General features: G+C 50.1%; 6 protein-coding genes and 1 pseudogene across 7 annotated transcripts; 2 read left to right on the forward strand and 5 right to left on the reverse strand.

Annotated features, from left to right (window-relative positions):
- Nucleotides 1–2,566: 2,566 nt before the first annotated feature.
- LOC309888186 (olfactory receptor 14J1-like) lies at nucleotides 2,567–3,487 on the reverse strand (annotated as a pseudogene). The gene has a single exon. The product of its transcript is annotated as an olfactory receptor 14J1-like (transcript).
- Nucleotides 3,488–12,847: 9,360 nt separating this feature from the next.
- Nucleotides 12,848–13,783, forward strand: LOC309888187 (olfactory receptor 14J1-like; the record flags this gene model as incomplete). The annotated part of the gene is made up of 1 exon (XM_082780423.1): nucleotides 12,848–13,783. One exon carries the CDS (start codon nucleotides 12,848–12,850, stop codon nucleotides 13,781–13,783), a length of 936 nt encoding a protein of 311 aa, XP_082636549.1.
- A 6,918-nt stretch (nucleotides 13,784–20,701) lies between these two features.
- LOC309888188 (olfactory receptor 14C36-like) lies at nucleotides 20,702–21,643 on the reverse strand (the record flags this gene model as incomplete). The annotated part of the gene is made up of 1 exon (XM_082780424.1): nucleotides 20,702–21,643. One exon carries the CDS (start codon nucleotides 21,641–21,643, stop codon nucleotides 20,702–20,704), a length of 942 nt encoding a protein of 313 aa, XP_082636550.1.
- Nucleotides 21,644–27,646: 6,003 nt separating this feature from the next.
- On the forward strand, nucleotides 27,647–28,588 carry LOC309888189 (olfactory receptor 14C36-like; the record flags this gene model as incomplete). The annotated part of the gene is made up of 1 exon (XM_082780425.1): nucleotides 27,647–28,588. The coding sequence occupies one exon, from the start codon at nucleotides 27,647–27,649 to the stop codon at nucleotides 28,586–28,588; it is 942 nt and encodes a 313-aa protein (XP_082636551.1).
- Nucleotides 28,589–32,193: 3,605 nt separating this feature from the next.
- LOC309888191 (olfactory receptor 14C36-like) lies at nucleotides 32,194–41,307 on the reverse strand (the record flags this gene model as incomplete). The annotated part of the gene is made up of 3 exons (XM_082780427.1): nucleotides 32,194–32,269; nucleotides 35,330–36,185; nucleotides 41,223–41,307. 3 exons carry the CDS (start codon nucleotides 41,305–41,307, stop codon nucleotides 32,194–32,196), a joined length of 1,017 nt encoding a protein of 338 aa, XP_082636553.1.
- A 2,282-nt stretch (nucleotides 41,308–43,589) lies between these two features.
- On the reverse strand, nucleotides 43,590–46,301 carry LOC309888192 (olfactory receptor 14C36-like; the record flags this gene model as incomplete). The annotated part of the gene is made up of 3 exons (XM_082780428.1): nucleotides 43,590–44,547; nucleotides 44,632–44,772; nucleotides 46,195–46,301. 3 exons carry the CDS (start codon nucleotides 46,299–46,301, stop codon nucleotides 43,590–43,592), a joined length of 1,206 nt encoding a protein of 401 aa, XP_082636554.1.
- A 10,271-nt stretch (nucleotides 46,302–56,572) lies between these two features.
- Nucleotides 56,573–57,508, reverse strand: LOC309888193 (olfactory receptor 14C36-like; the record flags this gene model as incomplete). Its single annotated transcript, XM_082780429.1, has 1 exon — nucleotides 56,573–57,508. One exon carries the CDS (start codon nucleotides 57,506–57,508, stop codon nucleotides 56,573–56,575), a length of 936 nt encoding a protein of 311 aa, XP_082636555.1.
- Between the last annotated feature and the right edge of the window lie 7,547 nt (nucleotides 57,509–65,055).

Below are 65,055 nucleotides of genomic sequence, written 5' to 3' on the forward strand. Positions count from 1 at the left end.
GATTTCAAAGAGCAACCAATAAAAAGATTTTCTTATTTCAAAGGCTGAATTTTTCTGCATTTCAGTTTTGAACATCATTCTCCTATTGCTATTCATCCAGGGTGACTTCTTTAGAGACCTTCATCGGGAGGAAGAGCTGAGTGTGCTGGTCTGACAGCTCCACTGCCAGCAGTGGTCTTTGTCCCTGTCAGTGCAGCCCAGCCCAGCACATGAAACCCTTTCTAAGAGAAGTCAGGGGTGTGTTCAGAAAATAATAAAAGAAAATAAAAATATAAAATAAAATAAAATAAAATAAAATAAAATAAAATAAAATAAAATAAAATAAAATAAAATAAGATTCAAATGACCATTGGATCCTGAGAAATTCAGCCTGAATCTCAGTAGACACCTAGACATCCATGGACTATATTGGGTCATCTGTGGAAAACTCAGGGTGAAAAATAAAGAAAATACATCTTTATTGGCTGTAGCTGTACCCATGAGCCTGGCCTCATTGGGGAAATTGTTCCCTTCCAGACACAAATCCTAAATAGAGTAAAGTGAAAAGAGCTGCCCAGTCAATAGAGTAGGGCAAAGTCCTACTTCCTGTGCTATAGATGCAGAAGGCAAAAAGAATTGCATTGTGCCTGACACTACTCTGGGACGTGTAACCCAGGTCAGGCAACTTTACCTTAGTGCTGACAAGTCCATCACTAAAGCACACTCCCAAGCTCTACATCTACACCTTGGCTCTCCAGTCGATGACCCAGCTCATGGATGGCAATCAGGGAGTCTCGGTTAGCGTGACGCTGCCTCAGGTGTGTCACCATGGTAGCCATTGGCACCTGCTATTCTTCAACCCTCAGCAAACCCCCAACAGAAGGGTTCTGTGGAAGGCCAAGCAAGGTAGACAACTGTTTCATGTGGTTTATCTCCAAGGCAGCTCTGCCAAAGCCCTACCGGTGGTGCCCTCTTGGAATTCTGAATTCCCTCTCCTGAAGCAGTCTATGCCGAGTATGCACATAGCCTCTGGGCCAGTCCCAATGGGGTGCTTTGGCCATTCCTTCCCAGTTAGACTCACTTCAGCCTCCAGTACAGTTAACTGTTGGGCTGCCCCTGTCACTCCAGAAATACAGGTGGGTTCTACCTCTTTCTAGCTTGATGGCATTAGGGTACACTGTGCACCGGTCTCCAGTAGAGCCTGATACATTTGTGGGTCTGATGTGCCAAACCATCAAATATACCGAGTCCAGTAAACCCGATTTTCCCTTTCTTCCCTGCCTCCCCCTGGCTGGAAGCAGGACACCACAAGTCCTGCTCATAGTGTTCATTTATGTTGCCGGTAGAGAGACCAAAGGAAACACGTCCCACCGTGGCGCTGTCATCTCACAGGGCAGGGATAGGGTGCTGACAGTCAAGGGATGCATTCGGGTGTGGAAGGTGGGTCCCAGCAGAGAAAAGGAGTCAAGGCAGTGGGCTGGGGGAGGCCAGGAGAAGCAGCCCAAGGGGTGGTTCTGCTTCTGTGGACACGTTTGTGGCAGCAGCCTGAGTGGGCAGCAGCTGTGCACAAGCACGGGGAGGCCAAAAAGCCCATGGCAAAAGCGCTGCTGCCAGCAGAGCCAAGGCCGGGGCCGAGCCCAAGGGCAGAGGCAGGCCCAGGGCAGGGGGCTGCAAGGGCCATGCTGAGCTCCCTGCCCCTGCAGCAGCTGCCCTGGCCCTTGGCCTTTTCTCCCCTGCCCCTGCAGCTCTGGGCTCCCTTTGCACAGCCCTGGCTCTGCAGCACCAAGCCCTGCTGGGAGCCCTCCCCTGCATGCTGCCACTGCTCCCTGACACTGCTGTTGCCCTCTGCCGGGCACTGCCCAGCCCAGCCCAGCCCCTGCCCATCTCTCCCCATCTCCCTGCCCTTGCCTGGTCACCCAGTCTTTTGGCCCTTTCCACTTGTTCACTGAAGCCCTCTGAGACCCGTTCTGTGCCCTGGCATTGCAGAGCTCCCTTTAGCAAATGCATCCTTTGGCTTAACTTTACTGTGAAGATCCACTCACTGCCCACTCAACATAAGGCACACAGTGTCCCAGGAGAACCCTTAGGATATTCTGGTGGTTCACAATACCTCCTTGATGCCACCAGTCCTGTCACGTTTCAAACCCAGGAAGCTGCTTCTTGACCTGTCAGGGTCTCCAGGGGCACTGGGCATCCACCAGTGACAACTCAGTCCAGCCCTCGCTCCCTCACCCAAAATCTGGTGCCCCCATGGCCCTGTGTCCAGGAGGATCCCCAGTACAAGATCGAGACCTTCAGCCTGGCATTCCCTGATTGTCTTCTGCACTCCAGATTGGGAAGAAGAACCCTAAGCATGAGCAATTTAATTTTACTAACAAGATACCAGAACAGAGGCCAGGTGTCATTTAGGAACAAACGCATTCAGAGAAAGCCTCTGGGTCACACAGAGGAATGGTCATCTGGAAAAGAGGAATGAAAGCAAACATCTAAGTGCAAAGAGAATTTTAAAGAATGCTATACCTAAAGGTCACAAATTGCCTGAGATTAACTTGAGTAAAACTAGAAAAGTGAGATAGCCAATTTATTGCTAAGTAAATAGAATCAGTTTCTTCAGTGTGGCTTTCAGCTCCTGGTTCCTCATACTGTAGATGAGGGGGTTCACTGCTGGAGGCACCACCGAGTACAGAACTGCTATCACCATGTCCAAGGATGGGGAGGAGATGGAAGGGGGCTTCAGGTAGGCAAACATGACAGTGCTGATAAAGAGGGAGAAAACGGCCAGGTGAGGGAGGCACGTGGAAAAGGCTTTGTGCTTGCCCTGCTCAGAGGGAATGCTCAGCACTGCCCTGAAGATCTGCACATAGGACAGCACAATGAAAACAAAACAACCAAATGCTAAAGAAACACTAAAGACAAGTGTCCCAACTTCCCTGAGGTAGGCATCTGAGCAGGAGAGCTTGAGGATGTGGAGGATTTCACAGAAGAACTGGTCCACAACAATGCCTTGGCAGAAGGGCAGGGAAAATGTAGTGGCCGTGTGCAGGACGGCATTGAGAAAGCCACTGCCCCAGGCAGCTGCTGCCATCTGGGCACAAGCTCTGCTGCCCAGGAGGCTCCCGTAGTGCAGGGGCTTGCAGATGGCAACGTAGCGGTCGTACGACATGATGGTGAGGAGATAACACTCTGCTACAATCAAGAAGACCGAAAAGAAAACCTGTGCAGCACATCCTTGATAGGAGATGGCCTAGGTGTCCCAGAGGGCATTGGCCATAGCTTTGGGCAGAGTGGTGGAGATGGATCCAAGGTCAAGGAAGGCGAAGTTGAGGAGGAAGAAGTACATGGGGGTGTGGAGGCGGTGGTCACAGGCTATGGCGCTGAGGATGAGGCCGTTGCCCAGGAGGGCAGCCAGGTAGATGCCCAGGAAGAGCACGAAGTGCAGGAGTTGCAGCTCGCGTGTGTCTGCGAATGCCAGCAGGAGGAACTCGCTCAGTGAGCTGATGTTGGACATTTGCTTACTTTGGTCAAGGAGACTGCGAAATGAGAAACAAAACATATATAGAGAGTGAGACGGTGTGTTATGAGTAATGACTGTGAGCAAAAATCAGTTAATCCCCAATTAAAATCTTACATTCCCTCTTTCTAAGAGGATCTTTGTGTCTCTCCCTGTCTGGAGCCCTGCTTTCTGCTTGCTGAGTGTCCTGTACACTGCAGCCTCCTCTGCCCAGAAGCTCCCAATGAGCCTGCTCTTCTCCATTTGAGGTTCCAAGAGGGAAGGTTCCTGGGCAGTGGCTCCCTCTGCTGAGTGAGGGGTGTTTGGCTGTGTGACTCTGTGTGCATCTTCCCTGTTCAATACCCAGGAGACAAAACCAGCAGGTGGATCATGCGTGTCTGGCTGGAGAAAACAGGAAGCATCTCCTCCTGCTTCACCCTTCGTGCACAGCACTCCCTGTCAGAATCAGGTACCACCAGCTGGCACCCTGGGCAAGGGAGAGAAGCAGGCATGGGCAGGCAGGGCGGACCCAACCCAGTGCAGAGGCTGTGGTGTCGATGAGGTAGAGCCTGTCCTCACAGCCCTGTGCCATCTGCCCTGCACAGACAGCAGAGGGACAAGAGCTCTGGAGTGTAAGAAGAGTTTGGAATATGCTCCTGGTAATATGGTAGGAGTTTGGGGGTAAGACCTCTGTGGAGCCAGGAGTTGGACTCGATGATCCCTGTGGGTCTCTTCCAACTCAGGATATTTTATGATTCTCTTATTCTGTGCCTTCTTCCACAGAGGAAGGTAGAGGGGGTCTGCAGCAAATGTGTCTAGTGACACAGAGATTTAGGGTTCAGACACCCCATATTCTCAGCCCCCCAGGTTATACATGCCGTGGCAGAAGCTGTGAGGGGAAGAGAGGAGACCAGGGGCTGCTGCGAGGAAGGCGCCTGCACTGCAGGGGATGGCAGGGAGGGAGCAGCTCCCTCTCACTGCCTGTCTATGTCCCTGCTGCCTGCAGTTGTCCCTGCCAGCAGCTCTTTCTCTGTCCCCACGGCTCCTCCCGTCAATGCTCACAGACCCCATTCCACCCGCTGTGTGCCAAGCTCAGCCCTGCAGACAGCTGCCGGGGATGAGGACAGCTCTGGGGAGATCTCCCTGTCTGCAGGTCCTTAATGAATATCTCAGCAAAGCCCTGGTGCAGTGTGTAAGCAGAGAGAACTGAAGGGTTGCTCTCGGGTTCATCACTAACCTGTTTATGTCTTATTCAAACGCAACAGGAAGCTCCATCACCTGGGCAAACCCAGCCACTCTGTTAATGCAGAGTCTGCCCCACAATCATAGCAGGATGAGGCAGGCAGAGAGTGCAGAAAGTGCCTTCTCTTTGCAGGCAGACCCTGACCTGCTCATCTTCTGTCCAAGGCTGCCCTGCAGCACCGTCTCCTCCACACCGCACAAGCCACAAGAGGCATCCTGGCAGCTCCTGGCCAGGCAGAGACATCCCGCATACAGAAGCCCCTTCCAGGAGCCTGCCCTGCACTGTTGTACAGCCAGAGACTTACCATGGGCAGAGTTGTGAAGGTTTCTCCTGCACTGAGCTCTCCTTTGCCCACAGCCTCCAGGCTGCCTGGAATCCCTTTCTGCCTGTGTGCCTGCGGTCAGAGTCCCCAGCCCTGCTGCGCTGTGCAGAGGAGCTGCTCCTGGCCACAGCTGTCTCTCTGCACCAGGGCCCTCTTGCCACGAGCTCTCTCTGTCCCACGAGCCCGGCCCAGCTCAGCAGCACAGCACCAGCCCAAGGCACTGCAATCACCCCTCTGGGGGCTTTGCTGATGAGCCCACGAACCTCAGGCACTCAGAGACAATTGAAGACATCTCTCCAGAAGTCCAAGTCCCAGGCAAGTTTCCTGCAGTGTCCTCCTGAGGGCCAGCACTGACACAGCCTCCCTTGGAGCACGTTAGAGCAGAACCCTGGAGGCAGTGAGGACAAGGAGACAAAGGCAATGTGAAGGTGACACTGATGTGTGGACAAACTGGATGTGTGTCAGCAAGCACAAGGGCCAGGCCTTGACCCATGTCCCCTGGGAAGGGAGATCCTTACCCTTCACACCTTGCTCAGGGCTCTTTGTGGGGCAGTAGGAGATGGGGATGTGCATGGCCAAGTGCAGGAGAATGGTACGACCCCTGCCTGGTTCATGGGTGCATGCACAGAGATAATGAGGACCTTGTGCTCATTATCAAGATGTCTCCTCACAGGCCTCGGTGGCAGTGAGTTTCAGTCAGGCCTCAGTGTTGGGACTTTCAGCCTTGGTAGAACCCTTGCTCCTCTCCACACCAGGCTGTCCTAGGGACTCCCAGACCTTCACCTCTTTACCAGCTAGTTGTAGGCACTTGTCCGTTTGGTGTCACACTGGGTCTGAGCTGAGTATGATAACTTACATCTTCTTGGTGGCCATGGTCCTCATAAGGCAGCACTGTAGGAAGCTGGCCTGGTTCCTGCTGAGCAGGCACCACTGCTTGTATGCACCGCACTGATGTTTCATTCTGTCAGGTGTTAATGTCTGTACACAGATGGTTCAACCTTTCTGTGATTGTGCTGTCTCTGACAAGACAACAGCAGCAGGAGTTGCAGGAAAGTTTGGATAACACAGGAATAACCAGTTGAATGGAACTGCAGCACAGAGTCACAGAAGCGCAGGATATGGAAGGCTGCCAGGTTCCACCTCTTCTGTGCTTCGTTATCATGCAAGCTGTCAGTTTGTCTGGAGCTGTGTCCTGAATGTTATGGGGCTGTGCAGGTGAAAATTAGAAGGGCCAAAGCCCAGCTGGAGCTCCATCTGTATATTTATGTCAAAGAAACAAAAACTATTTATATATAAACTCCAAATAAAGGAGGATTAAGGAGAATCATCATCCTTTATTGGATGTGGGGGGAAAGCTGGTGACAAGAAAGGAGGTAAAGGCTGAGGTACTTAATTCCTTCTTTGCCTCAGTCTCCAGTAGCAAGACCAGCTTTTTCCCCGAGATATTTCTTCCTCCTCATGGCCAGTGCCAACATTTCAGGGCACGCTTCATGGCAGTTTTTTTTCTGCTGCTCTTTCCTACTTCCAAAGGAAGCTCCATCAGGGTGGAAACCACTCCTGAAGTAGGCATCCCAACCCAGCAGGCTTCTTGCGGCCTCTCAGCCAACCAGACACAAGTCACCTCAGCAGCAGCTTCCAAGCCAGGGGCCTGCTGCTGGCCTTGCAGCTTCTTGGCTAGACACAGCCAAGCCTTGTGCCTGCTGCTGCGCAGTCATGGACTCAAGCAGAAGGGACAGGACAACCCATATGGGGGCCTTCTTTCTGCCTGGGTCCTCCTGGGTCTGGAGGCAGAGAGGATCCCCCAGTCAGCATGCCAAGCAGGTGCCTTCTGCTGGCCTAGCAGGGCCACTGCCAAATGTCAACCCAAAAGTGCAGCTCCCAGGGAGAAGTCAAGGCTGACCTGCCACCTCCAGACACAAGTGACCTCCCAGTCCCTTTCTGTGACAGGTTCCTGCTGCTGCCCTATCAAGTGCAGAGACAGAAGTGACCTCACATTCACATTCCTCCTGCTGGGTCAGGACATCCTGAGGTAGGGTTGACCTCTCTCTAGTCCTTTAGGGACTAGGGCTCACCATTCTAGGTTAGAGGATAAACACAGGTTTAACGGGAATCTTTGGTGTTCTTCTGTAGCTATCAGGTCTGTCATAAGGGTATGGGCAAGCCCTGTGGTTTAGGGTTTTTTTTAGGCCTGCCAACAACTTCTCTAGGGCTAAACAGTGCATTTTAATGCTAGTGTTGAGGGCAGGGAATAGGGTAAGCAGGAGAGTAAAGGTAAGGGAAACGGGCTGAGTTTTAATTCAATGGATACTTTGATACTTTGCTTCAATGGATACTTTGAGTTCAGGCATTAGAGTAGTGCATTCCTCTCAGAGTGGTGGAGTAACATTTAGGTTTAAAGATTGAAATTACCGGTTCAAATAAGGAAAGGGCAATACATGACTGTTTTAAGTCAGTGTTACTGTAGCATCTACTTTAAATGACCCCTCTTACCTCTACAGAATCATTAATTTCTGCTGGCCATGCTCCTATTTCCACCCCAAAATCTCACATGTCTCTTGTAGGCTGCTCCTGACCTCCCCATATCTTGTTGGGATCAGCTTTCTGATGACATTTACCATCTCAGTGTATCTGTCTCACCTCTGTTGGCTCCTCCATTCCTGAGAAGGTAGTGGCATTGTAGTCAGGAAGGAAAAGGGTATAAAGGTCTTTAGGCGCATCCTGCACGATGTGCCCATCAGCTCTGCACCTCCACAAAATCATGCTTCCTACCTACAATTTTGTTTCCCAAGTGGCTTCTATGCATCCAGCGTTACTTTTCCCAAGCCCTCAAGCATGTTTCAGGTTTGGATGTGGATGGATGGGAAAAGGAAAGCAATGCATGGATGGAACTGATCTTGGCAAGGGATGAAAAGAATAACACGAAGAGATTCTGTAGGCACCTTGCTCAGAAAAGGAAGGCCAAGGACATTGTACCCCCTGTGATGAATGAGAAGGGTGCACTGGAAATGACAGACATGGAAAAGGCTGAGGGACTCAACAACTTCTTTTCTTCAGTCTTCACTGCCAGTACGGCTTCTTAAGTCTTTTGTTTCCCTGAACCCATAGTTGGTGGCTGGGGGTGCAAATTCCCACCTGCTGTAAGTGAAGAGTATGTTTGAGACCACCTGAAGAAACCCAACAAGTACAAGTCTATGGGGCTTGATGACATGCAACCCAGGGTCCTGAGGGAACTGGCTGATGTAGTTGTCAAACCTCTCTCCGTCATATTTGAAGAGTCCTGGCAGTCAGGTGAACTCCCTGGTGACCTGAAAAGGAAAACATCACTCCCATTTTTAAAAAGGGTAGAAATGAGAAGCCATGGAACTATTGAATTGTGAGCCTCACCTCTTTGCCTGACAAGATCATGGAAAAGATCCTCCTGGAATCAATGTCAAGGCATGTGCAAGACAAAGAGGTGATCTCAGACAGCCAGCATGGCTTCACCAAAGGCCAAATTGTTCCTGACCAATGTGCTGGCTTTCTACATTGAGTGACCACATCAGACAACAAGAGAAGACAGACCTACGTCATCTACTTGGTCTTCTGTAAGACCATTGACACTGTCCCATATGACATCCTGATCTCCAAATTAGAGAGATATGCATTTGATGGGTGCACCATTCAGTGGATAAGGAGTTGGCCTGAAGATCACACCCAGAGTGTGGTGCTCAACGCCTCTATGTCCTATGGAGGCTGGTGACAAGTGTTGTACCTCAGGGGTCTGTCCTGGGACTGGTGCTGTTTAATATCTTTATCTGTGACATAGACAGTGAGATTGACAGTGAGAGTGCATTCTGTACCGGTCACTTCTATTTCTACTCCTTCTACTCTGCCCCTGTGAGGCTCCACTTGGAGTCCTGCATCCACGACAGGGGCCCGCAGCACAAGAATAATGTGCATCTGTTAGAACGGGTCAAGAGGAGGGCCACAAAGATGATCAAGGGGCTGGAGCACATCTCCTATGAAGAAAGGCTAAGAGAGCTGGGACTACAGCCTGGAGAAAAGAAGGCTCCAGGGTGACCTCTTTGTGGCCTTTCAGTACTTAAAGGGGGCTTATAAAAAAGATGGAGAGTGACTCTTTTTTCAATTAGATAACGATAGGACAAGGGAATGGTTTTAAATTAAAAGAGGGGAGATTTCGATTAGATGTTAGGAGGAAACTCTTCACTCAGAGGGAGCTGAGGCACTGTAACAGGTTGCCAAGAGACTTTAGAGGTGCCCCATCCCTGGAACTGTTCAAGAGCAGGGTAGATGAGGCCCTGGGCAACCTGATCTCATAGGGGGCATCCCTGCTTATGGCCAGGGGGTTGGAACTAGATGACCTTTAAGTTTCCTTCCAACAGGAGCCATTCTCTGATTCTATGGTCTCAAAATCTGTACCTCAAGCATGACTCCCATGCCATCAGCCTTCCTGTGGTCTATCACATGACCAGAACAGAAGGTGCCTCGCCATCATCTTCAACGCTTTGTGCTTGCTTCTGCCCTATATGGTCCCTAACTGTGCCGTTTCCTGCTGCTGGTTTGTCACCTCCAGAGACAGAAGTGGCCTCCCAGCCTCCTTCACAGCCATGTGCCTCCTGCAGGCCCAGCACATCCTGAGGCACACCTGACATCATCCCAGCATTCCCAGCCAGCTCCTCCTTGTGGCCTCTGATCTGATCACATACCTGTCACGTCACATGCCTCTTCCAATGCCATGGGACTGCTGCAGGGCCTCACAGTCCCTGCCTTGCCCCAAGGGGACAAGCAGCTGAAGTTAGGGGTAGGAGTGGGGTTGAAGCTGAGATGTGCTGTGTGCATGGTGGAGGGCTTTGAGGGTTAGATGATCAGGTTAATGTTTAGGGATTAGAGGGCACCCTCCAGGGTCAAAGGAATGGCAAAGCATCGAGGGAGGGATTGGTGTTTTGCTCAAGGATCCTGCTCAAGGTTTAGGATAAGGGCAAGCTTTGAGGACTTCAGTTTAGGTCTGGTTTGGGGGTTAAGGCTAAGGTTGGCATTTTATTCCTTGATTAGGCTTTATCATCCTTCTGCTTGCCCTCCTATTAGCAGATGAGTTTGACATCTGTCATTTCCAAGTTCTGAGGAATGTCTTTGATCCATCTGTCCTTTCCAAGGTCTTTGAGATAGGTCTTATGATGACATCTGCAGATCCACTTGAACCTCTCTCACCCTTCCCACACCACCTCTAAGCAATCTGAAGAGTGACCAGGAGGACAATGTTTGCTTGGGAAAGGGTTTTGTTAAGATCTCTGAGGAGGGCTGTATTTGGCCTTCTCAGAGACCGTGATGGCAGTATCATAGAAAACAGTGACACTCGTGAGGACAGAAGAGCAGGTGGATAAGGCCTTGGCCTGCCAATAAAGGACACACACACACCTGAAAACTACATGAGAAGGAAGAGGAAGATTGGATCCAAAATGTAGATTATGAAATCAAAGACTGTGAGTATCACCTTGGCACTGCAGGACAGCTCCAGCAATGAGGGAAAACCACAGAAGGTGTCTATGACACTGGGGCCACAGAACTGTGTCTGGGTAGAGAAGAAGAAATAATTACTGCACATGAGAGAAATTCCCCTGGTTCAGGTACAGCTGCCTTCTGGAGCCAGACCTTCCACTTCTCGAGCCTTGCAGAGAACAGGGATGGCATACAGCCCAGGGCTGACCATAGGACATGGTCCCCAGAAGGAAACACGGCATCTGCAGGTGTTTGGTGACAGGCACCAGCACAGTGATGAGGGTGTTTCACATCCCAGTCACCGTGCTGGTCATGTGAGAGAGGAAGAAGAGATTTGTGTATGGGTAGAAGATCTTACATGTGTGTTACTGGGAAAACTCAACAAATGCTGTCTTAGTGTCCAATTCCCTTCTTGGGAAAACTTTTAGAGCATTCAGTTTCCCCCTCTCTTGTTAGGACACATTCAGAGGGGTGAAATGATCCCTGGCAGTTGTGGCTAAGGTATCCTGCCATGCAGTGGGAAAACAATAGAAGTTAAGGGAGGGAATCATTTTACTCATGATGGACAATCAAACATAAATAGCATAAATCACACTTCTAAAATCAGTCTCTCCCAAGTTCAGCAAGGAGCAGTCAGCAAAGACTTCAGTCTACTTCAGGCACCACACCCCAGCAGAGACCCTGCTGCCTTCGGGGAGCTGTCAGCCCTGAGGCCTTGGGGACACCTCGAGGGAGCCCAAGGGCACAGAGCAAGCGATGCCATGGTCGGGTGCTGTGCTGCTGAGCTAGGCTGGGCTCCTGGGCACAAGGGGAGCTCCTGGCAAGCGCTGAAGAGAGACAGCTGTGGCCAGGAGCAGCTCCTCTGCACAGCGCAGCAGGGCTGGGGGCTCTGACCACAGCTGGCATGGGGAGAGGAGAGAAGGAGAGAGGGCTTGGAGGCACTGAGGAGCGCAACAACAGAGGGCAGCGTGTGGCAGGACACATCTGAAGGCTCTTGACACCGTGAGGCTCTGGCAGCAGGGCAGTGCAGGTGGGGTTGCCAGAGGGGTCTTCTACAGCTGGCACATCTGACGGCTGATAGCATCTGGCAGGGTGGGTCTCTCTGTTTCTCCAGTGAGGAGTAGAAAATGCGTTAGAGAATGGCATTTAAAATTGGATTTTTCAAGAGAAAGACCAGGGCAGAGACTACCTGAAAAGCAAGACGTTTTTTCAGTCAGTGTATTCATATTCCTGCAGTGGAGTGGATGAAGGTTTCATGGTAATGAATTTTCAGGGTTGTACAGGAGACTGAGACTCCTGGAGCATAGGAGAAATTGATATGTCAGTGATGAAATTTGTAAAGTACCTTCCCAAACCTCATCTCACGGACTGCACCAACATCATATTGTGGTACTCCCAGGTTTTATCCTCGCTGATTTTTTGGAGCTAGAACCCCCCTGATATCCTCTGTCTTTGAGAGGTGTTTGCAGGCCAAAGCAGAGCAAACAGCATTTGCAATGAGCAGGAGCTGCCTCTTCTGCAGGCAGAGCTGCAGCACAGGAGGGTCTGCTGAGTGTCCGTCTGTCCCTCCCTGGCCTTGCCTCCCCTGGCAGCAGCACGCTGGCATTCCTCCTGGCTTCTCCAGCTGGCCGTGCTGCTGCTGGTCTTGTTTGCAGGCTGGCTGGGGATGGGGGTTTCACATGCCCATGGCGTGAGCCCTCGGTGTGCTTGGGGGAAGGGGAGTACAGGGACAGGGTGAGGGGTCTGCAGATGGGCACTTTAAGCCTGGATGTCTCTGCTCTCAGCAGTATCCTGGTTTGTTTCAGGCAAACACAGGAGTGCAATTGTCCAGTAGGTCAAAGAGACACCAGCACAGGGCAGTTGACACTAGGACTAACACACAGACTTGATGTGCTCTCCAAGGACACTGCACTGAAGCCATCACCACGTTGATGACACACAAGGGTTTACTTTGAGTACAGTGGGGCTGCTAGCACAAAAGAGACAAAATAAAAATCACTATATGATCTTTACCACTAACTTAGGGCAGAACTGACTCCCACATTGCCCACAGCAAGTCCTGTGCTCTCAGTGACACCCTCTAGCAGCACCAGCCAGAACTCATGAAAAGGACCTGCCAAAAGTCTGAATGGAAGTGGAGAATCATTTGGGAGGGATTAAATGAAAAATGGAATGAGTTTTCCTCTGAAATGAGAAATGATGTCATAAAAGATTTTTTTTTTTAATTTTTTTGTAAGACAACTCTGTTAAGATAACTCTGATAAACTCTCAGTGTTTTTCTGTTCCTTGTGCAGGACCTCATGCCCAGAAGCAGGAAATGCCCAACATCAGCTCTGTGAGCGAGTTCCTCCTGCTGGCATTCGCACACACGCACGAGCTGCAGGTCCTGCACTTCGCGCTCTTCCTGGGCATCTACCTGGCTGCCCTCCTGGGCAACGGCCTCATCCTCAGTGCCGTAGCCTGCCACCACCGCCTCCACACCCCCATGTACTTCTTCCTCCTCAACCTCGCCCTCCTTGACCTGGGCTGCATCTCCACCACTCTACCCAAAGCCATGGCCAATGCCCTCTGGGACACCAGGGCCATCTCCTATCAAGGATGTGCTGCACAGGTTTTTCTCTTTGTCTTGTTGATGTCATCGGAGTATTCCCTTCTCACCATCATGGCGTATGACCGCTACGTTGCCATCTGCAAGCCCCTGCACTACGGGAGCCTCGTGGGCAGCAGAGCTTGTGCCCAGATGGCAGCAGCTGCCTGGGGCAGTGGCTTTCTCAATGCTGTCCTGCACACAGCCACTACATTTTCCCTGCCCCTCTGCCAAGGCAATGCTGTGGACCAGTTCTTCTGTGAAATCCCCCACATCCTCAAGCTCTCCTGCTCAGATGCCTACCTCAGGGAAGTCGGGGCACTTGTGTTTAGTGTTTCTTTATCATTTGGTTGTTTTGTTTTCATTGTGGTGTCCTATGTGCAGATCTTCAGGGCAGTGGTGAGGATCCCCTCTTCTCAGGGCCGGCACAAAGCCTTTTCCACTTGCCTCCCTCACCTGGCCGTGGTCTCTCTGTTTGTCAGCGCTGCCATATTTGCCTACCTGAAGCCCCCCTTCATTTCCTCTCCATCCTTGGACCTGGTCGTTGCACTTCTGTACTCAGTGGTGCCTCCAGCACTGAACCCCCTCATCTACAGCATGAGGAATCAAGAGGTGAAGGATGCAATGAGGAAACTTCTTCAATACATGCTTCTTAAGCATCAGTGATGTGTTCAGAAGATGTATTTCTGATAATATGCAATTTTGATTCATATTAGATCATATCATTTTTATCATTACTAGTGCTATCAAAACATTATCAGTAGTAATCATCATAAAAGAAATAAAATGTTATTTGGAAAATGATACGATATTTTAAAAATTATTTTTTTCTGTTAGTATTTTAAAAATATTTTATTTTGTTTTTAATAATGTAATTCTTACCATTCTGAATGTTACATTTTGTGTTTGCTTTGACCGTATCGTCTAACATACATAGAGAACCAGGCTTCCTTGGTAGAGAAAGACAACAAAGATATCATCAGAAATTCATTGCTCTCAGTATCCCCCTCTTTCCATCTCCTCTGGAGTTGGGGCAGCAGCCTCAGCAACCAGGAGGGGCTCGGGGCCAAGAGCCCAGCTGCCACTTATTTTATTTGGATTAGACCTTGAGGATCTAGGTGATAGTCCTGTCATCTCTATAGCAGGGCCGGCACAAAGCCTTTTCCACGTGCCTCCTTCACCTGGCCGTGGTGTCCGTCTTTCTCAGGCTTATCATGGTTGCCTGCCTGAAGCCCTCCTCCATCTCCTCCCCATCCCTGGATGTGGTGGTGGCAGTTCTGTACTCAGTGGTGCCTCCAGCAGACCAGGTCCTCATCTGTAGCATGAGTCAGGAGCTCAAACATGCCTTGTGGAAATTAATGACTAGATGTGTCTTGGAAGCAAGAAATTTTTGATCTGCTTCTGCACATGACTTGCAATGTCAATAATTGGAGGAAGAGCCAGTATACCTGTTTTTTTTTTTTTTTTTTTTTTTTTTTTGTGGTCGTGTTTGTGCATATTCTTATTACATTAATTCAGCTAATGAGCACCCATTAAAATGATATGGATGTACCTGTTGAATATAGGTCATAGACTCTGTGCATGTGAAGCCATGCTCTCTGTGAATTTAACCTTAATGGAGTTAAAATTCAACTGCTATTTTGTCTGACATCTGTCCTCTGAGACCAGACCTGGCTCTGCAGGGGCAGTGCCTGTGCTCAGGGGTGCAGAGGAAAAGAGTCCCATCCCAGCAGCACGGCCAGGGAGCACCAGCGCTTGGGGCATGCAGAGCTGCTCTCTTGCCACTGCCGCCCTGTCCTGCTGAGCCCTGCTGGTGGGGTCAGGCCCGGCTGCTCCTGAAGCTTGGTGCCAGTGCTGCTGTGGGGCTGTGCTGGGACTGCAGGCAGGGACAGGCAGTGGGCACGGCAGTGGCACAGCTGGCCTCCACTGCAGCACTTCCCTTCTAAAGGGGGATCTCCTCCAAGGTGGACTGAGCAGAGCTCAAGTGCTCAGTCTGCTGTGAGCAGGCAGAGGAGAGCTCTGCAGCCCCAGAACACACAAAAATCTCAGTAAAGGAACCTGGCGAGTGATTCCTTGCAGCCTTGGGGCAATGGCAGTGACCTCATGAGCTGGGTCTGCCTCCCAGCCTGCCCAGCACGGCCCTGCAGAGTGTCCCCGTGACCAGGCATCACAGCCCCCTCGCTCTGCAGAGCAGCACTGCCAGCTGGAGTTCGGGCTGGGGCGGGGGCTGAGGAGGGCGAGTATCTTCTAGGCTGGCTTCAGGCTTCTGGACTTGAGTGTGATCTCCACTGTGCACAAGGAGCTGAGAGACCACCAACAGGCATGGGGCTGGAACATTGCCTGCAAGGTCCCTCCTGCCCTAGCACCTCCCAGGACTGGCACGGAACTGGCTCCTGTGCATCAGAGAGTCTGGGAGCCCAGCAGGTGTGCCATGAGCTTGGAGGATCACCAACAGATCATTTCCACCTGGGCAGGTCCTGGCCCAAAAAGGGGGTGTTTTGTAGGTGTGGCATTATAAGCTCAGTGGTGCGTCAGAAACACTAAGTTCAGCAGGAAGCGAATGGCTGTTAAATGGCCTGTGAGTTGAGCTCTTTCTGAAGTAGCTGACAGGTCACCCTTGACTCCTGGCTGGGATCTGTGCCTTTAGGCTCACATCTGCCAGTGTCCATGGTAGGGCAGCAGAAGGCACTTGCTGTGCATGTAGTTTCTGAGATCGGCTCTTTCTAAGTAGCTGGTAGGCCCCATAGAGGAAGAGGTCTTGCGTAGGGGTTGTCATATCAGAGGTGTCAGCTTTTGCCTGAAGTCATCCTTTAGGACTGCTTTCAGTTTTCTACACAGAGGGGGCCACTGCCTCCAAGATGCTTGGGGCAAACTGAACCATGCATGAGAGTTTGGAAAAAGGTACCCTGGGTGCAAAGAATTTCCCAGTTTATTAAAGAATTTATTAGGAATTTTTTTTGTTAATTTGTTTTTACGATTAAATTTCTTGGGTTTGATTTAAAGAAATGTATTTTTAACATCTTGTAATATTTTTTTAATTTCTTTTATCCAGTCATCTAATTTAGCTAAAGAAGCAAGCTTAATGAATATGTAAAGACAATAACAAGTCCCTCAGAATATCATTCATCTCAGTTTCTCTGTCTTCCCATCTCCTCTGGAGCTGGGGGAGAAGCCCCAGCACGCAGGAGGGGCTCAGGATCAAGAGCCCAGCTACCACATGCAGGAGACGCTCCGGTGGCCCTTGGGGCTGTCCCTCACTGCCTGCTGGGCTCTGCCTCTCTGCTGCCTTCGGGTTGGGGCTGCTGCTTCCCTGGAGCCATGGCCATGGCATGCAGCATGACGTGACCTTTTCACTGCTGCTGTCTTTTGGCTTCCACATTGACCACTGCTGGCAGTGGAGGTGCCCTGAGAACTCCACCTGGCTCCACCTGATTTTCCCAAAGGGCTCCGGCCTTCTGCAGGTCTTTTCTGACATCTGCTGGTCCGGGGAAGTGCCTCAAACACAATGGGGCCACTGGAGGTTTTCCATGGTTGCTTATGGTCAGACAGCAAACTCTGCCAGAATACCCAGTATTTTTTTCAGTACTTGAATGATAAAGCAACAACTCATCAGCTCAAAAGATTCAATCCCTTCCGTAAAATGTCTCATGTGAAGTGTAATTTCTATCATGAAGAAATGTGATTTTTCAGGATGCATATTCATCCCAGGAGAAGAAATACTGGTGTTCACCTGTAGTTGCATTGTCATTGCTTTTCTATCATGGTGTGCTCCCTCCCTCATCTTCCAGGCACAAAACTCATCTTGATTACATAGACCCTGCTGAATTTCCCCTTTCCAGCTGCCTTTCTGGACCTATACACTTCCCATCATTCTCCTGGTTTGCCCTCCTCTTACCGTTAAATCATTCAGACCACTCTCAGTGACCCAGTTGCTGCTTGGAGTTTCAGTGAGTTCAAGGTCGCCCATCTCTCAGCAGTCTTTCTAATGGTTTCCTTAGTAAGACCCTCATCATTTATCATTGAATTAGTATGATATGGATTAATATTAACACAGTTATTTAAATCACTGTAAAATACATCATGTACAGTCATCCTTTTGGGAAGGTAAACATCACTGGAGGAAACAAAATAAGGAACTTGACCTTTTTTTTTTTTTTTTTTGAAAATTGCAGCATGATTTCCTGTTGTTTGTTTTGAAATAGGAAAAACCCTGCTCTTCCCACCTAAGCAGGGCTTCAAAGGAGAAACCCTAGACCAATATAACCAGGAGAATGATGCTCTAAACTGAAACACAACAAAATTCAGCCTTTAAAATGAAGAAAGATTTTTATTAGATGCTCCTTGAAATCTTCCCCCTTAACTACAACATGAAAGCTCTCCAATTAGCTGATCAAGTCTTGAAGACTTGAAGAAAATGGTGGGAGAGACATGGCTCCTTAGGAGTTTCTGTGTTTTAATGAGTTCCATGGTGTATTTTGGTGCTGAGTCAGTGAAACTTGGGTACTGAGAGAAGAATGATGCAACAGAGCGAAAAAGCAAACTCAAAAGGAAAAGCTGAAGTGACTTGGAGTATTAATGGTCCCACTGAGGGCTGTTACTAACAAAGCCTCCCCAGGGACTGCTTAGGGCAGATAATTGGAGGCCATGATTACAGACAGGCAAAGCACTGTGCTGAGAAAAGTCTTGGTTGACTTTGGTGAAGACAAGGCCCAAGGCCTGACCCCAGCCACTGCGAGGAGAGATCCTGCACCCCCCTGTCTGGCTCAGGACTTTTCCTGGGGGTCTGAGGAATGTGGTGGGCAGTGTGATGCCACGAGAGGAAAACTGGTATGACACCACCCTGCCTCTGCACAGGGTTGCAAGGAAGCAAAAAGGCTGCACTGCAATGACTATATCTCGTTTTCTCAAAAGCTCTAGGCAAAGTGTCAGGACTGTTGGGGCCTTCCCTTTTTACCAGCAACCTCTGTCTTTTCCTCTGCACGCTTTCCTATGCTATCCCACACTTTGTCCTATTTCCTGGAAGTCTGCAGACACCCACCTCTGTTCACCACCTTGCTCTCATCCCAGCATTTCCATCATATCACCAACGTCTCATCAACACTCACCAGCTGTTCCTTGAAAAATGAAGCTAAAGTCACATCATAGATACTCACCAGCACCTTCCAAGCCATGGGTCTGGTGCTGGCCTTGCAGCTTCTTGGCTAGATACAGCCAAGCTTTGTGCCTGCTGCTGTCCACTCATGGACTCAAGCAGAAGGGACGGGACAACCCATCTGGGGGCCTTCTTTCTGCCTGGGTCCTCCTGGCTCTGGAGGCATGCCAAGCCAGCATGCCAAGCAGGAGCCTTCTGCTGGCCTAGCAGGGCCACTGCCAGATGTCAGCCCAAAAGTGCAGCTCCCAGGAAGAAGTCAAGGGTGACCTGCCACCTTCAGACACAAGTGACCTCACAGTCCCTTTCTGTGACACGTTCCTGCTGCTGCCCTATCAAGTGCAGAGACAGAAGTGCCCTTTTTTCGGGGCTGCTGCGTGCCCTGGGGCTGTAGAGCTCTCCTCTGTGTACTCACACCAGACTGAGCACTTGAGCTCTGGTCAGGCCACATGGGACATAACATGGTGCTCAGCAGTATATATTGGGGTCATCTTTCCAAGACAAGGTATCAGTTTCTCAGAGACTGGCAACACAGTGGTCTGCTTATGGGAATAGAGGAGTTACTACATATTCCTCATGTTTGGGGTAGGAATTTCTTTTTCTTTTATTTTCCATTTCCTTTCCCTTCCTCAAGTGTCTATCTCTCTGTGAGTTTATATGTTCGTTCCCCTCTCTCTCTAGATGCGTTTCCTCCTCTCCCTTCAGAGGAGGAAGAAGCAGACAGCTCATGCATGTGTAGTTTCTGGTTGAGGTGAGCAAGGAGGAGGCTGGGTATGCTGCAAGGTGATGGAGGTCCGTGAAGCTGCAGGAGCCCTGCTCTCTTGCCTAGCAGATCCCCAGCACACAGTGCCTGTGCCCCGCAGGGCCAGCCCCGCTCCCCAGGCCAGCACAAGAGGCCTGGCCCAGCCACAGAGCTGCCTGCCCCAAGCAGGGGCCTGCACAAAGAGCTTTCCCTTTGCCCTTTCCCCATCAGTGCAGGCCCAGCAATGCTGCCCTGCTCTTCCCCAGGGCCATCCCTGCTCCCAGAGAGCCTTGCCCAGGGCAGTTTGTCTGTGCTAGCCTGGCTGGCCATTGCTGCTTCCCTCCCTGTGCTCCCTCAGGGCCCCAAGCTGGCGGTGCTGCTGTGAGAACCAGGGGCTGTGGTGCCCTGGGACCCCCGTGGGTCTCCCCCCCTGCCCATACTGCTCAGGGTGGGCACCAGACCTACGTCCATGGGGATCTCTGCTGCTGAGTCCCTTTCCACCTGCCCTGATGGCTCAGCAGCACAGGGCAGTGCTGGGCAGGACCATGGGGTGTTTCTGAGGGCACAAAGGGTAGGCAAGTGCTGCACCAGACCTGGCCCAGGAGCCTATAAGGAAGGTCTCTACTGTTGCTTTGCAGTCTTACGGGCCTTCACCTGCTGGCTCTCCACCACGTCTTCTGGCATTGCAGAGCCCTCCTTTAGCCCATCAAATCCTCAGATTCCCCTTTTCCTTTACCAGACCCGTCTTTGGATACTCATACATTTTATGAGGTTCCAAGCACTACCCAGTGAGCACCATGTCCCTGCAGATCTCCTGACATCTCCAGGCTGGCATTGGCCATCTCACTGACTGCAGTGGGCAGTGTTGTCTATTTGGGCATGTGCTGCCACAAAAGGAGTTCTTGGCCCAGCCCTTGGTTCCTCAGGGACCACCCTGGGACTTTCAGCCTCTGTCCCTCACTCCATGACAAACCCCAGAAAACAGAAGAGCAGGGAGCAACCTCTTGGCTCCATTCCTGATAGCACATTTGGAAGAGGTGTCCAGGGTCCTGGGTTTGCCCTGAGAAAGACCCTCTTGTTACTGTGGTGCTAGCAGGTAGGCCAGTTGTTACCCAGGGCTGCACAGTGCCTGCTGCTGCCTGCAGACACAGACACTGCAGAGACAACAGGACTGTCATCAATGCATATGAGACCTCGAGACTAAGACAGATACAAGAGCACAAGAAAGCAATGAGGAACCAAAAAGAAAGAAGCAGTGAAAAGGCCACTTCCTGCTGCTGGCCATGGCCATGGCTCCAGGGAAGCAGCAGCTCTGACCCAAAGGCAGCAGAGAGGCAGAGCCCAGCGGGCAGTGAGGGGCAGCCCCGAGGGCCACTGGGGCTGCTCCTGCATGTGGCAGCTGGGCTCTTGGTCCTGAGCCCCTCCTGCATGCTGGGGCTGCTCCCCCAGCACCAGAGGAGATGGGAAGAGACAGCAGCTCAGACCAATGAATTTCTGATGGCTTTCTTATTAGGTTTATCTACACAGGAAGCCAACTTCTACAGAAAAATAATTGACTTGTAGGAGGCTAGGAATAATATTTAATCAAAAGTGAAATAATGAGAGAAAATAATAATACACACATTTATTAATAGAAGACATCATATTATTTTCTTTCTCAGAATAGCTGGGATTTCTAATATTAGGCATAGTATTATAGGTGAATTTGATGACGATGTGTGTATTCAAGTAGAGTCCTGATGGAATCCCTTAGTTCCCGGTTCCTCAAGCTGTAGATGAGGGGGTTAAATACTGGAGGAACCACAGTGTACAGAAGTGTGACCACCAGGTCCAGGGATGGGGAGGAAATGGAGGGGGGCTTCAGGTAGGCAAAGATGGCAGTGCTGATCATCAGGGAGGTGACAATCAGGTGAGGGAGGCACGTGGAAAAGGCTTTGTGCCGGCCCTGCTCAGAGGGCATCCTCAGTACTGCCCTGAAGATCTGCACATAGGACGCCACAATGAAAATAAAACAAACAAATGCTAACGAAATGCTGAATAGAATTGCCCAAACTTCTCTGAGATAGGAATCTGAGCAGGAGAGCTTGAGGATGTGGGGGATTTCACAGAAGAACTGGTCCACAGCATTGTCTTGGCAGAGGGGAAGGGAAAATGTGTTGGCTGTGTGCAGGACAGCATTGAGAAAGCCACTGGCCCAGGCAGCTGCTGCCATCTGGGCACAAGCTCTGCTGCCCCGGAGGCTCCCGTAGTGCAGAGGCTTACAGATGGCAACGTAGCGGTCATAGGCCATGACAGAGAGAAGGGAAAACTCTGCATCAAAAAAAAAGACTAAAAAAAGTACTTGGGCAGCACACCCTTGATAGGAGATGGCCCTGGTGTCCCAGAGGGCATTGGCCATGGCTCTGGGCAGAGTGGTAGAGATGCAGCTCACGTAGAGGAGGGCGAGGTTGAGGAGGAAGAAGTACATGGGGGTGTGGAGGTGGTGGTGGCAGGCTACGGCGCTGAGGATGAGGCCGTTGCCCAGGAGGGCAGCCAGGTAGATGCCCAGGAAGAGCGCGAAGTGCAGGAGCTGCAGCTCGCGCGTGTCTGCGAATGCCAGCAGGAGGAACTCGCTCACAGAGCTGATGTTGGGCATTCTCTGACTTTGCACTTGCTTCTCTGTTGAAGAGGAGAAGGCAGAGCAATGTTAGAACAGAGCTGATTGAGGAGCAAAACTGCAACTATTTTCCTCACTTTATTTTATCCTAGTTGCCCGTATAACACATAGGAGAGGTATTGGATGGTGGAACTCCCTGATATTACTTCAACACTCCAGGTGATATCCTGTGGGTGCCAAGAGTCAAAGGACTTGTCCTCTGGGGAAAATTGAGCAGAGCAGCTCTTCCCAACAGTCCTGCTCTCTGCTGCCCTGGGCTACCCCTCTATAAGCTACAGGACCATCCCTCTCAGGTGCTGCCCTGAGAAGAAACAGGAGACAGCTGAGAGCAGAGAAGCCCCACTCCAAGTGCAGCTGAACAGAATCTTCACCTTTTCTCCACGGGACTGATCAGGATCTCAGCTCTTCCCTCCTAGACAGGGCTGCAGAGGCCTCATTTCTGCTGCACACAGACAGCCATCTAGTAGCATGGACATGATGTTAGTATGGAGGTGTCTTTTCCTTGTGGCACCTCGATAACACAAGGATGCCACGAGAGAGCTGCATCCTGCGGAAGAGTAGCCTGCAGCCCAGGAGGTTACCCCACAGACAGAGCTGGATATCTGAAAGCTGGAGTGTCCCATATCCCAGCTGCAGCGTTGCAGAGTCTGGAGGAGGCTTGGCCACTCCTCTCTTATCTGACTAGGTGTAGCTAGGTTATGACACTCCAAGGGGCTTCTGCCAGACTTCCTCACCTCGCAGGGCAACCCAGCAGGACTCTCAAAGCCTACTGCATTGCCCACTGCCCTTCCAGAAACAAGACCCAGTAGGGGACCCTTTCAGGACCTGCAGCTGCATGGCCCTGCAGCCAGACACTCACCTTGTCAAGGGCTGTGCAGGTTTCTCCTGCAGGCAGCTCTCAGCATCCTCCCACTGCCAACTGCCTCCAAGCCTTCTCTCCTTCTCTGCTCTCCCCATGCCAGCTGCAGTCAGAGCCCCAGCCCTGCTGTGCTGTGCAGAGGAGCTGCTCCTGGCCACAGCTGTCTCTGTGCTTCGTGGGACTATCTCAAATGTGTTTTCTCTGTCCCACGAGCCCGGCCCAGCTCAGCAGCACAGCACCAGCCTAAGGCATTGGAATTACCCCTCTGGGGCTCTTCTGATGAGCCCACGAACCTCAGGCACTCAGAGACAATTGAAGACAGCTCTCCAGAAGTCCAAGTCAGAGGCAAGTTTCCTGCAGTGTCCCCCTGAGGGCCAGCACTGACACAGCCTCCCTTGGAGCTCGTTAGAGCAGAACCCTGGAAGCAGTGAGGACAAGGAGACAAAGGCAATGTGAAGGTGACACTGAGGTGTAGGAAAATTGGATGTGTGTCAGCAAGCACAAGGGCCAGGTCTTGTTGCATGGCACACAGGAAGGGAGATCCTTTCCCTTGACAGGTTGCTCAGGGCTCTTTGTGGGGCAGTAGGAGATGGGGATGTGCATTGCCAAGTGCAGGAGAATGGTACGACCCCTGCCTGGTTCATGGTTGGGGGCGAGGAGGCAATGAGGCCCTGGTGCTTTAACGATCACCTGTCTCCTCATAGGCCTCAGTGGCAGAGACAACAGCCATAGCCATGGACACAAAGACCTGGGTTGTGACTTTGAGCCCTCGTAGAGCCCTTGATCCTTTCCACACCAGGCTGTCCTAGGGACTCCCAGACCTGTACCTCCTGAGGGCTGCAGACCCTCTTCTGTGTGGTGCCACACTGGGTCTGAGCTTGAGTATGATAACTCAGATTTTCTTGGAGGTCCTGCTCCTCATAAGGCAGCTCTAGGAAGCTGGCTTGGCTCCTGGTGAGCAGGCACCACAGCTCATAAGGCATCCCTCGTGGTGCCCAGGCCCTCCTCCTCCTGGTCACTGCTCCCTCAGTAGAGTCTGCCCTGATGTGTAGTTCCTATTCCTCTGGCACAGGACTAGGCACTTATTGTTCAAGTTGTTCCTTTAGGCAAACTACTGCAGTTTCTCAAGATTCCACTGGACAGATGCTCCATTCTGTCAGGTGTTCATGTCTGCAGGCAGATAGTTCAACCTTCCCGTGTCTGTGCTGTCTCTGACAAGATAGCAGCATCAGGAGCTGCATGGAACGTTTGGATAATACAGGAGTAAGAAGCTGAATAAAAGTGCAGCATAGAATCACAGGAGAGTAGGGGATGGAAGGCTGCCAGGTTCCACCTCTTCTGTGCTTCCTTCTCATGCATGCTGTCAGTTTCTCTGGAGCTGTGTCCTGAATATTATGGGGCTGTGCAGGTGAAAATTAGAAAAAATTAGAAGGTCCAAAGCCCAGCTGGAGCTCAATCCATCTATTACTGTCAAAGACAAAAAAAAAAAAAAAAAAAAAAAACAACAACAACAACAACAAAAAAAAAAACACAACAAAACAAACAAACAAAAAAGTGTATATAAATACTTTTATAAAAGAGGATTTAGAAGAATGATCATCTTTAATGGGTGTTTGGGAAAACCTGATGACAAAACCTGAGGAACATAATGCCTTCTTTTCCTCAGTCTCTACCAGCAAGACCAGTTGTTCCCCTGGATATTTCTTCCAGCTCATAGTCAGAGCTACACTTCAAGTTTCACTTTGTGGCTGTTTTTTCTCTCCTGCTCTTTCCTATTACCACAGAAAGCTCGATGAGGGTGGAAACCCCTCCTGAAGTAGGCATCCTGACCCAGCAGGCTCCTTGTGGCCTCTTAGCCAACCAGACACAAGTCACCTCAGCAGCAGCTTCCAAGCCAAGGGCCTGCTGCTGGCCTTGCAGCTTCTTGGCTACACACAGCCAAGCCTTGTGCCTGCTGCTGCCCACTCATGGACTCAAGCAGAAGGGACAGGACAATCCATCTGGGGGCCTCCTTTCTGTCTTGGTCTTCCTGGGTGTGTAGGCAGAGGGGATCCCCCAGTCAGCATGCCAAGCAAGTGCCTTGACTTCTCAAAAGTAGAGGGTGACCTGGCACCTCCTGACACAGGTGACCTCCCTGGGAGCTGCACTTTTGGGCTGACATCTGGCAGTGGCCCTGCTAGGCCAGCACAAGGCACCTGCTTGGCATGCTGACTGGGGGATCCCCTCTGCCTCCAGAGCCAGGAGGACCCAGGCAGAAAGAAGGCCCCAACATGGGTTGTCCTGTCCCTTCTGCTTGAGTCCATGAGTGGGCAGCAGCAGGCACAAGGCTTGGCTGTGTCTAGCCAAGAAGCTGCAAGGCCAGCAGCAGGCCCCTGGCTTGGAAGCTGCTGCTGAGGTGACTTGTGTCTGCTTGGCTGACAGGCTGCAAGGAGCCTGCTGGGTTGTGATGCTTACTTCAGAAAGGGTTTCCACGTTGATGGAGATTCTTTTGTTATTATGAATGAGCAGGAGAGAAAAAAATGCTACAAAGTTTGCATTGGAAGGTTGGCACTGGCTATGAGGAGGAAGAAATATCCAGGGGAAAAAGCTGGTCTTGCTGCTAATAGCACAGGCAAAGAAGGCATTAAGTGTCTCAGCCTTTACCTCATCCCTTGTCACTGTTTTCCCCCCAAAATCCAGTAAAGCATTATGATTCTCCCTAATCCTCCTTCATTTAAACTATTTATACCATTTCTGTCTTATTTTATTTTATATTTTTTATTTTTTTTGACATTAATAGATGGATTGAGCTCCAGATAGGCTTTGGCCTGTCCAATTTTGACCTGCACAGTCCCATAACGTTGTCAGACAAACTGACAGCATGCATGAGAAGAAAGCACAGCAAATGTGGAACCTGACAGCCTTCCATCCCCTGCCCTTGAGTGACTGTGCTGCAATTCCATTTAGTCAGTTACTCCTGAATTATCCAAATTTCCCTGCAACTCTTGCTGCTGCTGCTGTCTGGTCAGAGATAGCACAATTACACTAAGGTTGAACTGTCTGCCTGCTGATATTAACAGGTGATAGAATGGAGCATCACTGTGGGTGAACCTTGAGAATCTGCAGGATTTTGACTTCAGAAAACTCTTGACTTTCACATGGAGAAGAGCCCAGTCATGTACCAGGGGGAGAGAAACCCCACACATCAGGGCACCCTGGGACCCTGCTGAGTGAGTAGTGGCCAGGAGGAGGAGGCCCTGGGTACAACGAGGGATGCCACAGAGCAGTGGTGCCTGCTCACGAGGAACCAGGCCAGCTTCCTACAGAGCTGCCTGACGAGGAGCATGACCACCAAGAAGATCTGAGTTATCATGCTCAGCTCAGATCTGCTGTGACCCCACAGAGATAAGGGTCTGCAGTCAAAAAAGAAAGATGTGGAGGTCTTGGAGTCCCTAGGAAAGCCATGTTTAGACAGGATAGAGGGCTGTGATAAGGCTTAAATTCCCAACAGGACCAGGTCTTTATGTCCATGGCTATGGCTGTTGTCTCTGCCACTGAGGCCTATGAGGAGACAGCTGATCGTTAAAGCACCAGGGCCTCATTGCTTCCTCATCCCCTCCTATGAACCAGGCAGGGGTTGCACCATTCTCCTGCACTTGGCAATGAACATCCCCATCTCCTACTGCCCCACAAAGAGTCCGGAGCAAGGTGTGATGCTAAGGATCTCCCTTCCCAGGGGACATGGGTCAAGGCCTGGCCCTTGTGCTTGGTGACACAAATCCAGTTTTCCTACACATCAGTGTCACCTTCACATTGCCTTTGTCTCCTTGTCCTCAATGCCTCCAGTGTTCTTCTCTAACGAGCTCCAAGGGAGGCTGTGTCAGTGCTGGCCCTCAGGAGAACACTGCAGGAAACTTGCCTCTGACTTGCACTTCTGGAGAGATGTCTTCAATTGTCTGTGAGTGCCTGAGGTTCGTGGGCTCATCAGAAGAGCCCCAGAGGGGTAATTCCAATGCCTTAGGCTGGTGCTGTGCTGCTGAGCTGGGCCAGGCTCGTGGGACAGGGAAAACACATTTGAGATAGTCCCACGAAGCACAGAGACAGCTGTGCCCAGGAGCAGCTCCTCTGCACAGCACAGCAGGGCTGGGGCTCTGACTGCAGCTGGCATGGGGAGAGCAGAGAAGGAGAGAAGGCTTGGAGGCAGTTGGCAGTGGGAGGATGCTGAGAGCTGCCTGCAGGAGAAACCTGCACAGCCCTTGACAAGGTAAGTGTCTGGCTGCAGGGCCATGCAGCTGCAGATCCTGGAAGGGTCTCCTGCTGGGTCTTGTTTCTGGGAGGGCAGTGGGCAATGCAGTAGGCTTTGAGAGTCCTGCTGGGTTGCACTGTGAGGTGAGGAAGTCTGGCAGAAGCCCCTTGGAGTGTCATAACCTAGCTACACCTAGTCAGATAAGAGAGGAGTGGCCAAGCCTCCTCCAGACCCTGTAGGGGGTGCAGCTGGGATATGGGACACTCCAGCTTTCAGATATCCATCTCTGTCTGTGGGGCATCATCCTGGGCTGCAGGCTGCTCTTCCGCAGGATGCAGCTCTCTCGTGGCATCCTTGTGTTATCGAGGTGCCACAAGGAAAAGACACCTCCATACTAACATCATGTCCATGCTACTAGATGGCTGTCTGTGGGCAGCAGAAATGAGGCCTCTGCGGCCCTGTCTAGGAGGGAAGAGCTGAGATCCTGATCAGTCCCCTGGAGAAAAGTCAAGATGCTGTTCAGCTGCACTTGGAGTGGGGCTTCTCTGCTCTCAGCTGTCTCCTGTTTCTTCTCAGGGCAGCACCTGAGAGGGATGGTCCTGTAGCTTATAGAGGGGTAGCCCAGGGCAGCAGAGAGCAGGACTGTTGGGAAGAGCTGCTCTGCTCAATCTTCCCCAGAGGACAAGTCCTTTGCCTCTTGGCACCCACAGGATATCACCTGGAGTGTGGAAGTAATATCAGGGAGTTCCACCATTCAATACCTCTCCTATGTGTTATACGGGCAACTAGGATAAAATAAAGTGAGGAAAATAGTTGCAGTTTTGCTCCTCAATGAGCTCTGTTCTAACATTGCTCTGCCTTCTCCTCTTCAACAGAGAAGCAAGTGCAAAGTCAGAGAATGCCCAACATCAGCTCTGTGAGCGAGTTCCTCCTGCTGGCATTCGCAGACACGCAAGAGCTGCAGCTCCTGCACTTCGCGCTCTTCCTGGGCATCTACCTGGCTGCCCTCCTGGGCAACGGCCTCATCCTCAGCGCCGTAGCCTGCGACCACCGCCTGCACAACCCCATGTACTTCTTCCTCCTCAACCTCACCCTCCTCGACCTGGGATCCATCTCCACCACTCTGCCCAAAGCCATGGCCAATGCCCTCTGGGACACCAGGGCCATTTCCTATCAAGGGTGTGCTGCCCAAGTACTTTTTTTAGTCTTTTTTTTTGATGCAGAGTTTTCCCTTCTCACCATCATGGCCTATGACCGCTACGTTGCCATCTGTAAGCCTCTGCACTACGGGAGCCTCGTGGGCAGCAGAGCTTGTGCCCAGATGGCAGCAGCTGCCTGGGGCAGTGGCTTTCTCAATGCTGTCCTGCACACGGCCAACACATTTTCCCTGCCCCTCTGCCAAGGCAATGCTGTGGACCAGTTCTTCTGTGAAATCCCCCACATCCTCAAGCTCTCCTGCTCAGATTCCTATCTCAGAGAAGTTTGGGCAATTCTATTTAGCATTTCGTTAGCATTTGTTTGTTTTATTTTCATTGTGTTGTCCTATGTGCAGATCTTCAGGGCAGTACTGAGGATGCCCTCTGAGCAGGGCCAGCACAAAGCCTTTTCCACGTGCCTCCCTCACCTGATTGTCACCTCCCTGATGATCAGCACTTCCATCTTTGCCTACCTGAAGCCCCCCTCCATTTCCTCCCCATCCCTGGACCTGGTGGTCACACTTCTGTACACTGTGGTTCCTCCAGTATTTAACCCCCTCATCTACAGCTTGAGGAACCGGGAACTAAGGGATTCCATCAGGACTCTACTTGAATACACACATCATCATCAAATTCACCTATAATGCTATGCCTAATATTAGAAATCCCAGCTATTCTGAGAAAGAAAATAATATGATGTCTTCTATTAATAAATGTGTGTATTATTATTTTCTCTCATTATTTCACTTTTGATTAAATATTATTCCTAGCCTCCTACAAGTCAATTATTTTTCTGTAGAAGTTGGCTTCCTGTGTAGATAAACCTAATAAGAAAGCCATCAGAAATTCATTGGTCTGAGCTGCTGTCTCTTCCCATCTCCTCTGGTGCTGGGGGAGCAGCCCCAGCATGCAGGAGGGGCTCAGGATCAAGAGCCCAGCTGCCACATGCAGGAGCAGCCCCAGTGGCCCTCGGGGCTGCCCCTCACTGCCCGCTGGGCTCTGCCTCTCTGCTGCCTTTGGGTCAGAGCTGCTGCTTCCCTGGAGCCATGGCCATGGCCAGCAGCAGGAAGTGGCCTTTTCACTGCTTCTTTCTTTTTGGTTCCTCATTGCTTTCTTGTGCTCTTGTATCTGTCTTAGTCTCGAGGTCTCATATGCATTGATGACAGTCCTATTGTCTTTGCAGTGTCTGTGTCTGCAGGCAGCAGCAGGCACTGTGCAGCCCTGGGTAACAACTGGCCTACCTGCTAGCACCACAGTAACAAGAGGGTCTTTCTCAGGGCAAACCCAGGACCCTGGACACCTCTTCCAAATGTGCTATCAGGAATGGAGCCAAGAGGTTGCTCCCTGCTCTTCTGTTTTCTGGGGTTTGTCATGGAGTGAGGGACAGAGGCTGAAAGTCCCAGGGTGGTCCCTGAGGAACCAAGGGCTGGGCCAAGAACTCCTTTTGTGGCAGCACATGCCCAAATAGACAACACTGCCCACTGCAGTCAGTGAGATGGCCAATGCCAGCCTGGAGATGTCAGGAGATCTGCAGGGACATGGTGCTCACTGGGTAGTGCTTAGAACCTCATAAAATGTATGAGTATCCAAAGACGGGTCTGGTAAAGGAAAAGGGGAATCTGAGGATTCGACGAGCTAAAGGAGGGCTCTGCAATGCCAGAAGACGTGGTGGAGAGCCAGCAGGTGAAGGCCCGTAAAACTGCAAAGCAACAGTAGAGACCTTCCTTATAGGCTCCTGGGCCAGGTCTGGTGCAGCACTTGCCTGCCCTTTGTGCCCTTAGAGACACCCCATGGTCCTGCCCAGCACTGCCCTGTGCTGCTGAGCCATCAGGGCAGGTGGAAAGGGGCTCAGCAGCAGAGATCCCCATGGATGTAGGTCTGGTGCCCACCCTGAGCAGCATGGGCAGGGGGGGAGACCCCCGGGGATCCCAGGGCACCACAGCCCCTGGCTCTCACAGCAGCACCACCAGCTTGGGGCCCTGAGGGAGCACAGGGAGGGAAGCAGCAATGGCCAGCCAGGCTAGCACAGACACAGTGCCCTGGGCAAGGCTCTCTGGGAGCAGGGATGGCCCTGGGGAAGAGCAGGGCAGCATTGCTGGGCCTGCACTGATGGGGAAAGGGCAAAGGGAAAGCTCTTTGTGCAGGCCCCTGCTTGGGGCAGGCTGCTCTGTGGCTGGGCCAGGCCTCTTGTGCTGGCCTGGGGAGCGGGGCTGGCCCTGCGGGGCACAGGCACTGTGTGCTGGGGATCTGCCAGGCAAGAGAGCAGGGCTCCTGCAGCTTCACGGACCTCCATCACCTTGCAGCATAGCCAGCCTCCTCCTTGCTCACCTCAACCAGAAACTACACATGCGTGAGCTGTCTGCTTCTTCCTCCTCTGAAGGGAGAGGAGGAAACGCATCTAGAGAGAGAGGGGAACGAACATATAAACTCACAGAGAGATAGACACTTGAGGAAGGGAAAGGAAATGGAAAATAAAAGAAAAAGAAATTCCTACCCCAAACATGAGGAATATGTAGTAACTCCTCTATTCCCATAAGCAGACCACTGTGCTGCCAGTCTCTGAGAAACTGATACCTTGTCTTGGAAAGATGACCCCAATATATACTGCTGAGCACCATGTTATGTCCCATGTGGCCTGACCAGAGCTCAAGTGCTCAGTCTGGTGTGAGTACACAGAGGAGAGCTCTACAGCCCCAGGGCACGCAGCAGCCCCAACAAAAGGGCACTTCTGTCTCTGCACTTGATAGGGCAGCAGCAGGAACATGTCACGGAAAGGGACTGGGAGGTCACTTGTGTCTGGAGGTGGCAGGTCAGCCTTGACTTCTCCCTGGGATCTGCACTTTTGGGCTGACATCTGGCAGTGGCCCTGCTAGGCCAGCAGAAGGCACCTGCTTGGCATGCTGACTGGGGGATCCCCTCTGCCTCCAGAGCCAGGAGGACCCAGGCAGAAAGAAGGCCCCCAGATGGGTTGTCCTGTCCCTTCTGCTTGAGTCCATGAGTGGACAGCAGCAGGCACAAAGCTTGGCTGTGTGTAGCCAAGAAGCTGCAAGGCCAGCACCAGACCCATGGCTTGAAAGGTGCTGGTGAGTATCTATGATGTGACTTTAGCTTCATTTTTCAAGGAACAGCTGGTGAGGGTTGATGAGACGTTGGTGATATGATGGAAATGCTGGGATGAGAGCAAGGTGGTGAACAGAGGTGGGTGTCTGCAGACTTCCGGGAAACAGGACAAAGTGTGGGATAGCATAGGAAAGCGTGCAGAGGAAAAGACAGAGGTTGCTGGTAAAAAGGGAAGGCCCCAACAGTCCTGACAATTTGCCTAGAGCTTTTGAGAAAATGAGATATAGTCATTGCAATGCAGCCTCTTTGATTCCTTGCAACCCTGTGCAGAGACAGGATGGTGTCATACCAGTTTTCCTCTCGTGGCATCACACTGCCCACCACATTCCTCAGACCCCCAGGAAAAGTCCTGAGCCAGACAGGGGGGTGCAGGATCCCTCCTCACAGTGGCTGGGGTCAGGCCTTGGGCCTTGTCTTCACCAAAGTCAACCAAGACTTTTCTCAGCACAGTGCTTTGCCTGTCTGTAATCATGGCCTCCAATTATCTGCCCTAAGCAGTCCCTGGGGAGGCTTTGTTAGTAACAGCCCTCAGTGGGACCATTAATACTCCAAGTCACTTCAGCTTTTCCTTTTGAGTTTGCTTTTTCGCTCTGTTGCATCATTCTCCTCTCAGTACCCAAGTTTCACTGACTCAGCACCAAAATACACCACGGAACTCATTAAAACACAGAAACTCCTAAGGAGCCATGTCTCTCCCACCATTTTCTTCAAGTCTTCAAGACTTGATCAGCTAATTGGAGAGCTTTCATGTTGTAGTTAAGGGGGAAGATTTCAAGGAGCATCTAATAAAAATCTTTCTTCATTTTAAAGGCTGAATTTTGTTCTGTTTCAGTTTAGAGCATCATTCTCCTGGTTATATTGGTCTAGGGTTTCTCCTTTGAAGCCCTGCTTAGGTGGGAAGAGCAGGGTTTTTCCTATTTCAAAACAAACAACAGGAAATCATGCTGCAATTTTCAAAAAAAAAAAAAAAAAGGTCAAGTTCCTTATTTTGTTGCCTCCAGTGATGTTTACCTTCTTAAAAGGATGACTGTACATGATGTATTTTACAGTGATTTAAATAACTGTGTTAATATTAATCCATATCATACTAATTCAATGATAAATGATGAGGGTCTTACTAAGGAAACCATTAGACAGACTGCTGCGAGATGGGCGACCTTGAACTCACTGAAACTCCAAGCAGCAACTGGGTCACTGAGAGTGGTCTGAATGATTTAACGGTAAGAGGAGGGCAAACCAGGAGAATGATGGGAAGTGTATAGGTCCAGAAAGGCAGCTGGAAAGGGGAAATTCAGCAGGGTCTATGTAATCAAGATGAGTTTTGTGCCTGGAAGATGAGGGAGGGAGCACACCATGATAGAAAAGCGATGACAATGCAACTACAGGTGAACACCAGTATTTCTTCTCCTGGGATGAATATGCATCCTGAAAAATCACATTTCTTCATGATAGAAATTACACTTCACATGAGACATTTTACGGAAGGGATTGAATCTTTTGAGTTGATGAGTTGTTGCTTTATCATTCAAGTACTGAAAAAAATACTGGGTATTCTGGCAGAGCTTTGCTGTCTGACCATAAGCAATCAGGGAAAACCTCCAGTGGCCCCGTTGCGTTTGAGGCACTTCCCCGGACCAGCAGATGTCAGAAAAGACCTGCAGAAGGCCGGAGCCCTTTGGGAAAATCAGGTGGGGCCAGGTGGAGTTCTCAGGGCACCTCCACTGCCAGCAGTGGTCAATGTGGAAGCCAAAAGACAGCAGCAGTGAAAAGGCCACGTCATGCTGCAGGCCATGGCCATGGCTCCAGGGAAGCAGCAGCCCCAACCCGAAGGCAGCAGAGAAGCAGAGCCCAGCAGGCAGTGAGGGGCAGCCCCGAGGGCCACCGGAGCGTCTCCTGCATGTGGTAGCTGGGCTCTTGATCCTGAGCCCCTCCTGTGTGCTGGGGCTTCTCTCCCAGCTCCAGAGGAGATGGGAAGACAGAGAAACTGAGATGAATGATATTCTGAGGGACTTGTTATTGTTTTTACATATTCATTAAGCTTGCTTCTTTAGCTAAATTAGATGACTGGATAAAAGAAATTAAAAAAATATTACAAGATGTTAAAAATACATTTATTTAAATCAAACCCAAGAAATTTAATTGTAAAAACAAATTAACAAAAAAAAATTCCTAATAAATTCTTTAATAAACTGGGAAATTCTTTGCACCCAGGGTACCTTTTTCCAAACTCTCATGCATGGTTCAGTTTGCCCCAAGCATCTTGGAGGCAGTGGCCCCCTCTGTGTAGAAAAATGAAAGCAGTCCTAAAGGATGACTTCAGGCAAAAGCTGACACCTCTGATATGACAACCCCTACCCAAGACCTCTTCCTCTATGGGGCCTACCAGGTACTTAGAAAGAGCCGATCTCAGAAACTACATGCACAGCAAGTGCCTTCTGCTGCCCTACCATGGACACTGGCAGATGTGAGCCTAAAGGCACAGATCCCAGCCAGGAGTCAAGGGTGACCTGTCAGCTACTTCAGAAAGAGCTCACCTCACAGGCCATTTAACAGCCATTCGCTTCCTGCTGGACTTAGTGTTTTTGAGACACCACTGAGCTTATAATACCACACCTACAAAACACCCCCTTTTTGGGCCAGGACCTGCCCAGATGGAAATGATCTGTTGGTGATCCTCCAACCTCATGGCACACCTGCTGGGCTCCCAGCCTCTCTGACACTCAGGAGCCAGTTCCATGCCAGTCGTGGGAGGTGCTAGGGCAGGAGGGACCTTGCAGGCAATGTTCCAGCCCTGTACCTGTTGGCAGTGTCTCAGCTCCTTGTGCACAGTGAAGATCATGTTTTTATCCAGAAGCCATGAGCCTGAAGCTGACATTCAGGGAAAGCACCCTCCAAGCCCCAGCCCCAGCCCTAGCTGGCAGTGCTGCTCTGCTGAGCAAGGGGGCTGTGGTGCCTGGGGCATGGGGACACTCTGCAGGGCTGTGCTGGGCAGGCTGGGAGACAGACCCAGCTCATGAGGTCACTGCCATTGCCCCAGGGCTGCAAGGAATCACTCGCCAGGCTTCTTTGCTGGGGCTTTTGTGTGCCCTGGGGCTGCAGAGCTCTCCTCTGCCTGCTCACACCAGACTGAGCTCTTGAGCTCTACTCAGTCCACCTCAGACAGGCTCACGCTCCGTGGGCTCCATTCACTGCTGTCTCCTGGGCTCACACGGCCCCAGAAAAGAAGTCTGGTGAGTGATTTTTTGCAGGCCTGGGGCAATGGCAGTGATATTTCCTTGTTTCTCATGGTCTTCTCACATGTCTTTCTCATAGCCTTTCCCACTGCCCAGCACTGCCTCCCAGGTGGGAATAAGCCAACCTTCAGATCGGCCTTGGTCTTCTTCAGTCTTCCTGCTGCTTATTAGGACCTTCCTGACTCCCCACAGAGCTCAGAGGGAGCCTTCTTGTCCAGTGTGTGGCCCTGCACTGGCTCTGAATTTGATGAAGTAATTCTCTGCAGAGCAACCCCTGTGGTTCTGTGTTTTCAATATGTGAGCGTACTGGGCCTGGCTGGGATGGAGTTAACTTTTCCTGTAGAAGCCCACACAGTGCTGTGCTCAGCTTGAGTAGCTAGAACAGCACTGGTATCACGGTTCTGTTTTGTCTACTGCTGAGCAGTACTGTCATAGCATCAGGAATCCCTCTAATCCTCCCTCCCCAAAAAGCCAGCAGGCTGCGGGTGCACAAGAGACAGGGAGGCGACATCACCAGGGCAGCTGACCTAAACCAGCCACAGAGATATTCCATACCATATGATGTCACACTCAGCAATAGAAGGTGGAAAATGGAAGGAGAGGGGAGAGGTGAGCTCCCGTTATGAAAACGACTGTCCTCCTGAAAATAAGCTCTATCTGTTGAGGCCCTGTTTCAAGAAAGTGGTCAAGCATCACTGTCACAAATAGTTTTGCTATTTTTTTTTTAAATAACGTCTCTCAAAGGAGATGGGAATGCACTGCAGCTGAGACCTATGAATTTCTGCTTGCTTCTTTATTGTCTATAGCTACACAGAAAGCCTGGCTTTAGATATACATGAGATAATTATGAAAAGTAAAGAGATAAATGAACAGGTAGGAGGCTAACATGATATTAATTAAATCGACACCACAACTTGGAGAACATATTTATCAAGAAAAATAAAACCAAATTACTTTCTTAACTGTTTCTGAGATAAACTCAGAACGTAAAGGCACATTATTTTTTTTTTTTTAAGAAATATGTATTCAAACAATTTCCTCAGTGCATCCTTGAGCTCCTGGTTCCTCATGCTGTAGATGAGGGGGTTCACTGCTGGAGGTAACATGGAGTACAGAAAAGATACTGCAAGGTCCAGGGATGGGGAGGAGAATGAGGGGGGCTTCAGGTAGGTAAACATGATAGTGCTGACAAACAGGGAGACCACGGCCAGGTGAGGAAGGCACATGGAAAAGGTTTTGTGCCGGCCCTGCTCAGAGGGCATCCTCAGCACTGCCCTGAAGATCTGCACATAGGACACCACAATAAAAACAAAACAACCAAAGCCTAAACAAAAGCTAAATGCAATAAATACAACTTCCCTGAGGTAGGCATCTGAACAGGACAGTTTGAGGATCTGGGGGATCTCACAGAAGAACTGTTCAAGGACATTGCCTTGGCAGAGGGGCAGGGAAAATGTGCTGGCCGTGTGCAGGACAGCATTGAGAAAGCCACTGCCCCAGGCAGCTGCTGCCATCTGGGCACAAGCTCTGCTGCCCACGAGGCTCCTGTAGTGCAGGGGCTTGCAGATGGCAACGTAGCGGTCATAGGCCATGACTGTGAGAAGGGAATACTCTGCTGTGATAAAGAAGACAAACAGAAAGACCTGTGCAGCACATCCTTGATAGGAGATGGTCCTGGTGTCCCAAAGGGCATTGGCCATGGATTTGGGCAGAGTGGTGGAGATGGATCCGAGGTCGAGGAGGGAAAGGTTGAGGAGGAAGAGGTACATGGGGGTGTGGAGGCGGTGGTCGCAGGCTACGACGCTGAGGATGAGGCCGTTGCCCAGGAGGGCAGCCAGGTAGATGCCCAGGAAGAGCGTGAAGTGCAGGAGCTGCAGCTCACGCGTGTCTGCGAATGCCAGCAGGAGGAACTTACTCACAGAGCTGATGTTGGGCATTTGCTGGTTGTGGCCATGGGTTTCTTCCAAGGAGGGAAAAGGCAGTAAGAAAATACAACAAAATTATCTGTTGATATCTGATTCAATTTCGACCTATTAAGCAGTCTTTAGTCAGGTCCATTTCATAAGCTCTGACTGATGTTGCCTGAGGGTGTCCCTGGGAGCAGGAGACTCTGTTGTGGGCAGTGTAGTTAACAGTCCTTACCTATAAAAAAAAAGTAAAGAGGAACATGGGGTATTCTCAGATTATTTTAACTCTTGATATGAACAAATTGCTGCTCCGAAGTCCCCTAGCAGCAAAGAAGGTCTGTGGCAATTTCTTTTTTCCATACTGTCATTCCTGGTGCAGTACAAGTGAAACCTTGTGGACCCTCAGAGTCACAGATACTATTCCTCTAGTGCAGAGTGTACTTCAGAGAGCACAGCCAGTCTGTCCATCCGTTCTGGTCTCAGCTGCCCTGTGCTGGTGGGAGAGAAGAGCAGCGATTGTCCCAGGGAGATGTCTGAGCTCTCCCTCACACAGCATTTCTGGCAGGAGCTGCCTCTCACTGCCTGCTCATGTCCTTGCTGGGAATTGGTTCCCTGTCCCCACATCTCTTTCCTGTCCATGCTAACAGACCCCATACCACAAGCTGTGTGCTCAGACTCACTCAGATTCCACTCCACTGCAAGAATCTTAAAGCAGAGAATCCAAAAAAATCTTCCTCTTCAGACTAACCAAGCCTCAGTCTTCCTCCTGAAATGCCCATTCATAAATGCCATTCTCTAAAGTATCTCCTAGTCCAAATTACAAGTAGAGTGAGACCCACCCTGACAGATACTATCAGCCATCGGATGTGCCAGATGTAGAAGACCCCTCTGGCAACCCCACCTGCATGGCCCTGCTGCCAGAGCCTCACGGTGTCAAGAGCCTGCAGATGTGTCCTGCCACACGCTGCCCTCTGTTGTTGCGCTCCTCAGTGCCTCCAAGCCCTCTCTCCTTCTCTCCTCTCTGTGTGCCAGCTGCGGTCAGAGCCCCCAGCCCTGCTGCACTGTGCAGAGGAGCTGCTCCTGGGCACAGCTGTCTCTCTGCAGCAGGGCCCTCTTGCCACGAGCTCTCTCTGTCCCACGAGCCCGGCCCAGCTCAGCAGCACAGCACCCGACCATGGCATCGCTTGCTCTGTGCCCTTGGGCTCCCTCGAGGTGTCCCCAAGGCCTCAGGGCTGACAGCTCCCCAAGGCAGCAGGGTCTCTGCTGGGGTGTGGTGGTTGAAGCACACTGAACGCATCACCAACTGCCCTTCTCTGAACACAGGGGAAATGACTTTTGAAAGGGTGATTAGTGCTTTTAAACTGTGGTTGTCAAACATGATGTGCTTTAACCTAGCAGGCAGCTCAGCACCACATGGCTGTTATCTCACAACCACCTCTAAAAAGACAATGGGTTGAAATGCAATACAAGCTTTCAGAAGGATTTGGAACATTTGATTCCCTTACTCAAATACTTCTGCTGTGGTGTCCCATGTGATGATGACACCAGCATGCTGGAGTTGTTCAGGAGCTTCCCTGTGTTCTTGAGCACTCTGGGTCAGCCCATGGCAAATGGTAGGGCTGTGTTTCCAGCCCTGGTGCAGTTGATTCCAGGTGGGCAGGACACCCCTTCATGTGAAAGCAAAGTGTGGCTTGTGTACTGCTGTGAAAGGGATGGACAAAAATGCATTAGGAATATTAATTGTGGCCTAGCACTTGACTGCCTTTGACTCCAGTTCACAGAATCACAGAATTTCTAGGTTGGAAGAGACCTCAAGATCATCAAGTCCAACCTCTACCTAACGCTAAAAATCCCCACTAAACCATATCCCTAAGCTCTACGTATAATCGTCTTTTAAAGACTTCCAGGGATGGTGACTCCACCACTTCCCTGGGCAGCCTGTTCCAATGTCTAACAACCCATTTGGTAAAGAAGTTCTTCCTAACATCCAGCCTAAAACTCCCCTGGCACAACTTTAGCCCATTCCCCCTCGTCCTGTCATCAGGCACGTGGGAGAACAGGCCAACCCCCACCTCGCTACAGCCTCCTTTAAAGTATCTGTAGAGAGCGATAAGGTCGCCCCTGAGCCTCCTCTTCTCCAGGCTGAACAAGCCCAGCTCCCTCAGCCGCTCCTCGTAGGACTTGTTCTCCAGGCCCCTCACCAGCTTCGTCACCCTTCTCTGGACCCGCTCAAGCACCTCGATGTCCTTCTTGTAGCGAGGGGCCCAAAACTGAACACAGTACTCGAGGTGCGGCCTCACCAGAGCTGAGTACAGGGGGACAATCACCTCCCTAGCCCTGCTGGCCATGCTGCTTCTGATGCTGTTGGCCTTCTTGGCTTCTCATATTCAGCCGACTATCAACCATCACTCCCAGGTCCTTCTCTGCCTGGCAGCTCTCCAACCATTCCTCTCCCAGCCTGTAGCTCTGCTTGGGGTTATTGCGCCCCAGGTGCAGGACCCGGCACTTGGCCTTGTTGAACTTCATGCAGGTGACCTCAGCCCATTGGTGCAGCCTATCCAGATCCTCCTGCAGAGCCTTTTGACTCCATTTACCACGACTCTTTGGGCCCGGCTATCCAGCCAGTTTCTAACCCAATGAAGTGTGCGCCAGTCCAAGCCAAGAGCAGCCAGTTACTTGAGGAGAATGCTGTGGGAGACGGTGTCAAAAGCCTTGCTGAAGTCAAGGTAGACCACATCCACAGCCTTTCCCTCATCCACCCAGCGCGTCACTTTGTCATAGAAGGAGATCAGGTTCATCAAGCAGGATCTGCCTTTCATAAACCCATGCTGACTGGGCCTGATCGCCTGCTTGCCCTGCAAATGCTGCATGATGACTCTCAAGAGGATCTGCTCCATGAACTTCCCTGGCACTGAGGTCAAACTGACAGGCCTGTAGTTTCCCGGGTCTGCCCTCCGGCCCTTCTTGTAGATGGGCGTCATGTTCACTTCATTCAGTTCATACTGAATGAAGTTCTAGCATACCCGGCACAGCAGCACTCAGTGGTGGTGGGACTTGATTCAGGCCACAGAAGTCCATCGTTATCTTTGACTCTCCATTAGAATTTTGCACTGTCCATATGGGACTATTAAAGGGTGAGAGAGTTTTATTGATCAGTCCTTGGCTCTCCAGTTGATGAACCAGCTCATGCAGGGGAATCAGGGAGTCTCTGTTACTGTAATACTGCCTCAGGTGCACGGCTGGTAGTGATTGGCACCTGCTGCTCATTGGCCATCAGCACCTCCAGAGCAGAAGGGTCCTGTGAAAGAGTGGGCAAGGTAGACACAACTGGTTAATGTCCTCCATCTCCCAGGCAGCTATGCCAAAAACCCACCAGTGAAATTTGGATCTTGGAAGTACCCTCTTTGAAGTAGTCTATGCCAAGGATGCACAAAGGCTCCAGGCTAGTCTCAGTGGGATGCTTTTGCCACTCTTTCCCTGTGAGACTCACTTCAGCCTCCAGTACTGTTAACTGCTGGGATCCCCCTGTCTCTCCAGAAATACAAATGGCTTCTGGCCCTTGATGACATTACAGTACACTGTGCACCGCTGTCCACTAGAGCCTGATTCTGCTGTGGGCCTGATGTGCCAGCCATTAAATCCTTAAAGTCAAATAGCACACAATTGTCTGTTTTCTCCCCCTGGCTTGAGGCAGGATCCCTCTAGTCCTGCTCATAGTATTCATTAGTGTGTCTGGAGGACTATCTGCTGGAAACTGGAGAAACAATGTTCACAGAACACCTTTTTGCCAATATTTTTCCTTGCACTTCATGCATCTGTGCCTCTAGAACGGCAGTAGATTTTTCCATCCCTTTTTCTTAGGGCTTATAGGGTTATCATCATGGGGGACTCCCTTCTGAAAGGGACAGAGGGCCCAATATGACAACTGGGCCCAACCCACAGACTTCTCACGGAGAAGAAACATTGCTAAGAAAGTTAAGTGCATGGTACAGCCCACCGGCTACTACCTGTTACTGGTCTTTCAGGCTGGAAATGAAAAGGTAGCAAAGAGAAGTCTGAGAGCAATCAAAAGGGACTTTAGAGCTTTGGGGAGACTACTTAAAGGATCAAGGGCACAGGTTGTGTTTGCCTCTGTCCTTCCGATAAGGGGGGATCAATGCTGACAAACAGACTCATCACATTAATACATGGCTTCGGGACTGGTGCAACCGACAGAACTTTGTTTTTTTTCAATCACAGGAAAGTCTATGTGACACCGGTTCCACTGGCACCAGATGGGATGCACCTCTCTCGGAGAGGGGTAAGGATTTTGGCTCAGGAGTTGCCAGGGCTGATAGATAGGGCTTTAAACTAGAGTCGAAGGGGGAAAGGGATAAAACCAGGCATGCTGGTGATGAGCTGGTGATGGTGCACTAGAATCAGAGGGACTGTGTGCCAGTGAGGCCTTTCGGTCAGCTCCACAAGGTGCTGCATGCAATGAAGTGCATTTGAAGTGCTTCTACACAGATGCATGCAGTATGAGGAATAAAATGGATGAGTTAGAAGTCTTGGCCCAGTCCCACAGCTACGACATCGTTGGCATAAGCAAAACGTGGTGGGATGAGTCCTATGGCTGGTGTGCTGCAATAGATGGCTCCAGGCTCTTCAGGAGGGACAGGCAGGGCAGGTGAGGAGGTGGGGGTGGTGGTGATGTATGTGAAGGAGGGGCTAGACTGTAGGGAGCTTCAAGTTGGGGATGGCAAAGTTGAGAGCCTCTGAGTAAGGATTAAGGGATGAACAAATGAAGGGGATGTCATCGTGGGAGTCTATTACAGACCACCCAAACAGGATGATGACACCAATGAGTTATTCTTTGAGGAACTAAGACATACCTTGAGATCAACTACCCTTGTCCTTATGGGGGAATTCAACTTGTCAGAAGTTAATTGGGTATATCACACAGCCAACACGAGCAGGTCCAGAAGGTTCTTAAAGCACCTAGATGATAACTTCTTGGTGCAGGTGCTAAGAGAGCCAACCAGGAAAGGTGCCTTCCTTGATCTGTTGCTGGAAAACAGAGAGGGTCTTGTGGAAGACGTGGCAATTGGTGGCCGTCTTAGTCATAGAGACTATGAAGCAGTTGAGTTTAAACTTTTTTGGTGACAGAAGGAAAACTGCCACCAAAACTTCAGCCCTGGATGTGGGGAAAGCAGACTTCAGGCTGCTCAGGGAACTAGTCAGCAAGGCCCCTGGGAAGCTGCTTTTGAAGGTTTTGGCATCCATCAGTGTTGGACAGCCTTTAAGCACTGCCTCCTAAAAGCACATGATCAGGGAATTCCAAAATATTGGAGGTCAAGCAGGCAGTGCAGAAGACCAGCCTGGCTGACCAGGGATCTTCTTCTGGAGCTCAGGCATAACAAGAAATTGTATGGCTGCTGGAAGCAGGGTCAGGCAATGTGGAAGGAATCCAGGGACACTGTTCGCGTTCGTAGGGAGAAAAAGCCCAACTAGAGTTGAAGCTGGCCACATCTGTGGGAGACAATTCAAGATGTTTTTTTAGATATGTGAACAAAAAAAAGGAGAACCAAAGAAAACATAGGTCCTTTACTTGACGGGCAAGGTCTCCTCACAGACGAGGGCTTAGGCAAAGCAGAGATGTTTAATGCTTTCTTCACCTCTGTCTTCAATGCTGATGATGGGCTTTGGGACCCTGGGTGCCCTGAGTTGGAGAACCATGCCGATGTGAATGACAAACTCCCAACTGACCCTGAGCGTGTGCAGAATTTCCTGCTCCACCCGGATCCATACAAGTCCATGGATCCAGATGGGATCCATCCCAGGGTGCTTAAAGAGCTGGCTGATGTCATCGCATGACCTCTCTCAATAATTTTTCAATGGTCTTGGGAATCTGGAGAGGTCCCAGTAGATTGGAAGCTGGCAAACGTTGTCCCAATTTTCAAGAAGGGCAAGAAAGAAGACCCTGTCAACTACAGGCCTGTCAGTCTCACATCAGTTCCTTGTAAAATTATGGAGATTATCCTAGGAGTTATTGAAGCGCACCTGGGAGACAAAGCAGTCATTGGTCCCAGCCAACATGGGTTCATGAGGGGTAGGTCCTGTTTGACAAATTTGATTTCCTTTTATGAGAAGATCGCCCATCTAGTCGATCAAGGGAAACCAGCTGATGTGATCTTTTTGGATTTCAGTAAGGCTTTTGACACAGTTTCTCAAAGGACCCTACTGGACAAAACGTCCAGCATACAACTTAACAAAAACATCATGCAACGGGTGAGCAATTGGCTGAAGGGTAGGGCACAAAGAGTTGTGGTAAATAGGGCCACATCAGGCTGGTGGATGGTCACCAGTGGGGTCCCCCAAGACTCCATTTTAGTGCTAGTCCTCTTCAATGTCTTTATAAATGATTTGGAGGTAGGACTAGAAGGTGTTCTGAGCAAATTTGCCAATGACACCAGACTTGGAGAAATTGCAGATTCTGCTGAGGATAGAAAGGCCTTGCAGAGAGACCTGGACTGATTGGAGAGCTGGGCAATCACCAACCACATGAAGTTTAACAAAGACAAGTGCTGGGTCCTGCACCTGGGATGGGGCAACCCTGGCTATACATACAGACTGGGCAATGAGATGTTGGAGAACATCCCTACAGAGAGGGATCTATGGGTTGTGGTTGAAAGGAAGTTGAATATGAGCCAGCAGTGTGCCATGGCTTCCAGGAGGACCAATCGTATCCTGGGGTGCATCAAGCACGGCATTGCTAGTCGGTCGAGGGAGGAGATTGTACTGCTCTACTCTGCCCTGGTGTGACCTCACCTTGAGTACTGTGTGTAGTTCTGGGCACCACAGTACAAGAAGGACATTAAACTGTTGGAGAGTGTCCAGGGGAGGGCGATGAAGATGGTGAAGGGCCTAGAGGGGAAGACGTATGAGGAGCGGCTGAGGGCACTGGGCCTGTTCAGCCTGGAGAAGAGGAGGCTGAGGGGGGACCTCATTGCAGTCTACAACTTCCTCATGAGGAGGAGCAGAGGGGCAGGAGCCGATCTATTATCCGTAATCAACAGTGATGGAACCCAAGGGAATGGCATCAAGCTGAGGCAGGGGAAGTTTAGGGTGGACATCAGGAAGAAGTTCTTCACTTATAGGGTGGTCGCACACTGGAACAAGCTCCCCAGGGACGTAGTCACTGCACCAAGCCTGTCAGAGTTTAATAAGCATTTGGACTGTGCCCTTAGTCATATGGTCTGAATTTTTGGGTAGACCTGGACTTGATGATCCTTATGAGTCCCTTCCAACTCAGGATATTCCATGATTCTATGATTCAGAATATTCTATGATTCTATGGCATTTTTTTTTTTTGGTGACTTTTTCCCATTGTAACAGAAGAGCTGTAGCTAACTGCTTCTGGAAGACAACTGGAATAGCTTCTTCAGTGCATGCTTGAGTTCCTGGTTCCTCATGCTGTAGATGAGTGGGTTCACTGCTGGAGGTATCACCGAGTAAAGAACTGTCACCACCATGTCCACGTGTGCGGAGTAGATGGAGGGGGGCTTCAGGTGGGCAAATGTGGCAGTGCTGATAGACAGGGAGACCACAGCCAGGTGAGGGAGGCACGTGGAAAAGGCCTTGTGCTTGCCCTGCTCAGAGGGCATCATCAACACAGTCCTGAAGATCTGAATATAGGACACCACAATGAAAATAAAACAACCAATACCTAAACAGAAGCTAAAGGCAATGAGCCCAACTTCCCTGAAATAGTCTGAGTCTGAGCAAGAGAGCTTGAGGATCTGGGGGATTTCACAGAAGAACTGGTCCACAGCATTGCCTTGGCAGAGGGGCAAGGAAAATGTACTGGCTGTGTGCAGGACAGCATGGAGAAAGCCACTGCCCCAGGCAGCTGCTGCCATCTGGGCACAAGCTCTGCTGCCCACGAGGCTCCCGTAGTGCAAGGGCTTGCAGATGGCAACGTAGCGATCGTAGGCCATGATGGTGAGAATATAAAATTCTGACGCAGTCAAGAAAACAAACAGAAAAACCTGTGCAGCACATCCTTGATAGGAGATGGCCCTGGTGTCCCAGAGGGTATTGGCCATGGCTTTGGGGAGAGTGGTGGAGATGGATCCGAGGTCGAGGAGGGCGAGGTTGAGGAGGAAGAAGTACATGGGGGTGTGGAGGCGATGGTCGCAGGCTACGGCGCTGAGGATGAGGCCGTTGCCCAGGAGGGCAGCCAGGTAGATGCCCAGGAAGAGCGCGAAGTACAGGAGCTGCAGCTCGTGCGTGTCTGCGAATGCCAGCAGGAGGAACTCACTCACAGAGCTGATGTTAGGCATTTGCTGACTTTGGACACAGACCCTACGAAATGAAAGAAAATATACATGTATAGACTGTTATGAGTAAAGTTTCTGAACAAAATTCCCAGTAAAAGCCTTACATTACCCGTTTCCAAGAGGACCTTTGTCTATCTCCTTGTCTGGAGCCCTACTTTGTGCTTGCTGAATGTCCTGTACATAGCAGCCACTTCTGTCCATCAGCTCCCAGTGGAACACCTCTAATCCAGTGAAATGGTTAATGTCATTGCTGTGGAGGCACACCTTAACCAGAGGGCACATCCGGGACGGCTGCTCTGTCCATCCCCTGGTGCCCAGCTGCTGGCTGCTTGCAGCACTCAGCTGGGGGATGGATGAACACAGAGGTTGTGCTGAAAAAACACATCCCCCTGGTCTGCAGGTCCTAAAGAACAGCTCAGAAAAGCCCTGGTGCAGTCTGTAAGCAGAGAGAAGAGAAGGGATATTCTCACGTTCATCACTAACCTGTTTGTGTCTCAATTCAATGCAATAGGAAGCTCAGTCACCAGTGCAAATCCAACTACGCCGATAACATAGAGGCTGCCCCACTACCCTGTTAATATAGAGCCTACCCCACAATCAGAGCAGGAAGAGGCAGGCAGAGAGTGCAGAAAGTGCCTTCTCTTTGCAGGCAGCTCCTGCCCTGCCCTTCTTCTGCCCAAGCCCCTGGGCAGCTCCTCAGGCAGGCTGAGTGCTGAGCCTGGCAAGCAGCAGAGGCGCTGCCCTGGCACACAGCCCCTGGGGCACAGCAGGGACCCTGCTCTGCACCACAGCCCTGCACACCCCTGTCTGCACCCCCGGCTTCTCCTTCCTCCAGGACCTGCAGCTGCATTGCCCTCCAGCCAGAGACTTACTGTGTTCAGGGCTGGGAAATGTTCTCCCCCAGTGAGCTCTGTGCATCCTGCCACTTCTGCCTGCCTTTAAGCACTCTGTCTCTGCAGGCAGTGCCCCCAGCCCTGCTGCGCTGTGCAGAGGAGCTGCTCCTGGGCACAGCTGTCTCTCTGCACCAGGGCCCTCTTGCCACAAGCTCTCTCTGTCCCATGAGCCTGGCCCAGCTCAGCAGCACAGCACCAGCCCAAGGCACTGCAATCACCCCTCTGGGGGCTTTGCTGATGAGCCCACGAACCTCAGGCACTCAGAGACAATTGAAGACATCTCTCCAGAAGTGCAAGTCAGAGGCAAGTTTCCTGCAGTGTCCCCCTGAGGGCCAGCACTGACACAGCCTCCCTTGGAGCTCCTTAAAGCAGAACCCTGGAGGCAGTGAGGACAAGGAGACAAAGGCAATGTGAAGGTGACACTGATGTGTAGGAAAACTGGATGTGTGTCACCAAGCACAAGGGCGCAGACAATAATGAATGATTTAAAATTTTAAAAGACAGAAAATGAAGATAAAATAGTAATAATAACAATAACTATAATAATATTAATAATAATATGTACAAGGCAAGTGATGCACCATGCAATTGTTGAGAAACCCCTCACCGATGTTCAACCTGTCTCTGAGCATTAGTCCCACTGACCCTGGTCAGCCGGCATCGGGATCTCTTATGCATGTCCCTTGACCTTAATTTCTTTTTGTGCAAAATCAGCTCTCGGAGGAATTTGGAGTATTTTCTTCCCTTTCTCTAATACTCCCTCTGATCTGTCACCCCACCCAGTAATGCCATCGATGTAGTGCAGGTGCTCAGGAGCTTCCTCCTCTTCCAGGGCAGTCTGAATCATGCTGCTGGCATGGCAGCACTCAGCATTGCGGGACTTCATTCAGGCCACGATAGGCCTCTGTTAGTGCACTCAGTTGCTGCTATACTGACTCAGGTGCACGGCTGTGGTAGGGATTGGCACCAGCTGTCCTTCAGCCCTCATCAACCCCACAACAGAAGGGTCCTGTGAGAGACCAAGGCAAGGCAGACAACAGTATAATGTCCTCTGTCTCCAAGGCAGCTATGCCTAAAGCCCACCGATACCCTTTTGGGTCCCTGAAATATCTATCCTCTCCTGAAGCAGTCTCTTCCAAGGATGCACAGAGTCTCTGGGCCAGTGCCAATGGGGTGCTTTTGCCACTTAGACACACTTCAGCCTCCAGTAGAGTTCAGAGTTGGGATCCCCCTGTCACTGCAGACATACAAATGGGTTCGACCCTCTGTAGCTTGATGGCATTAGGGTTCACTGTGCAGTGGTGCCCACTAGCACCTGATACTTCTGTGGGTCTGATGTGCAAGGCCATGGAATCCACACAGTCCAATAAACCCGACTGTCCCCTTCCTCCCCCTGGCTGGAGGCACAGCCCCTCTAGTCCTGCTCATAGTATTCAGTACTGTGTCTGCAGGACAGCCCGCTGGAAATTGGAGCAGCAGTTCTCTAAGAACCCCTTTTAGTGATTGTTTTTCCTTGCCATTCACATACCCGTACCTCTGGATTTTCCATCCCACTTTCTCATGCTCTCCATGGTCACACCGGTAAAACCACAGGGTGGCACATAGTGTGTTCCCACCATATCTGCCTTCCTGCCCTCTAATTCCAGGGAGGGGCCCTATTTCTCCCAGCACCAGAGCAGCATAGGGATAGGGATCGCGTGATTACTGATGCTCTTATGACTTCTTTCTCTTCGTCCTCCTACTCACATGATGGCCCAGCTTTTCTGAAGCCTGCCTCATCTTCTGACTAACTGACTTTCACATCCATTGTTTTTTCTTGCATAGAGGAGCAACTGATACAGACAGAGCTTGGTTTTCTGGCTCAGACACAGGGCCCAGAAAAAGAGCTGGAGTTGCTGCAGGGCATTTTGCAGATGCTGTAGTAGCTGCAGGGTCTGTCAGAGGGGTTGGAGTGACTGCAGAGCTTTTCACAGAGGCTGGAGTGGCATTGATTGTGGCTCTGTAAGCACAGGCCAAGACCCAGCACACTGCCATGGAATGTGTCTCTTTGGAAATGCCAGGGTGATTACACGTCCTTTTCAAGCATTTAACCATTTTTTTGTTTAGGATTCTGCATTTGCTCGGGGTGAAGTTCCAAAGTTCTGGAGGTGCTGACTGCTGTAGGTGCCTGCCCAGATCCTCCCTCACTCCCTGTCACTCCAAACTCTCCTGCCACCAGACAGAAATCTGAATGGTATTCTTAAGTAGTCCTGAAACACATTCAGGAGACAAAACAATAGGAGCGTGCTGGTTTGAGCATCCCAAGGATATTCAAAACTTTGAAGAGCCAGTGTAAATAGCCTGGAGGAGAAGGGCGAGGTGAAAGAGAAAGAGAGAGTGAACATGTGGGGAAAAATGTCCTCCCCTTGTCTCTCCCATGCTTGGTTTCCTGAGGAGAAAATGTCTAGAGTGTAGTTCTTAATAGTTTCTGAGAGATGGCTCCCAAGGTATGTTGGCAATGGCAATGCTGAGTACAAGTACCAGATAAGTCTCATGACCAAGATTTTTATCATATCATAAACCAGTGATACACAACACATCAAAAGAATGAACTTGACGCAGCCATCAGAAAAGATAAACAGCATGACAGGGGAGACATACAGTAAGTAATGTGCTATGCAACACAATTCTGAAATCGAGCACAACAGATCTGAGCTTAGGAAGGAAGGAAGGAAGGAAGGAAGGAAGGAAGGAAGGAAGGAAGGAAGGAAGGAAGGAAAGAAAGAAAGAAAGAAAGAAAGAAAGAAAGAAAGAAAGAAAGAAAGAAAGAAAGAAAGAAAGAAAGAAAGAAAGAAGGAAGGAAGGAAGGAAGGAAGGAAGGAAGGAAGGAAGGAAGGAAGGAAGGAAGGAAGGAAGGAAGGAAGGAAGGAAGGAAGGAAGGAAGGAAGGAAGGAAGGAAGGAAAGAAAGAAAGAAAGAAAGAAAGAAAGAAAGAAAGAAAGAAAGAAAGAAAGAAAGAAAGAAAGAAAGAAAGAAAGAAAGATCAGCTTTATGATCAGCAACTATTAAAATTAACTAATGCTTATAATAGCTTTCTTTTAACAAAAATCTGGCTGTGGCCAGATCTGTCATTGGCTCAAAAATAGTGCTCCATGTTGGGCACCAAAAGAGTGGTTAAACCCAGCAGGCAGCTCAGCACCACACAGCCAATCCCTCACACACACACTCCGCTACACCCCGAGCAGATGCAGGAGAGAATGAGGAGGGGAAAAAAGATAAAATACATAAATAAATCCTGGATTGAGATATAGTTTAATAGGAAAGAAAGGGAAGACAAATAATATGAGCAATGATGATGACGATCATGATGGTGATTGCGTGTCCCACAGTAGTGGTACCCCCTACCCTGGCCAGCCACCCCACATTGATTGTTCAGCACGACGTCGTGTGGTCTGGAACATCCCTATGGCCACTTGGGGTTGGGGTCAGCTGTCCTGCTTCTGCCCCCACCAGCTTTGCAGGCACCCCCAGCCCTCCAATGCTGGCCAATAACTAAGCCATCAGTGTATAATCAGCATTCTTCTCATGCTGAATCCAAAAAACAGCATCATAAAAGCCCCTAGGAGGAAAATTAACTCTATCCTAGTGTCCTGGTTTCAGTTAGAACAGAATTAATTTTCTTCCTAGTAGCTGGTGGAATGCTGTGTTTTGGCTTAGGATGAGAAGAGTGCTGATAACACCGCTGATAACACCCCGATGTTTTAATTGTTGCAGAGCAGTGCTTATACCAAGCCAAGGACATCTCAGCCTTTTGCTCTGTCCTGCCAACAGGCAGGCTGGGGGTGCAGTAAGAGCTGAGAGGGGACAGACCCAGGACAGCTGACCCAAACTAGCCAAAGGGGTATTCCATACCATCTGACGTCATGCTAAACAATATATAGGGGTGGCTAGCCGGGGGGAGGGGGCCGGACTGCTCGGGGTTAAGCTGGGCATCGGTCAGCGGGTGGTGAGCAATTGCATTGTGCATCACTTGTTTGTACATATTATTATTACTTTCCTATTATCACCATTGTATCATTATTATTATTATTATTATTATTATTTTTTAATTATTATTTTCCTGTCTTATTAAACTGTCTTTATCTCAACTCACGGGCTTCACTTTCCATTTCTCTCCCCCGTCCCAGAGAGGGAGGGGGGAGGGTGAGTGAACAGCTGCGTGGTGTTTAGCTGCCAGCCGGGTTAAACCACCACGGTCTTTTTGGCGCCCAACGTGGGGCTCGAAAGGTTGAGATAACGGCAGATCTGACCAGACTGTGTTAAACTAAAATTCGTATAAGTATTAGACCTGCTTAATAGTCACTTGCCATAATGCTGATTGCTTTAATCTCAACTCTGCTGTGCCTGTTTTCCAAATTGAGTATTATAGTACATTATTTTCCGTATTTGCTCTCTGTCATGTTGTTTATCCTCTCCGGGCCCTGGTTTCAGATCATTATGGTACTGAGTGTTGTAGCAGTGGCTTATGAGACTATGAGATATCTGGTCATGACTCTAACTTGGCATTTGTACTCAGTAACATCGTCGACTCTGTACTTTGGAAACTGTATCTTGTAAACTATTAGCAATTACACCTGTTGCCTTTTTTCATTAGGGAGTCAATCTGTGGAGGGGAAAGGGGAAGATATTTTTTCTTACTTGATCACTCTCCCTTCCTCCTTCACCACCCTCTTATCCTCCGAGCTTGTCACAATAGCTCTCCAAGATATTGAATATCCTTGGGATACTCAGACCAGCATGGTCTTGTTGTTATGCCTCATGAATATGCTTCAGATTCTGCTTAATGTTAAACAACTACTTAGGAAGCTCATCTGGAGATCTGCCCGGAGGCAGTATAGTTGTGGATGGCAGGGAGTATGGGAGGATATGGGCAGGCATCTAGAGCAGTTGGCACCCCCAGTGTTTTGGAAATTCACCCCTGAACAACTGCAAAATCCTCAAAAACTGGCAGAATGCTTGAGAAAAAGGTGTCATGATTCTGGCAGTTCCAAAGTAACACAAATCATTGTAAGGTGCTGGGGCCTGGCTCATGCCTATCGAGCTGCCATGGATACTGCTATCAACTTAGTGACAGACCCTGCGGCCACTCCAAGCCCTGTGACAGCTCCAACGGCCACTGTGACCCCTACAGTGGACACTGCAGCGGCTCCAGTCCCAGTTCCTGCAGATGCTCCAGTTCCAGCTCCTGCAGCTGCTCCAGTCCCAGCTCCTGCAGCTGCTCCAGCTCCTGCAGCCGCTCCAGCTCCTCTGGCTGGGTCAGAGAAACGAACTCTAGCAGTGCAAGTTGACCCTGCAGAGGGTCTTCCAACCCCTGTGGCAGACGCTGTAACAGGGTCAGAGAAGCGAGCTGTAGCAGTGCAAGCTGGCCCTGTAGAGAAGGTGAAAAAATGGTATAGAGATTCAGGTCATTTAGAACGCAGAGAGTCTTCTGCCAAATCTAGGTATAGAGACGACGGAGACGACGACGACGCTGGGCCATCAAGGGTTCAGGAGGAGGAAGATGAGGATGCTGAAAAATCAACAGTAACTACCCGAAGCCTAAACGAGCGTGAGTTACGAGATGTGCGAAAAGATTTTGGTCGCTGTATAGGTGAGCAGCTTGTCACCTGGCTGCTCCGATGCTGGGACACTGGAGCCAATTGTGTGGAATTAGACGGCAGGGAAGCCAAGTGACTGTGATCCCTTGCTAGAGATGCAGGCATTGACAAAGCAATTGCAGATGGAGCACAATCTAACAGCCTCTGGAGGCGTCTCCTCTCAGCTGTGAGGGAAAGGTATCCCTTCAAGGAAGAACTTTTATGTCTACCAGGCAAGTGGACCACTATGGAGAAGGGAATCCAGTATCTGAGGGAATTAGCCGTACGGGAAGTGATTTATGAGGATCCAGACCTCAGACAAACATCCAAAGATCCAGATGAAGTCAGGTGTACACGACCCATGTGGCGGAAGTTTGTACGGAGTGCACCATCATCATATGCCAGCTCATTGGCAATAATGGCCTGGAAAGAGGATGAGGAACCCACAGTGGATGAAGTGGCTAAACAACTCCGGCAGTACGAAGAAAGTCTCTCCTCTTCCTTACAGGCCTGCGTCTCAGCTGTGGAGAAACTTTCTGAAAAGGTTCACCAACTTGAAGAGAGATTATTCTCCTCCGCACCTGCACAAAGCAGTGTCTCAGCTATCAGGGGTAGGCGTTTATCCACACAAGGAAGACGATATGGTGGGTACTCACCCCGTGCCACCCTGTGGTTTTACCTGCGAGACCATGGAGAGGACATGAGAAAATGGGATGGAAAATCTACCGCGACCCTAGAGGCACGGGTACGTGAGTTGCAAAAGAAAACAATCAGGAAGAAGGGATTCTCTGAAAAGTTTGCAGCTCCAACTTCCAGCAGACAGTCCTTCAAATACAGAAACGAAGAAGATTCCGACCAGGATTAGGGGGGCCCTGCCTCCAGCCAGGGGGAGGAAAGGGACAATCGACTTTATTGGACTGTGTGGATTCGATGGCCTGGCACGTCAGACGCAAAGAAGTAGAAGGCTTTAGTAGACACCGGTGCACAATGTACTCTAATGCCATCGAGCTATAAAGGGCCAGAGCCCATCTGTATTTGTGGAGTGACAGGCGGATCTCAGCAGTTGACTGTATTGGAGGCTGAAGTGAGTCTGACTGGGAATGAGTGGGAAAAGCACCGCATTGTGACTGGCCCGGATGCTCCATGTATCCTTGGCATAGACTATCTCAGAAGAGGATATTGCAAGGACCCAAAAGGGTTCCGGTGGGCTTTTGGTATAGCTGCCTTAGAGACAGAGGGCATTAAACAATCCTCTACCTTGCCTGGTCTCTCAGAGGACCCCTCTGTTGTGGGGTTGCTGAGGGTCGAAGAACAGCAAGTGCCAATCGCTACCACAACTGTGCACCGGCGGCAATATCGCACTAACCGAGACTCCCTGATTCCCATCCATAAGCTAATTCATCAATTGGAGAGCCAAGGAGTGATCAGCAAGACTCATTCACCTTTCAATAGTCCCATATGGCCAGTGCGAAAGTCTAATGGCGAGTGGAGACTAACAGTGGACTATCGCGGCCTGAACGAAGTGACGCCACCACTGAGTGCTGCAGTGCCGGACATGCTGGAACTTCAGTACGAACTTGAATCGAAGGCAGCCAAGTGGTACGCCACAATTGATATCGCTAATGCATTTTTCTCCATCCCTCTAGCAGCAGAGTGCAGGCCACACTTTGCTTTCACTTGGAGGGGAGTCCAATATACTTGGAATCGACTGCCCCAGGGGTGGAAACACAGCCCTACCATTTGCCATGGGCTGATCCAGTCTGCACTGGAGCAGGGGGAAGCTCCTGAACACCTGCAGTACATCGATGACATTATTGTGTGGGGTGACACAGCAGAGGAAGTTTTCGAGAAAGGGAAGAAAATAGTCCAAATCCTTCTGAAAGCCGGTTTTGCCATAAACCAAAATAAAGTCAAAGGACCTGCACGAGAGATCCAGTTTTTAGGAATAAAATGGCAAGATGGACGTCGTCAAATCCCAATGGATGTGATCAACAAAATAACAGCTATGTCTCCACCAACTAACAAAAAAGAAACACAGACTTTCCTAGGTGTTGTGGGCTTTTGGAGAATGCGCATCCCAAATTACAGTCTGATTGTAAACCCGCTCTACCAAGTAACCCGTAAGAAGAATGAGTTTGAATGGGGCCCTGAACAACGACAAGCCTTTGAACAAATCAAGCAGGAAATAGTCCATGCAGTAGCCCTTGGGCCAGTTCGAACAGGACCAGATGTAAAGAATGTGCTCTACACTGCAGCCGGAGAGAACGGCCCCACCTGGAGCCTCTGGCAGAAAGAACCTGGGGAAACTCGAGGTCAGCCCCTGGGGTTTTGGAGCCGGGGATACAGAGGATCTGAGGCCCGCTATACTCCAACTGAAAAGGAGATACTGGCAGCATATGAAGGAGTTCGATCTGCTTCAGAGGTGGTCGGTACTGAAGCGCAGCTCCTCCTAGCACCCCGATTGCCAGTACTAGGCTGGATGTTCAAGGGAAGGGTCTCCTCTATACATCATGCAACTGATGCTACGTGGAGCAAGTGGGTTGCACTGATTACTCAGCGGGCTTGAATAGGAAACCCCAGTCGCCCAGGAATCTTGGAAGTGATTATGGACTGGCCAGAAGGCAAATACTTTGGGATATCACCCGAGGAGGAGGTGGGTCGTGCCGAAGAAGCCCCACTGTACAACCAGTTACCAGAGAATGAAAAGAAATATGCCCTGTTCACTGATGGGTCCTGTCGTATTGTGGGGAAGCATCGGAGATGGAAGGCTGCTGTATGGAGTCCTACACAACGAGTTGCAGAAGCTGCTGAGGGAGAAGGTGAATCGAGTCAGTTTGCAGAAGTGAAGGCCATTCAGCTGGCTTTAGACATTGCTGAACGAGAAAAATGGCCAGTTCTCTATCTCTACACTGATTCATGGATGGTAGCAAATGCCCTGTGGGGATGGTTTCAGCAATGGAAGCAAAACAACTGGCAGCGTAGGGGCAAACCCATCTGGGCTGCTGCATTGTGGCAAGATATTGCTGCTCGGGTAGAGAACCTGGCTGTGAAAGTACGCCACGTAGATGCTCATGTGCCCAAGAATCGGGCTACTGAAGAACATCAAAACAACCAGCAGGTGGATCAGGCTGCTAAGATTGAAGTAGCTCAGGTGGACCTGGATTGGCAGCATAAAGGTGAATTATTTATAGCCCGATGGGCCCATGACACCTCAGGCCATCAAGGTAGAGATGCAACATACAGATGGGCTCGTGATCGAGGGGTGGACTTGACCACGGACGCTATAGCACAGGTTATTCATGACTGTGAAACATGTGCTGCAATCAAGCAAGCCAAATGGTCAAAGCCTCTTTGGTATGGAGGACGATGGCTGAAATATAAATATGGAGAGGCCTGGCAGATTGATTACATCACACTCCCTCAAACTCGCAATGGCAAGCGCCACGTACTTACAATGGTGGAAGCAACCACCGGATGGCTGGAAACATATCCTGTGCCTCATGCCACCGCCCAGAACACTATCCTGGGCCTTGAAAAGCAAGTCCTATGGCGACATGGCACCCCAGAAAGAATAGAGTCAGACAATGGAACTCATTTCCGAAACAACCTTATAGACACTTGGGCCAAAGAGCATGGTATTGAGTGGGTGTATCACATCCCTTATCATACACCAGCCTCCGGGAAAGTTGAACGATACAATGGACTGTTAAAGACTACATTGAAAGCAATGGGCGCTGGGACATTCAAAAATTGGGATACGCATTTGGCAAAGGCCCCCTGGTTAGTCAATACTAGGGGATCTGCCAACCGAGCTGGACCTGCCCAATCAAACCTGTTACGTACTGTAGATGGGGATAAAGTTCCTGTAGTGCATGTAAAAAATATGCTGGGTAAAACAGTCTGGGCTACTCCTGCCTCAGGAAAGACAAACACATTCGTGGAATTGTTTTCGCTCAGGGACCTGGATACACTTGGTGGGTGATGCAAAAGAACGGAGAGGTCCGGTGTGTACCTCAAGGAGATTTAATACTGGGTGAGAATAGCCCATGAACTGAATTGTACCATGTTAATTACTATATAATACTGTATGTTATCACTACTATGACTACTGTAGGTGACTAATTAGAATGTATGGAAAAGAGTGTAACCTGAGCATGACATAAATGGTATGGAATAAGGGGTGGATAATGTCCTGGTTTCAGTTAGAACAGAATTAATTTTCTTCCTAGTAGCTGGTGGAATGCTGTGTTTTGGCTTAGGATGAGAAGAGTGCTGATAACACCCCGATGTTTTAATTGTTGCAGAGCAGTGCTTATACCAAGCCAAGGACAACTCAGACTTTTGCTCTGTCCTGCCAACAGGCAGGCTGGGGGTGCAGTAAGAGCTGGGAAGGGACAGACCCAGGACAGGTGACCCGAATTAGCCAAAGGGGTATTCCATACCATCTGACGTCATGCTAAACAATATATAGGGGTGGCTAGCTGGGGGGAGGGGGCCGGACTGCTCGGGGTTAAGCTGGGCATCGGTCAGCGGGTGGTGAGCAATTGCATTGTGCATCACTTGTTTGTACATATTATTATTAGTAGTACTATTATCATCATTGTATTATTATTATTATTATTATTATTATTATTATTATTATTATTATTATTATTATTATTATTATTATTATTATTATTATTTTCCTGTCTTATTAAACTGTCTTTATCTCAACTCACGGGCTTCACTTTCCATTTCTCTCCCCCGTCCCAGAGAGGGAGGGGGGAGGGTGAGCGAACGGCTGCGTGGTGTTTAGCTGCCAGCCGGGTTAAACCACGACAAGGGAGCAGATTGTTTGCAACCTAAGAAGGGAGCTCTTAGTCCAGCACTACACTGAGCACTCTTAAATTCTGATCCATAGTGAAGCCCAGTAAAGTTCCCTTTCATGCATCAGTTCCTTGGGTATATTCCTATCAGCATCTTTGGAAGAGCTGTGTAATGGAAGAGATGCCACTGTACAGACAACAAGACTGTCACCAAGGTACATGCGATCTCAAGGCTTAATTGAATGTGAGAGCACAAGAGAACAATGTAGAAACCAAAGGGAGCACCAGTGAAAAGGCCACGTTCTGCTGCTGGCCATGGCCATGGCTCCAGGCAAGCAGCAGCCCCGACCCGAAGGCAGCAGAGAGGCAGAGCCCAGCGGGCAGGGAGGGGCAGCCCCGAGGACCACCGGGGCTGCTCCTGCATGTGGCAGCTGGGCTCTTGGCCCTGAGCCCTTCCTGCGTGCTGGGGCTGCTCCCCCAGCTCCAGAGGAGATTTGAAGAGAGAGAAACTGAGATGAATGATATTCTGAGGGATTTGTTTTTGTGTTTACATATTCATTAAGCTTGCTTCTTTAGCTATATTAGATGACTGGATAAAAGAAATTAAAAAAAAAAAAAATCAGGATGTTAAAAATACATTTATTTAAATCAAACCCAAGAAACTTACATTAATTGTAAAAACAAATTAACAAAAAAATTTCCTAATAAATTCTTTAATAAACTGGGAAATGAAAGACATTACTGACTCTGAAGAAGCATGTATCCAAACAGTTTCCTCATTGCATAATTAAGCTCCTTGTTCCTCATGCTGTAGATGAGGGGGTTCACTGCTGGAGGTACCACTGAGTACAGAAATGACACCACTAGGTCCAGGGATGGGGAAGAGATGGAGGGAGGTTTCAGGTGGGCAAATATGATAGTGCTGACAAACAGGGAGACGACGGCCAGGTGAGGAAGGCACGTGGAAAAGGCTTTGTGCCGGCCCTGCTCACAGGGCATCCTCAGCACTGCCCTGAAGATCTGCACATAGGACAGCACAATGAAAACAAAACATCCAGTGGTTAAACAGGTAGTAAACATGAGAAGCCGACCTTCCCTGAGGTGGACAGATGAGCAGGAGAGCTTGAGGATCTGGGGGATTTCACAGAAGAACTGGTTCACAGCATTGCCTTGGGAAGGGGGCAGCGAAAATGTGTTGGCTGTGTGCAGGACAGCATGGAGAAAGCCACTGCCCCAGGCAGCTGCTGCCATCTGGGCACAAGCTCTGCTGCCCACAAGGTTCCTGTAGTGCAGGGGCTTGCAGATGGCAATGTAGCGGTCGTAGGCCATGACTGTGAGAAGGGAATACTCCGCTCCAATGAAGAAGTCTAAAAAGAGTACTTGGACAACACATCCTTGATAAGAGATAGCCCTGGTGTCCCAGAGGGCATTGGCCATGGCTTTGGGCAGAGTGGTGGAGATGCAGCCCACGTCGAGGAGGGCGAGGTTGAGGAGGAAGAAGTACATGGGGGTGTGGAGGCGGTGGTGGCAGGCTACGGCGCTGAGGATGAGGCCGTTGCCCAGGAGGGCAGCCAGGTAGATGCCCAGCAAGAGCGTGAAGTGCAGGAGCTGCAGCTCGCGCGTGTCTGCGAATGCCAGTAGGAGGAACTCACTCACAGAGCTGATGTTACACATTCGCTGTTTCTGGGCAGTGGTCCTGTCTAAGGAGGAAAAATACAGTAAGGATATACAACAGATTTATCCTATTGTAAGGCCTATTTGAAGGACATGTTTGGCAAGTCCCTTTCATGAGTTCTATCCAATTCTGCCTGAGGGTGTCCCTGGGAGCAGAGGATTCTGCTTTGGTAATGCAGGAGGTATTCCTACTCTACAGTAACAGATAAAGAGGGACATAGGGTAATGCCAGATTCAATTCTTTACCAATATGTGATTATCCACAGTTTTGCTCCCAATTCTCCTGAGAGAAAGCAGGGTTGTAGGATTTTCTTTTCTGTATATTTTCCTTCCTGCTACACTCTAGGTGAAACCTGGATCTTCAGAGAAAGGGACACCCCCTTTAGTTCAGAATGTAATTCAGAGGGGAAAGACAGTCTGTCCATCAAGTCTGGTCTCCTCTGGCATCTCTTTGAACGGTATGACAATGACATTCACATCCTTACCTGAAAAGAACCAGGACACGGCTGAGAGCAGAGGAATCCAGGCTCAAAGTGCCCATCTCCACACCCCCCACTCTGTCCCCATACTCCCTTTCCCCCAAGCACACTGAGGGCTCACGCCACGGACATGTGAAACCCCCATCCCCAGCCAGCCTGGGAACAAGACCAGCAGCAGCACGGCCAGCTGGAGAAGCCAGGAGGAATGCCAGCGTGCTGCTGCCAGGGGAGGCAAGGCCAGGGAGGGACAGACGGACACTCAGCACACCCTCCTGTGCTGCAGCTCTGCCTGCAGACGAGGCAGCTCATGCTCATTGCAGGTGATCTGTGCTCACCTCAAGCCAGCAGAGACTTCCCAAAGACAGGGCACTGGTCACTGGAGGATTTGCAGCTCCAAAAGATCAGCTAGGATAAAACCTGAGAGGACCAGAATGATGATGTTGGTGTAGTTCCTGGGCTGAAGTGTGGGAAGGGACTTTATGAAGTTCATTGATTAAATATTGATCCCCCACTGCAATGTTCTAGGAGTCTCAGTCTTCAGTACACACCTGACCACCTACTACCATGAAACCAGCCTCTGCTCTACCACAGGTATCTGCAAGCACAGGCTACAGAAAAAGTCTTGCCTTTCAGGTAGCCCCTGCCTTGGTCTTCCTTTTCAAATATCCAATCATAAATGTCATTTTCTAAAACATTTTCTACTCATTTCTGGAGAAACAGAGAGACCCATCCTGACAGATGCTATCAGCTGTCGGATGTGCCAGCTGTAGAAGACCCCTCTGGCAACCCCACCTGCATGGCCCTGCTGCGAGAGCCTCACGGTGTCAAGAGCCTGCAGATGTGTCCTGCCACACGCTGCCCTCTGTTGTTGCGCTCCTCAGTGCCTCCAAGCCCTCTCTCCTTCTCTCCTCTCTGTGTGCCAGCTGCGGTCAGAGCCCCCAGCCCTGCTGCGCTGTGCAGAGGAGCTGCTCCTGGGCACAGCTGTCTCTCTGCAGCACTTGCCAGGAGCTCCCCTTGGGCCCACGAGCCCGGCCCAGCTCAGCAGCACAGCACCCGACCATGGCATCGCTTGCTCTGTGCCCTTGGGCTCCCTCGAGGTGTCCCCAAGGCCTCAGGGTTGACAGCTCCCCAAGGCAGCAGGGTCTCTGCTGGGGTGTGGTGCCTGAAGTAGACTGAAGTCTTCGCTGACTGCTCCTTGCTGAACTTGGGAGAGACTGATTTTAGAAGTGTGATTTATGCTATTTAAGTTTGATTGTCCATCGTGAGTAAAATGATTCCCTCCCTTAACTTCTATTGTTTTCCCACTGCATGGCAGGATACCTTAGCCACAACTGCCAGGGATCATTTCACCCCTCTGAATGTGTCCTTACAAGAGAGGGGGGACCTGAATGCTCTAAAAGGTTTTCCATGAAGGGAACTGGATACTAAGACAGCATTTGTTGAGTTTTCCCAGCAATCCAAATGGAAAATCCTCTATCCATACACAAATCTCTTCTTCCTCTCTCGCATGACCAGCACAGTGACTGGGATGTGGAACACCCTCATCACTCAGCTGGTGCCTGACACCAAACACCTGCAGATGCCATGCTTTCTTCTGGGGACCATGATCTATGGTCAGCCCTGGGCGGTATGTCATCCCTGTTCTCTGCAAGGCTCGAGTAGTGGAAGGTCTGGTTCCAGAAGGCAGCTTTACCTGAACCAGGGGAATTTCTCTCATGTACAGGAATTATTTCTTCTCCTCCCAGCCGTTGTTCTGTGACCCCAGTGTCGTGGACACCTTCTGTGGTTTTGCCCCACAGCTGGAGCTGTCACGGTGATACTCACGGTCTTTGATTTCATAATCTACATTTTGGATCCAATCTTCCTCTTCCCTCTCATGCAGTTTTCAGTTGTGTGTGTGTGTCCTGTATTGGCAGGCCAAGGCCTTATCCATCTGCTCTTCTGTCCTCACGAGTGTCACTGTTTTCTATGATACTGCCATCAATGTCTGTGAGAAGCCCAAATACAGCCCTCCTCAGAGATCTTAATGAAGCCCTTTCCTAAACCACCATCCTCCCAGTCAGACCTCAGGTTGCCTAGAGGTGGTATGGGAAGGGTGAGAGAAGTTCAAGCGGATCTGCAGATGTCATCGTAAGACCTATCTCAAAGACCTTGGAAAGGACAGATGGATCAAAGACATTCCTCAGAACTTGGAAATGACAGATGTCAAACTCATCTGCTAATAGGAGGGCAAGCAGAAGGATGATAAAGCCTAATCAAGGAATAAAAAGCCAGCCTTAGCCTTAGCCCCCAAACCAGACCTAAACTGAAGTTCTCAAAGCTTGCCCTTATCCTAAACCTTGAGCAGGCACCTTGAGCAGAACACCAATCCATCCCTCGATGTCCTTGCCATTCCCTTGACCCTGGAGGGTGACCTCTAATCCCTAAACATTAACCTGATCATCTAACCCCTAAAGCCCTCCAGCATGCACACAGCACATCTCAGCTTCAACCTCACTCCTATCCCTAACTTCAGCTGTTTGTCTCCTTATGGCAGGGCAGGGACTGTGAGGTCCTGCAGCAGTCCCATGGCATTGGAAGAGGCATGTGAGGTGACAGGTCTGTGATCAGATCAGAGGCCACAAGGAGGAGCTGGCTGGGAATGCTGGGATGAGGTCAGATGTGCCTCTGGATCTGGTGGGCCTGCAGGAGGCAATGGCTGTGAAGGAGGCTGGGAGGTCACTTCTGTCTCTGGAGCTAATGGACAAGCAGCAGGAATGTGGCACAGATAGGGATTGTAAACGGCAGAAGCATGCACATGGCATTGAAGATGATGGTGAGGCACCTTCTGTTCTGGTCAGGTGAGAGACCACAGGAAGGCTGATGGGATGGGAGTCATGCTTGAAGTAGAGCTAGTGAGACCATAGAATAAGAGAATGGCTCCTGTTGGAAGGGACCTTAAAGGTCACCTAGTTCCAAACCCCTGGCAATAAGCAGGGATGTCCCCCATGAGATCAGGTTGCCCAGGGCATCATCTAACCTGCTCTTGATCAGCTCCGGGGATGGGGCATCCCTAAGGTCTCTCAGCAACCTGTTTCAGTGCCTCACCTCCCTCTGAGTGAAGAGTTTCCTCCTAACCTCTAATCTAAATCTCCCCCCTTTTAGCTTAAAACCATTCACCCTTGCCCCGTCATTATCTAATTGAGAAAAGAGTCACTCTCCATCTTTTTTATAAGCTCTCTTTAAGTACTGAAAGGCCACAAAGAGGTCACCCCGGAGCCTTCTTTTCTCCAGGCTGAACAGCCCCAGCTCTCTCAGTCTTTTTTCATAGGAGACGTGCTCCCGCCCCTTGATCATATTTGTGGCCCTCCTCTGGATTTGTTCTAACAGACCCACACCCTTCTAGTGCTGGGGGCACCAGTCCTGGATGCAGGACTCCAAGTGGGGCCTCACAAAGGCAGAGTACAAGGAGTAGAAGTCACCTCCCTCCACCTGCTGGCCACTCCTCTGCTTATGGAGTCCAGGATGCAGTTGGCCTTCTGGGCTACAAGCACAGAATGTACTGTCTCACTGTTGATCTCATTGTCTGTCATAGATAAAGATATTAAACAGCACCAGTCCCAGGACAGACTCCTGAGGTACAACACTTGTCAGCAGCCTCCACTTGGACGTAGAGCCGTTGAGCACCACTCTCTGGGTGTGACATTCAGGCCAACTCCTTATCCACTGAATGGTGCACCCAACAAATGCATATCTCTAATTTGGAGATCAGGATGTCATGTGGGACAGTGTCAGTAGTCTTACAGAAGTCCAAGTAGATGACATTGATCGGTCTTCTGTTGTTGTCTGATGTGATCACTCCATTGTAGAAAGCCATCACATTGGTCAGGCACAATTTGGACTTTGGTGAAGCCATGCTGGTTGTCTGAGATCACCGCTTTGTCTTGCATGTGCCTTGACATTGATTCCAGGAGGATCATTTCCATGATCTTGCCAGATTATGGCAAAGGGCACAAAGACCTTTGTGTCCTTTACTCTCCTGAGTACAATACGACTTCCTTCTCAGGAATGGAGTAGCCAACACAGGTGAGACAGATACTATGTGATCACGGATGTCATCAGAAAGCTGATCCCAATAAGATATGGGGAGGTCAGAAGCAGCCTGGACAAGAGACATGTGAGATTTTGGGGTGGGAAGACGAGCATGGCCAGCAGAAATTAATGGTTTCATAGAGGTAAAAACATTCCTGCAATGCCAATACTGCAGTAACAATGAATTAAAAAAGCCACATATGGCCCTTAATTATTTGAACCAGTAATTTTAATCCCTAAACCTAAATGCTACTACAACACTCTAAAAGGAATCAATTTTCTCTCTTGATAACCGTAATCCCTTCCCTTAAAACTAACATTAAAATGCTCTATTCAACCCTAGACTCCCTGGCAGATGTAAAACACCCGTAAACCACAGAGCTTGTCCATACCTCAACCACAGACCTGACAGCACAAGCAGAACAACAAACACTCCTACTAAAACTTTGCTTAATCTCTAACATAGTAAGTGAAAAATAGGTACCGAGGGGGCTAGAGAAAACTTAGCTTTACCTCAGGATCTCACGGCCCAGCAGGAGCAATGTGACTGTGGCAGTGACTCTGAGGTCACTTCTGTCTCTGCACTTGATAGGCCAGCAGCAGGAACGTGTCACGGAAAGGGATTGTGAGGTCACTTGTGTCTGGAGGTGGCAGGTCACCCTTGCCTTCTCCCTGGGACTTGCACTTTTGGGCTGAAATCTGGCAATATCCCTGCTAGGCCAGCAGAAGGCAGCTGCTTGGCATGCTGGCTGGGGGATCCCCTCTGCCTACACACCCAGGAGGACCCAGGCAGAAAGAAGGCCCCAACATGGGTTGTCCTGTCCCTTCTGCTTGAGTCCATGAGTGGGCAGCAGCAGGCACAAGGCTTGGCTGTGTCTAGCCAAGAAGCTGCAAGGCCAGCAGCAGGCCCCTGGCTTGGAAGCTGCTGCTGAGGTGACTTGTGTCTGCTTGGCTGAGAGGCCGCAAGGAGCCTGCTGGGTTGGGATGCCTACTTCAGGAGTGGTTTCCACCCTGATGGAGCTTTCTGTGGTAGTAGGAAAGAGCAGGAGAGAAAAACTTGCCACAATGTGTGCCCAGGAATGTTGGCAATGGCCATGAGGACGAAGAAATATCCCTCAAAGGGTCATGCTGTAGTGCCACAGGTCACCCTCTGATCAGACCATGGCTTTGTGTTTCAAGGAACAGCTGGTGAGGGTTGACGAGACATGGGAGAAAGCAAGGGATGAGAGCAAATTGGTGAACAGAGATGGGTGTCTGCAGACTTCAAGGAAATAGGACAAATTGTGGGACAACGTAGGAAAAGCTACAGAGGAGAAGGCAGAGGGTGCTGGCAAGAATGGAAGGTCCCAACAGCCCTGAAGGTTTTGTCACCTTGGCTAGAGCTTATGAGGACAGATGTTATACTCGTTGCAGTGGGGCCTCATTGATTCCTTGCAACCCTGTGCAGCACCTCAGAGGTGTCATACCACTGTTCTCATGGCATCACACTGCCTACCACATCCCACAGACCCCAGCAAAACCCTTAAGCCAGATGTGGCAGTGCAGAATCTCCCCTTCCAGAGGCTGGGGCCAGACCTTGGCTCTTCTGCATCACCAAAACCAACCAAGACTTCTCTCAGCACAGTGCTTTGCCTGTCTGCAATCATGGACTCCAATTATCTGCCCTAACAAGGCCCTGGGGAGGCTTTGTTAGTAACAGCCCTCAGTGGGGCCCATTAATACTCCAAGTCACTTCAACTTGTCCTTCTGACTTTACTTTCTCTAGCAGTTGCATCATTGTCCTCTCAGTACCTGAACTTCACAGACTCAGCACCAAAATGCACCATGGAACTCATTAAAATGCAGAAACACCTAACATCTCTTTGATAGTTTTCTTCAAGCCTTCATTCCTTTTGCAGATAATTGCAGAGCTGCAAGATGTAATTAAGGAAGATTTCAAAGAGCAACCAATAAAAAAAATTTCTTGTTTCAAAGGCTGAATTTTGCTGCATTTCAGTTTTGAACATCATTCTCCTATTGCTATTCATCCAGGGTGACTTCTTTGGAGACCTTCATTGGGAGGAAGAGCAGAGTGTGCTGGTCTGACAGCTCCACTGCCAGAAGTGGTCTTTGTCCCTGTCAGTGCAGCCCAGCCCAGCACATGAAACCCTTTCTAAGAGAAGTCAGGGGTGTGTTCAGAAAATAATAAAAGAAAATAAAAATATAAAATAAAATAAAATAAAATAAAATAAAATAAAATAAAATAAAATAAAATAAAATAAAATAAAATAAAATAAAATAAATAAAATGAGATTGAAATGACCATTGGATCCTGAGAAATTCAGCCTGAATCTCAGTAGACACCTAGACATCCATGGACTATATTGGATCATCTGTGGAAAACTCAGGGTGAAAAATAAAGAAAATACATCTTTATTGGCTGTAGCTGTACCCATGAGCCTGGCCTCATTGCGGAAATTGTTCCCTTCCAGACACAGAATCCTAAATAGAGTAAAGTGAAAAGAGCTGCCCAGTCAATAGAGTAGGGCAAAGTCCTACTTGCTGTGCTATAGATGCAGAAGGCAAAAAGAATTGCATTGTGCCTGACACTCCTCTGGGACGTGTCACCCAGGTCAGGCAACTTTACCTTAGTGCTGACATGGCCATCATTAAATCATGCTACCAAGCTCTACATCTACACCTTGGCTCTCCAGTCGATGACCCAGCTCATGGATGACAATCAGGGAGTCTCGGTTAGCGTGACGCTGCCTCAGGTGTGCCACCATGGTAGCCATTGGCACCTGCTGTTCTTCAGCCTTCAGCAAACCCCCAACAGAAGGATTCTGTGGAAGGCCAAGCAAGGTAGACAACTGTTTCATGTCCTTTGTCTCCAAGGCAGCTCTGCCAAAGCCCCACCAGTGGTGCCCTCTTGGAACTCTGAATTCCCTCTCCTGAAGCAGTCTATGCCGAGGATGCACATAGCATCTGGGCCAGTCTCAATGGGGTGCTTTTGCCATT

This window comes from Aythya marila, assembly GCF_965140915.1.
Source record: "Aythya marila genome assembly, chromosome: 28".
Classification (NCBI taxonomy): domain Eukaryota; kingdom Metazoa; phylum Chordata; class Aves; order Anseriformes; family Anatidae; genus Aythya; species Aythya marila.